Source organism: Alosa sapidissima, chromosome 7 (assembly GCF_018492685.1).
Source record: "Alosa sapidissima isolate fAloSap1 chromosome 7, fAloSap1.pri, whole genome shotgun sequence".
NCBI lineage: Eukaryota > Metazoa > Chordata > Actinopteri > Clupeiformes > Clupeidae > Alosa > Alosa sapidissima.
Window position 1 is genome coordinate 19915092 of NC_055963.1, and position 72089 is coordinate 19987180.

The window sequence follows — 72089 nt, forward strand, 5'->3', positions numbered from 1 at the left end:
AAATCAATCCAACACATCCTGAGGCTAGAGCCTCAACTGCAGAGCCGACTACTGGAGACTCGAACTCAAAAGAGCAAAGGTGTGAGCTAGGGGATTATGAGAACTTGAAGCTGGGTTTTGCAGGAGAAGCTTCTTCTCTGTCTCTGTGTGTGTGTGTGTGTGTGTGTGTGTGTCTCATTATAGTTTGATTAAACACCAGAACATGACCAGGCTGGCCCACCATACCTTCCCAACTATGGACAGTATCCCATTAGCTGCATGCCATCAGGCTACAATTTACAATTTTCTATTGAAGTTAGTGAACACGTTATCAAAATTAACGCGCACATTTTGTTTGAGCAGGAGAGAGAGAATACGCACGCAGGCACGCAACTAGGCTACTTGTTTTCTTTTACTCAGCTATCTATATGGTTATCAGCACACAATGTGAGCTAATTCACTAACTTACTCATCATGGATATCACAAGTTTAAACAACGAAAACAGAAAGGATGGATGCAGCAAAGCTAGAGGAGTTATTCCAGATGGGCAAGAACAAGGTAGGCAATTGCTTGTCAGACTGCATTAGACAGCTGTTTAAAGCCAGACGTCACAGTAAGCTAGAACAAAACTAAAGGTAACTTTAGCCTGTATAGGGCTGTATCAAGTTGTCTAAATGAATAGGTCATTGAAGACGTTGTTGTTGTATTACTGCATGTGAATGTTGCTATGCTGTAGGCTACTTTTTTGTTGACCAATGCACGGACCTAAAACTGGGAAATGGACAAATATTGTCCACGCGTGATTTTGTAGTGAATGGTGTGCGTACCATAGCATTAATTCCTGCAGGCGCCCCTGAATATGACATCCCCCAAATGTGCATAAAGCACCAATGTCAAGTGTGATTCCACCAGACTACCTTGAATGAGTCTGTTAGACGAGTTATTTGGATTTCAAACAAAGCTATAGACCCTTTCAACAAGGTAAACAAAAACAATGCTTGAACGTTCTATTTGGGCCCCAATCTACTTCCTCTGCATTAAGATAACATATGGAATGTTAAAAAGGAAGTCTTGTGGGGCCAACTATGATGCTGATAATGGAACTCTCTTGAAAGGGTCCATACAATCTGAATATGAGGGAATGCACTTCAATTCCACAAACTGTTTTGACAATAATTGTGGCTTTTCTTCTAAACTTCTAAAGGGATAAACTTAAACAGTCGCACACTTTTCTTTGGGGGGTTTGACTTTTGAACCATGCTCTGTCTTGAATTTCCCCTTGCGGATCAATAAAGTATCTATCTATCTATGTTTTTTGTTCTAAACTTTGTTATGATACAGTTCTGAACAGCAACATTCTAACATAGCTGATAAGAACTTTTTTATTTGTCAGTACAACTCAATTTTTTACAACTAAAAAAAAAAAAACATCAACCCATAAACCTTAAAAAAGTACTATTACTGATCAGCAAACTTTTCATGATCAAGCCATCTATACTATGAGCTATACTGAAATGTGTTTCTATTTTAAGTGTTCTTCTATTTTATCTGCTCCTCTAGAGGACTCAAACATACTGCTCCCTGAATTACTGATTGTTTTAGTGAAGTAGTTGCAAGAGTAGTCAGCTATCAACTCAACTAAATAACAATACCTACCTCCACTTCACTTTTGGGACTGTATAAATGTTTACCTCTTTACTGTTGTCAATGTCACTCACACCTCATCATTCTTGCTGTTTCTTACGCTTAATGTAAGCAAAGTAAGTGAGTTACTTTTTAATTGAAAAAACACAAGATAACAGCTTTATCAATAGCTGCTGTCTTAGAACGAACTCTGTCTGGTCCATGAGTCTGAAGTTGAAAGGAAATATAGTTAAGTGCCAAGATCCAATTGATGCGTGATAGCAGAGCTCTTCCATGAAATTAAGCTGATTTGATCTGACAGGTGCTTTCTTCATTACTGAAAAGCAGGAAATCTAAATCTTGTGCCTGAGCTTGAACAGATGGCACATTCAGATGTCAAAGAAAATAATGTGATGCTAAAACACCCTCCCAATGCATTGGAAACTCTCAGAAATAGAATACACTGATTAGCAATCATCTCTATCCAGGTTTATCCATGCACTTGCTGATTAGAAGTAAGTTGCATAATGTATTGTAGGTGCACAATTGTCATTTTAATAATTATGAGAACTATGAGTTATGAGAATGAAATTAATAAATCAAGTCTTTTGGGTTTTGGAACAGTTTGAAATCAGGTTCTGGCCCCAATATTGCTGTTACATTTTAAATAATGATGCAAATGATTCACTATCAACGGGTAACAAAATGCCATGCCATGACATATTTATTATGGTTTAATCAAGCATATTTGAAAAGCCAGCTTAAAGCGTAGTTTAATTAGTAAAATTAGCAATTGAAAAAAAGTTGCAAATCTACCCCAGGCAAATATTGCATTACTTATACACATTTGTAAAGAGTGCTATGTAGGAGGGATGCTTGATTTGTGACATTTGAAAGGAAATTAACCTGAATATATTTTCAACCAGAACCAGAATCATAATAGTGACAGCAAAATGCTTTTAGCATTAAGAGCTTGTGCACAGACAGGACCCATGCCGGCCACTGCCTATGATGCACACCCTGCACTGGGTTCACTGCAGTGCTGCTATTTTATAAAATTGTTCCATCCTGTCCTTCTTTCCTGTAGAGCGCTGTGGGATTCTGACAAACAGGTCTTCCAGAATGAGGTATATCTGACAGCGAGCAAAGTTCTAATGGAGACCAGATTCAAAAGTGCATTGGCACATTGACATAGATGACCTTCACCTTACATGACACATGCAGTCAACTTTAAGCTGATTCAGAAGAAGACATGCGTACTGTAAGTGGGGAGCCTGCCACATGTCACTGTGATGTTTCATGTGCTGCAGAGTTCCCCAAAGCTGTAGCTACACTGTCCCTGTCAGTCACAAAGTAACACCACAAACAAACACCTTTACATTCAATTACAAATAACTTAAAGAATCATTTTAGTTCGTCCACTTATATTATATATAAATATTATACCTATTCTAATTAGACCAGAGATTAGAGATGAGAAAGGGTCACATTAAGTAGAAGGGCCATCTTGGTAAAGGCTTCGGGCAGAAATTTGGGGTAGCTATTTCCCTATTCAAATTAATGGGGGGGCATATGTAACTTTAAATACATCAGGCAAATCTGTGCTTACACTGGAATTGAACGGTATAAGCTGTAGGGCCTATATTAAAGCAACACCAAAGAACTTTCTCTGTCGCACGCACTATTTGTTTATCCAGCACTGGCTTTGGAAATAACAATGTCCACAGACAAGAATATGTTGCATGATTTTATGAAAGTATACGATATATTGCGACATCAGATGCAAGTCACATTTGTAGTTTCTTATGTCATTCCATCGAACTACAGATCCGCTACCCGATCTGGCAAACTTACATAGTGCAGTTATAGCCGATAGAGGGCCGCGAAGCGAATGCAGAAGTGCCGTTCACGTACGAGTACGAGTTGATGAACCACTGAAACGATTTTGGAAACATTATTTTAAGGTAGAAAAAAACTCTTTGGTGTTGCTTGCTGGATCTTTGGTTTAAGTATCTCCCCCCAAATCGCTCAAATATGTTATGCTTTACATTAACTTGCTGGCTGTACATGCACCAACGCTCGTGGCATGACTATTACCATGGTGACAGGAAGTAAACAGAGTGCAAAACATCTATTATGCCGTTTCCAAAAATGCAGTTGGTTAACTACATTTCAGGAAGGGGCACGATACAACTGGCGTTACAAACTAACCCTATACATTTATTTAGAGGATTCTTTGAGTACTGTATCTCCTTAGTGAGTCTCTGAGCCTCTCTCCGTCACCTATTCCGAAACAGGTGCCTGTTCGGTGCAAAATGAGACTTCTGCAAAACTCAGCAGTATGTCTGGTCTTTGATCAGCCAGGAAAGGGCATTTCACCAACACCCACCCGCACTAGTCTAATAAGCTACACCAGCTTGTCGTTAAGAGGGGAAATTGTATAGCCTATAACATTTAGCTGAGTCACATATTTGGCCATATGGTGTTTATCATAGGCTAGGCTACATCACGAAACCAAATAGTGTAACAAAGGTGAACACTTTAACAGGGGGAATTAATTGGGCATGAATCATTGTGCTGAATGCTATTTGTCAATGAGCAGAAGTGCACTATGGAAACTGGTCTGTAGGCTAACATTGGACAAATAAATGACACTGACTCACCATATCCTGACTCAGAAAAAAAACATTTTCTTGCTTATGTAGCAGGGCGAGGTTTTGGAAGAGGACGGCGGCACTAACAGCCAATCACTGTAGCCAGACTACGCCACCCTGGGCCTAGCACCCAGAGAATGAGTTAAGAGAACACACAATTGCACACAGGTTCGTATACACGAGGCAGAGACGTGAATTCCAGGGAAAACATGACCAAGTTTATTGAACTGCAGCCAGGGAAAAGGGGGGATAGCTGCAAAAAGACAAGACTAATCCGAGTTAGGAAAGTACAAAAATATTTATTATGTTGTCTTGTTGCTCTTTTATTTTAAAATTGATCACAACTAACAGATTCCATAGGGGAGGCATGATGGAGTGGAATGAGCAAGGCAGGGGCTTACCTGGGGGAGGCAGACTACTGAGAATGTGCCCTAGAGCCCACACACATGCACACGCACAGCAAGAAAGCTCAAATAGTAACACCGCAGACCACAGCAAACATTCTGATAATTCACACCAAAATGTGCATCTTTACTGCCCCCCCCACTAAGTGACTGACTAGCCTCCCGCCAGCGAGAACCCTGCCTGCCAAATTAACAAACAATTGAACGTTGTTGCTCCCAGACTCTATGGATAGACAGACACTTGATAACTAAGATAAAAGTAAAGTAAAACAAAAGGGTACAAGTACAATGCAGGCAGTTGCCAAGTGCAAGCAAAGCTAAACAGAAACCAAACAAAACAAGACAACAGCACGACCTACGCTGAGGGCAACGCGGATGGAATAGCCGTGCTATTCAACAAACAAAGACAAACAAAATGCATCAAACCTGATACCATTTCCCCAAACATCCATTTATTTTAGAGCTATACATACCCATATTCTTCTCTATGCCAATTTTCCCACTGACAGCAGATGAGGATAGCATATCCATCCCTCTACAGGGCTACAGAGAAATGTGATAGTGATGTTACCCGTGAACCCCGTGCTTCGAAGCGTGTATCAAAGACATGAACCAATTCGGAGTGAAGCTTTGTATCGGAGCTTGATTCGTTTTGTGATAATCACGTGATCAGTGACGTCCGAAGCTTCGTTTCACACACCCCTACGTGACTGCTTCGAAATTTAATTCAAAGCATTGCAGTTGCGCGACACGGGAGCGCCATTGTGGGTTGTCGAAGAAGGAGAGCCAACAGACTCAATAGTGCTGCTGACACGAAAGCTTATAGCCCGGGCTTTTAGCTCAATTATCAGCACGCTCGACTCCCGTTCTAATGTGCGTCTGTTTCACGGGTTCGAGTCCAGGCGTGTGCAGGACTGAATCGCACAGTTACAACACAACCCAGATTACAATTGGTCTAGCACTGTCTAGGCTACGTACTCAATATAATCACAGAAATGTGTGTGCAATGTGCATGCCCATTCTTTATTCACCTCCCTTCTAAATTGATGTATTTGTTTACGAATACAAGAAATGTTCACAGCCAAAATACTTACCTTTATTGTTTTTGTAGAGAAGGCAATTACATTTGTATTTATGCAGGGTACAAAATAGGCTTAGTTAGGCCTACTTATGACATTATTTATTTATCCATTAATTCATGCTCAACATTTATTCATCTTCGACTCAAAGACATTCATGGCTAATGTCTGAAACACTTCGTGACACAATGCTATCCTTAACTTTCACCAGCAGAGGTCCTCATAGAGTTCTGAAGCTTCGAGTACTGAACCTTTTTTCGATACAATTGGATTGAAAGCTTCACTGGTTCAGAAAGCTTCAGTTCGCCATCACTAAGTTTAGCTAAACCAAGCACATTTTAGTCTACAGCATTAGGGCAGCAACATACCTGATGGTCGGTAGACCCCAGTGCTCAGCCAAGGGACAAACAGTGGACCCTACCGAGCTTCTTGCTGTAGAGCTCCTAAAGTAGCACATGGTGGGCCTAATTGAATGATTGGCCCCACCCACTCATTAGCAGAGGGGCCAGGAGAGACCAGGAGGAAAGTGCAAGCAAGCAGACAAGGTCTGCCTGCTACACTTACTTTGCCGCAAACTCGGCAATGAAATCATGGCCAGCTTGCAGGTAGCCTAACGTCTTTTTCAATTCATAGAAGGGCGAGCCCACTAGTCTCTCCTGTGACATGGAGGTGCGCAAATAGTTTTTAATAGCCTGCATGTTCAACTTCGAGGAAAAGCTTCGTTCATCCGATGCCAGTCACTGATCGCAAAGTTCGGGAAGCTTCGTTCAATCTTTTTAAGTACAGTAGGCCCCTATCTGCCCCCTTTGGAATTATATCTCGAGCCTATTATAAGGTGCGTTATGTCCTGAGATTCGGACGTGCTCAAAAAGAAAAAAAAACTTTGGGCTAGATTTTTATAGATGGTTATGAGGAGCAATATGAAAGAGAAATTTGATGATCATTGATCGTTGTTTTGGGACTTTAAGACTTTTCCATAGGCGTCAGTGAAGGAGATTGAAGAAAAACATGCTGTCACGTCAGGTAACCCGTTCACAGGCCTAGCATGACATGCTACATTTTTTGAAGGTTCTTAGTGATTATGAGGAACAATATGAGAGAGATTTGGTGATCACTGATCGTTGCTTTAGGACATGAAGCCACGTTAAGCTTTTTGCTTAGGCTATACAATAGGCGTTAATGAAGAATAAACGCTTAATGTCACCTTTGGCCAGGTGAAGATGACGAAGTTGGCATGGACCGCTGGCAACGGTGGCTGTAGGAGTGGAGGGGGGAGTGTTGAAGCCTCTGTACCCAGGTCCCAGCTCCAAAACTCTGCTGGTCTCTAAGCATAACTCTCATTAAGAAAACATGTGAAAACTTTTGGCAACACTAATAGCTGCATACATACATACACCATACATAGCTGCAAGGATTATCTCATTGTTCTTGCAATGTACACAATGAAATGGTGGCCCCAAGGCATCCCATGTGATCATTTGCCTTCCTGGGTCAGTACTTTGGTGTTTCACATTCATCTTACGTTGAATAAATTAATTGTTGTAAAATATGTTAGTTCAACATACTGTATTAAAGGTAAACTATGCAGTATTGGCAATTTCCTTACTGTTTTCTCGGTAAGGTTTTGTTTCATTCAAAACTAGACTGCTTTATGTAATTGTAACATAATATGGTTTGAGTTGGACAGCCCTGACTTTTCCTTTTTTACCATGTACAGAGGCAGGGATTATTTGGCCACTGCAGAGATGCAATCAAACTGTCTTTCCAGATAATGAATAGAGCTGGTTTAGGATTGAGTCACCATCACTGTCAGAAACGCTGACAGAAACTGACAGGGCAGGCCTGTGTGCCGGCCGACGGCCCTGCCACCTTCTCAGAGCACCCCATGTGAACTCAAGTTGTAATTGACCAGAAATCATAAGAGTTTCCAGTTTCCGCTGTTCTGCCGGGGATAGTTTGGTGCAGTGCAAATGGGATTTCAAGACCCTTCATCAGGTGTCTGGAAACTCAATAAGTTGTACAGTAACCAGGAAGATTGCTGCCATGAAAGCCATGTTTGTCCTGAATCCAGGGCCGGCAGAAGGCAATCCTGCGCCCTGGGCGAAATAGAAATATTTTGCCCCCATATTCAAAGACTGTGTGCCAGCTCGCCTGTGTGCTACCCTCCAGCGCTTACTGGGCCTAATGGAAAGGAAAATAGTAAAATGTTGCTGGACAATCGCTACCAGGCAACACAGAAAAAAACATTATTTATGCAGAAATCAGGTTATTGAATATGGTACAGTCTGTTACATGTACATTTAAATGTGACTTTAGGAACACCCTTTGGGGTGTGTCCCATCACCCACTGTCTCCCATCATCCCAAGATAGGACCATCTTGTTTTGCAAGGGAACAAGCTCAGGGCTCCCACTGATTCAGTGACATGGAGAGATGCAATTTTTACCTTATTATGTGGTCGCTCCCTGCTTCTAGTAGATCACACTCCTATTACCATCAACGGAGCATCTGTAGAGATTGTTGATAGCTTCAGATTTCTAGGCGTTAACATCTCAGACACTTTAACATGGTCATTAAACACCAAGTGCACCCTCAAGAAGGCACAACAACGCCTTTATTTTCTGAGACCTCTTAAAAAGTTTGGCCTAAGTACCAGAGCACTTGAGAATTTCTACCGATGCACCATTGAGAGTGTTCTTTCTTTTTGCATCACAGTGTGGTACGGGAACACAACCTCCCATGACCGCAAACAATTGCAAAGAGTTGTCAAGTCAGCAGCCAGGATTATTGACACTAACGTACCTGATCTCCATGACATTTACACTTCCCGCTGCAAGAGAAAAGCTGATTGCATTATTAAAACTCATGCTCTGTTCTCTCCCCTACCATTACCGGAGCATTAAATCCAGCACCACCAGTCTCAGTAATAGTTTTTTTCCACAGGCGGTCAGATTGTTGAATAGCTGATGCACTTTCTGTCTTGCACTATGCACTTTATGTCTGTTTTTTTGTCTGTTGTATGTTTCCTTGTCTGTTATACTGCATGTGAGTGATGATGGAGCAAAATGCATTTCATTGTATTGTAGGCTTACTATACATATGACAATAAACTTGAACTTGAATACTTGCTAGTGTTATTTATCTGATTGATGAATCCAAGGGCTAAGGTCCAGGCTTAAACTTGGATAACATTCTTACCATTTAGTAATGGTAATTGTAAAAAGAAAGTTCGAGTTTCATTTACATTTTTTTGTCAGGTCATAAACTGAAAATGATTGATCAGATAATAGAAATCACAAAGTAGTATAAAATTACATCATAATTATTTATTAGATATTTTAACATAACAAATGTGCACTTTCAACTCCAAGAATGACATATATTTCTGATTTGATTAACACTAATAGAAATAATCCACTGTATTTATTAATTTACTGCTGATAGATTTCTGAGCTTTTTCACAAATAAAATCAATTTAATTAGAGCTAGAATTGTTGAGCTGCCCCTGATTAGAATGATTAAGTCTCCAGTGCTTTAATAGGTGTAGACATAGTGCCTAGGTCCATTTACAACTTTTCACAGTTTTAAGTTATTTCCCCTAAGGCCAGCCTTGCAGCTACTTCTAAGCAGCTACTTCTAACATACAACTTGCTAATTAGCCCAAATATCTTTTGTATGCAATTGCTTATAAACCCCAATCTAATCATGTTAAAGAACTACAGGTTTTACTTAGTTTTATTCTCAAGATTATAAACCAGTCCCTTCCCGCCTCTGTGCAATCATTAAACCACCACTTAAACCTAATATGAATCTGCAAATTCTAATAGTAATTTAAGACCACTATCCAACTTGTCCATAATAATATCATACGAACTTGAAAGGGTAGCAGATAAACTTGCCTATCTATCTCACAACAATCTTTTTGAGAAATGTCAATCTGGCCAGTCATTCCACTGAAACTGCCTTGACCAAAAACCAAAGACTTTTCACATAGATCTCTGTCTCTCGATGTCAAAGAGGCCTACTGTCGATAAAGAGCAGCCAGGGAATTACAATGCTACTACACCCTGGGGGCATCTTTAAAATCACGGAGATCCATGCGAAAAATCACGCATGATGCGCAGCTAAGGCCTGTTTCACACCGTGAACGTGGCGTGAACGTTGTGTGTCTGTTGCGTGGCAGCTGCATGGCGTTTTCTATGTCTTTGCTTACCAGAAGCGTGTCTGATGTGGTGCTATTAATATAGAACAAAATGCGGTCAACGCGCAGGTTGTTCATGGCATTGAACGTGATTCAGCCAATTATAATTAAAGACATACCGGAAGTATCCGTTTCAGAAAAATGATTTAATACTTACAGTTGATTCTGACCTTACATCATTGTTGATGCTTTTTTTGTGCAGTCTGCAGTGCAGCCTTTGACACCATTGCTCACAGTATGCTTCTTAGCTGCTTGGATAAATATATTGGAATCCATGGGAGGGTGTTTTTATGGTTTTATTCTTGTTCATCTGAACCCAGAACCCAAACCAGAATTGATTTTTAATATTGATCTATGTATTATCTCTAAAACTTTTTTGTCATTCATTTCTCAGTCATTTTTGAATCAGTTGACATTCCAGTTTCACTTCAAGGCTATCACCAAGGCAGCATTTCTCCATCTATGTAATAGGCCCTATTGCTAAAATTAGATCCATTTAGACCATGTGTGATGCAGAAACTTAAATTCATGCTTTTGTATCTTCTGGACTCGATTATTGCAACGCTGGTCCTCCTAACTAGGAGTATTCAACGTGCTACTAGGAGTATTCAACCTGTTCAGACTGCTACAGCCAGAATATTAACAAAGACTAAGAAATTCAGTCCAGCCCACAAAGGTGCATTACCCCACTGCTCATTGAGCTCCACTGGTTACCTGTAGCTGCCCACATCAAATTCAAATCACTAATGCTGGCCTATAAAGCGATCTCCAGATTCACACCCACTTACTTGAATGCTCTCGTAAAGCCATAGGCCACCACCTGACTGCTGCGCGCCCTTCAAAGAACACCACCTGGCACTGCTGCCGACATGCTCACAGCAATACAAACTATTTTGTAGCTCCTTGATGGTGGAACGCGCTACCAGTTGCTACCAGAGCAGGGGTGTGCTCCTCAAAAGATTCTTGAAGACCCAGCTTTTCCCAAAGTACCTCCTCTTCTAACACCACTGACAATATAACGCACTTGCACTTACCATCATCTTTCTCTCCGTCATATCCCTCTTATCTACATCCCTGGAAGCCCTGACTCTGAACTATTGTTACAGCTTGTGTCACAAACAGAGTTAAGTAATGCTTAACTTGTTAAAAGCCGTTTAAAATGTTATAAATGCAGTGTCATAACTCAATGACAAATTCTCATAACAAATTCTCAAAGATGGACGTGTTAGAAAATCTCACTATGGGGAAGCTAATACAGAAGTTGCTATGTAAATAGTGACTGATGTACATTTATTTTGTGTCTTACAGGTGTACATGTCTAACATTCATAGAATGTCATTTTTATATTCTGGATTTTCAATCTCGTCACGGACACACTTGAACATTGTTAAGTTTTCATGAAAAATCATGCGAATTCCCCCAGGCATCAACAGCGAGAAGGACAGCTGCCCTGATGTAATGCATTTAATAACAGCTATGATCAAAGGTCACTCGCCATTGGCTAAGGGGGGGAGGCAAAAGTGAGAGTTGGGGCATACAGTGCAGAATGTTTAATGAAATGTTCTAGAATTCCTTGGAAGATTGAAGAGTAGAGAGAGTGAAGGGTATTGGAGGACCTCAGGAACTGCTAAGAGTTTAAAATGATCAACTGTCATGGCTCTTGTTGGCAGCCTTTCATATGCTCTGCAGGAGAAAGCAGTCTTCATCAGAATATTTTTTTTTAGCATGGGGAGGCTTTCTGTCTCAGCAGTCGCGTGTCCCTCATCAGTTGTTGCATCTCGCCTCATTAGTGCATCTGACGGACACTATTTTCACAACTAGAAAATGTAATATCGAGGAAATTACCAGTGCATGAAAATATAAATATACTGTATATTGACATAAAATGCGAAACAAACTTTTATTTGGAAACAGTTGGCAGGAGTCATAGTTGATAACAACTGACAGTTGAAATGTCTAAACAGTTAAATAGTTGAGTAGTTTAAATATTGTTGTGAGGACATTTATTTTGAAACAGTTGTGGGCAGAGGAAATAGGAACAGAATCTGTAGTCTTAATAGAGCCAGATTGTATGCTTAAAGCCTGAGACAGAGTATATAGTTTAAAAGTTGAATTTAGATAGTGTAATGGATGTTGATAGACAGAAAGTTGAATGGATGTTGATAGGCAGATTGCTTAATGGATGTTGGTGGATAGTTTAATGGGTGGATGAGTGAATGGTTTGAAGAGGATGAATGGATAGAAGGTTGGATGGAATGTGCCTTATATCCTTGTAGAATGGAGAGACACAGAGAGAGTTGACCTAGTTAAGCAGAAAGCAGTTGATACAGGTGCAATCAGTTTAACTGGCCCTTTGATGGGTCCTAGTAGTGAGCAGCTGGAAGTTGATACAGTTGCAAATCAAGTTAATTAGCCCATTGTGATGTCATCAGCCCATGTTAAGTCTATGGGGAAAAATAAGCTTGTTTTTTATTAATATCTCAAAAAGTATAAAGTTTACAAAAGTGAAAAATACATTCCCCACGTGTCCTTTTCAAGACCTACGTTACAAAGTTTGAACGAAGTTTCTACGTTAAACAGTTAAAGCTGATTTAGATGCAGAAATTTGGTGGGAAGAAGAAGAAGAAGAAGAAGAAGAAGAAGACTTCGGATAACAGAACAGTGCATTTTCATGCACTGTAATTACAGTATGTACATGCATGAGATCATGTTAGTCATGTTAACACGCCGTTGGCCTATGTAGTGTAGTCAAGGTGATCAAGGAAGCAATTGTAAAGTATTGAGGTTGTGGAGTTGAATATTCATTAGTGATGTCAAACATAAAGTTGTTGATGGCTGTTGATGAGTGGTAAACTAACTCCTGTCAAATAATGTGTTATTTTTACAGTGTCCACAACTTCAGGAAGTTCAGGTAAGCTGTGGCCTAATGGTTAGGGCATCGGCTTGTAACCGAAGGGTTACCGGTTCGATCCCCGACCAGTAAGAAAAACTTGGGTGGGGGAAGTGGTTGAGCACTGCTCTCCTATGCCTACATCCACGGCTGAAGTGCCCTTGAGCAAGGCACCTAACCCCTCACTGCTCCCCGAGCGCCACTGTAGCAGGCAGCTTACTGCTCCGGGTTAGTGTGTGCTTCACCTCACTGTGTGTTCACTCTGTGCTGTGTGTTTCACTAATTCACGGATTGGGATAAGTGCAGAGATCAAATTTCCCTCAGGGATCAAAAGAGTATATATACTTACACTATACATACTTAGGAAAGCAGAGAGAAGCATGGCATATTCCATGTGTGGACTTAATTACAATCAGAAAAGGATCATCAAACCTATAGCTCTTTTGAGACAAAACAATGGGCTCTTTAAGAAGGTTATAGTTATGCGTTGGGACATGGGACGCTAAGTATCTAGCTTCTATGAACAATCCTTAGACTAGAGATCTTCAGCAGTGGGTTCATGATTAGGGTGGTCCTCAGAGTTACTGCAGAGAGGCCGCCAAATTGTTTGATCCCATTTTTTTCTTACCCGAAAGACCTGAGAAAAAATCTTCTAGGAATCTATCAATAATCATTGTTGTGATGGCTTAGCATTGTACACATCATTATAAAGTAGGCCTACCTTCATGCGCCACAGGCTGCAGTACAATTTATTGTCTAATAAGCAATACAATTTTATATGATATGTAGGCAATTACGATGAGAAACGTTGAAGACCTCTGCCTTAGACTAGCCAGGCCCTTACCGCCTGTGACTACGTTTCTCTTCATCATACAGTCTGGAACAAAGTAATAGGAATCTGTCTCCGTAATGGGCGGATGCTTATTTTGAGGTTTGAAATCATTGGAGTTCCCTTAACCAATCAGCAACGTTTCGTAATGACGTATGCTGTGCGCCGGAGTTCAGGCTACCACTTCCGCTCTCAGTAGTAAACGGACCGCTGGCTAGTTTGTACAGGTTTTGAGATTGTGGTGGCAATGGATGTTAATGACATGTGCCGATTATGTAAAGGTAATTTGAGAGTAGGGGGGAGAATAACGAGCAGCAAACTTTTATTTGAAAACATGAAAAGTACTGATGCATGTAGTACACTTGTGAATTTAGGCTTAGTTATTGACAACACCCATCTGCGATCGATTCGCATTTGTCGCAAATGCTTCGCTTGGAGTACGAAGTTTCAGCTCGACATGGAAAAGTTTAGCGAGTGGAAAAGACAGGAGGCACCCGAGGAAGCTGCTACTTTGGCGGACAAGAGGGACAGAGATACACCTTGACATCAAAATGCCAAGGACGAAAAAGTCAAGAAGGTCCACAGAGCCACCAGCACGGACCAGTGTGACTGAGGTGGGTAACCTAAGTGGGTTTTCAAGTGTGGCTTCATGTAAGCCTAAAACGTCATTATACATGTCGTGATCAGTAGCCAAATTACAAATGTCATCAGTAATGGGGGTCTACAACTTCCCCTCGTCTGAGAGGTACAGGAGCCTAGGTAATTAGCATAGTTTATTTCAGGTCTCTGTTGAAGAGACCCATTCATTTACACAAAGGCTATATTACAAAACACTGCTTTATTATGGTAGTGTAGAGCTACAGCTTAATGAAGGCCTATGTAGCAACTTACTGCACAGCTTAATGTAGGTAGATAGATATGTATATTGGTAAATAGATATGTGAAGACAAACTTCAAATGGCCTACCACTCGTGACTGGAATTCCAAAGTCATGGAGGTTACACTTTCATTGTTCCCTCAGGTCTTACTCAACCTTGGGGTGAAGAATAATTAATCCTTTCCATATTTTCCCTAAACGGTGATTACAAAGCTTTGTGTAATGAGGAAAAGAGAGTATTTAAGGGGTCTTACAACTTTAATGTGTTTTTATGTATATGTTTATAATGTTATAATGTAAGATTTGTTTTTGTTGTTTTTAAGGTCCTCAATCACATATGGAAGCGAGGTGAGGAAGTTGATGTGTCAAGCAGATATCGCTGGAGTTATTGAAAATTTGGCCAAACGAAATTATCCCACAGCTGCCCATCTCATCTCATTAAACAAAGACCTAATGGAGGAGGTGAAAACATTTCTGCTGAATATAATTGATCGTGAATGCCACAACCTGTGCAGTCAGCAGAATCAGTTCATGCTGTGGTGATCAAGTGGAAATGACCTGGTGGATTTTTCTTTTAAAAATCTACATGAGGATCTCAAGCGGCTGTCCCCCTTCCTGCTGAGCATATTCACCACAATTGCCAAAGACTCAACACCCCACATTTGCCCTGCTGCTTCAGTAGCTTTAAGGGGAAGAAACTCCGGTTTGTCAGCACTGTCGTATTATGTTGACATGGTACTGTTGTATGGAGGGGCAAAAAAGTCAGTCTTCACACGGCTGGCAAAACTGGGGATATCAACAGTTCACCAGAGTGCAGTGACGAAGCAGAAGGAGATTGCTAAGCTCTACATGCTTCCAGTTTCAACAATGAAAAGAGACCTGGAAGCCTTCCTCTGCTCCCAGTCCCAAGTCCCAATCCCCACTGAAGAGACAAGCAATACGGTGGCACATTTAGCACAATCTCAGATGAAGAAATGGCTAGCTTGGGTGTTGCACCGTTGTCTGTTTCAACACTTCCACACACATCTCTACCACACACATACTCCATCATCTTTGATAACCTTGACTTTTTTATCCACACTCGTCATCAGTCTCCCAACAACTCAAACAAATCAATACATTGGATCCACCATATGTGTGTTGTTGACAGAGTCCCCTCGCTCCACCTTGACAACAAGAAACCAGATTACTGCTTGTCTGACTACAATCTCTGGAAGTCACTACCAGGACCGGACACCCAGGCCCACATGCGCCGTGAATTTGTTATTTTGGGAAGCCGTATGCTAACAAACCACCTGGATGCATTCAAGCCCCTCGCCTGTGTTGTTGTCAACCACATTCCCCATCAATATTCAGAGGAAATGGCCAAGCCCTCAACTCATGTAAGTTGCTGTTCCTAAAATTTAAGCCAATGAATTATATTTTGGAAAATCGTAATGCAAAGCTGTCACAGAAGTGTTGGTGGTATAGTTCAAGCTTTTCTCACATTTTATATGTTTTTATACTTGCAAAAAAAACACAGTACCCACTAGGTCTTCTGTTCAAGAACGAAAACCAAACTAGCGACTTGATGGACGTTCTACGGCAACTTCAAAACGAGTAAGAATCAGGCGAGATGCCTTTGTGATTATTTGTGCCGGTTTCCCCCACATGAATTACATATAAACCTTGACTGAAAGCTTTAATGTAAATCTTCAGAGCTTAAATCTGAAACTATACAAAAGAAACAGTCAGATTGTGTTTGCTGCTGAATTGTCTAACTTGTCTCTAGGTATGCACCCAGAACTCCTGATGGTTTGGAGAAGATCTTGGTCGGGGTGACCGGCTCACAGAGGCTAACAGCAGGAACATCCAGCTGAATGTTGCTGAAGGGGAAACGGAGGAAGAGCGCCTAGAAGGCCTATTTCTGAAGTTCGAAGATTGGCATGCTGTGAAAAATCTCTTTGAGGTGTGTTTCTCCTTTACTTACTTTTTAGGAGTAGTATAGAGTGGTTCTACTACAATTACTATTATGTCAATTTCTGACATTTTGTATTACAGATTTATCATAAAATCTTCTTTCGTGAGGCTTCAGCCAAAGACCATGGCACACTAGTAGCAAACATGAATCTGTTGAGGTAAAGCACTTGCATTGTCTATGTATATTTCAGATGAATTTCATATGATTATTACTATGTTTAAATGAGTTCAATAACTAATTCTTCATATTTCTCAAGGAGTCTATGTGGTCTATCTACTTGTGTGGTTGTGTGAAATGGAGATTTAATCGCTTGGCCTTGGGGGAACAAACACTAACAATAAAGCCCGCAGTCATGAATACCCACCGTCATGAATTGATCAAAATATGAATTATATCGAATTAACAAACATTTCATTTGCTATTGTCCTAATGGAAACATTGATTTACAGATGCAGCAACGCCAAAAGAGGGCCACATGCGGCGTACAATGCATACAAACAGTTTGTTAGCATGGACACCACAGCACTTTTCGTGGCAGCAGCAATGGAACATTTCCACTTGGATGATCCCACAGGTTTATAACCTTTTTTAAAAGCAAAAATCTTGTTTTTATAAGAAATTAATTCATTGTTTGCCTACAAAAAGGCCCGAACAACCCATGAAGACAAGGTCCATGGTCTTGTTGTATCTGAGACGGTTGCTGCGTCCTCTTCCAATACCAGTCTGGACTGCAAGAAACAGCACACAGAGGCCAGACTATGGTTTGGACTTCTACTGTCCAACTTCCTAGACGCAGTGAAAGAGGGAGACGGGGAGCGCCTGATGCGGTTGTATAAGGTGGCACTCTTAATCTTTAAGACATACAACCACTCACAGTATGCTTACAGCACTTTTCTTTTAACAGTGCAACTTAATGCTACACAGTCCCCTCGGGTAGCCTGACCTGGAACAGGTTCTGAAACAGAAGGGGTGGCAGGGGGAACAATATCCCACTGGACATTCACTTGGAGCGCCTCAATAATTTCCTGAAATCTTTTTTGAGGAACAAAGGCTCCAACTTGACGGAGGAAACCTCGGACAGGGTTAGCAAGTCAATTGGGGTCATAAATTCCTTGCTGAACACCACAGACAGAGAGCTGAAGGTGGTTCGCCCCAGTGGCAACCACCATCCAGCTCGAGTGACAAGGGACATTTTAGCCTTGGTGGACATATTCAAGAGGGAAGAACTGTTCAGGAACCAACCAGGCAGATATTTCACTGCCTTCCCAAACTTTGATCGGAACATTCTTAACAAGGTCAAATTCGAATATTTATGGCAATGGATGCGTACCAAGCTCGATGAGTTTCGGTCACTTCCTCTGTAACATGCACAGCTATTGTGGAACACAAGACCAAAGCTTTAAGGGAAGATTAATGTAAATAGCTGAATGTAAATAGTTTAATGTTATGTACATATTCACTTTAGTTCATGTTTATGACAATTTGCACAGACCACTCCAAACCATTATATTGTTTTGTGTGTCTCCCACTGTATACCGTTTACAGAAGTGCTTAAAATATTTATTATAATGCACATATTTATTGCTGATCATTCCCAACATTACCCTTGCACTGCTATATTTATTTAAACAACCATGCCATATATTGTCCATATCAAATGCTGGTATCTTGCAAGTATTCTTGCATTGTTAAAATCAATCATTGCACATATTTGTTGTAAATCTTGATATTACCAAATCTTATGTTGTCCATATTGAATATTGATCTATTGATTTTATTGTTGCACAGCCATATCTATTTGCCTTACATGTTTGCACTACCATTATAAAGCATCCTATCATGCTGAATCATAGGGTCAGTCCCTGCCCTGTCATGCACTCAGCCCTTTGTACTGTCAAGTGCATTATTTCAAACCAGCACATTGTAAGTAGTTTTTACATTACCAATGGCAATATTTTTTGTATATTTTGAAGTAAAATAAAGAATACCTTTTTATGATATCCCTTGTACCTTTTATTTTGCACAATTCAAGGATTTCACAGAAACAAAATATTTTTGCATAACTGCAAATACGTTTATTTACAATCAATGCTATACAACAGAAAATACAACAATGCTGGAGGTTGAGTACACATTAACATGTGCAGAACAAGAGAGGAAACAAACATGTACAAAATTAGGTACCAACAATTAGTAGTCTGACTCTGAGCTGACCTGGCTTCTTGACGCATCACTAAAGTCCTCATCATCAAAATAGTTGCTAAAGTAAAGGTCTGGCTCACAGAAACTCTCAACCAAACCAGATTCCACATCTGGATCAAAATCACTTTGCATGTTCCAATCTGAAAACAGGCAAGTTGTTCATAACATATGCAAGGTCAAAGATATGTTCACAATGGGTCAACACGGCATCCACTAGCTCTTGGCTGAATCCGGTGCAAGCTGCAAATGAGGTGACCAGCTGCGGAGAGGAGTTAATTAACTTAGCCCTGTATTCATCCAGCAAATCGGCAATGATCGATTTGTCAGTGTCATTCACCTTTCTGGACCTTAGACTAACTGGTTTGTTTTCGAACGGTTGTTCGTAGTTTGGAGTGGGTTCTGTACACGTGCCAGAGGAACAAGAACAAACAGTGTGGCAATAAGTGCAACAGAGATGATCTGGGTTGACATTGGTGGGTTCCTCTTCAAAATGTTCAAAGAGGCATTTCCTAAGACAGGAATTTTTGACAGTGAGGAGTTGTTTCACCTCTTTGTCAACATTGCTGTACCGGTAGTTGTTGTAAAGGATGGCATGTGCTTGCTGACCTGGTCTTCCAGCCCTTCCCACCTGTTGCACTATAGTCTCTAGGTCTCCTGGAGCCCCATACATCACAATGTGTGATACATCAGGAAAATTCAACCCCATCCCCAAAGCTGTAGTGGCCACAACTACACGACAATTCCTTTCCCCTCTCAATGAGGACAGCACCCTGTCCTTGTATTTTTGTAGTGTTTTGCTGTGGTACATTCCAATGAGAAGGTTGTCCGCTTTCTTATCTGGATCACCGTCAACCCATGCTTGAGTTTGCAGTTCAGCTTTCAGGTAACCGAAAACCTTTCCAACAAACTGCATGGTTGGGCAGTAAATCAGCACTGGTTGCATTGTTGTTCCCTTCTCTGCCACACACCTCACAATCCAGTCTAGGCAGTTAATTTTGTCCTTAGGAACCTGGCATATTCCGAGACGGATGTTTGCTTTGTTGGGGCTTGCAATAATGTGAACTGCATTGTCCATCTGAAGAATTTTAGTGACCCTGCTTCTGGACTGAATATCTGCAGAAGCGGTCATCGCCAAAAAGGGGGGTACCTACAATTTATAAAAGAAATAAACATAGTAAACACACTGTCAACCCCATAACTGACATACTGAGTGAGAACTTTAACATTCTGACTGAACAGTGAATGCAAATGTGGGGGAGGCAATCTAACTCTGCAGTAAATGCAAATAAGCAAACTAAGTGCGGTGGTGGGGAGGTGCTCAGTGTTACACATCTAATAGCATTGGCTTTGGAACCACTGGCCTACAAACACATTGTAAAAGTAAATCAATTACATATTTTCCAACACTAGTAGACAGAGGGAACATTTATTTCAACGTACCAGCTTTAGCTATGGATCTCAGCTCACCCAGCTTGGAAAAACTCTCTCTAAATGGATTGTCGCCTTTGTTAGCTTGACCCCTATCTTGACCATTTGTACGTGACATGAGCCTCGTCCACGACAACGCCAACAAGGTTTTGTTGATAAATTGGTGTGTTTGCATCCTTCGCCACTTCGAATTTAGGAGCCAAGCTTCGGGGCTACCAAACACAAGCGAGAAATGTCCGTCAAGGATCTTCCGCTGATCGTCAACAACACCGAGTTGACCCGCACATAATCCAAGTTACCCGGCCTCTCTAACCTGGTCTTCCATAAGGGCGACGAGGGGGCACACAACAACAGTCACTACGCCTGTTTGAGTCGTGATTCACTCGGATCTTTCACCCGTATCTTTAAATTAACCCATGAGTCGCGAGTCTCTAGTATCATTAACTCGGATCAGTTGAGTCCTACTACAATTCAATCTAAAACGATAAACAGCGCCACACACAAACCTCTTGCAACATTAGCTAGCCTACTAGCCATCATAGCTGCCAAAAATGTAACAATTTCGTAAGTAGGATAACCACAACTCCACAAATCAACTCAAGCGACTGAGTGAGCAGGCAGTCTGAGATAACTGGTTAACTTCCCGCAGAGCCGGGTTAGTCGGATCAGCCGGCCGGTTAGGCTACATTGAGTACGAGTCGGCTACGGCTACGTTGTCATGAGTGGCTGTAGACGAGCGAGTAGCTCCTCCTCAAAGTGAAAAGCAATTCCACAACAAAAGCCATTCTTTACCTCTTAAATAACATTCAATGTTCTGCATGTAGCCTAGGCATACTTTAGATTTGGTGTATAGATGTAGCATATTAAAATGCAATTAGGTCGCGCAGACAGTCCGAAACATTGCACGCTCTTAATGGAGCTGCTTTGTATACCCGGGTTAGTCGGATCGCTGGGCCGGGCGGTTACGTTATGAGTGCGAGTCAGCCGAATCAGCCGGCTACGTTGTCATGAGTGGATCAGTAGACGAGCGAGTAACTCCTCGTCAAGGTGAAAAGCAAATCCACAACAAAAGCTATTCTTTCACTTCTGAAATAACATACAATGTTCTACACGTAGGCATAGCCTAGGCCTACTTTTAAATGCAATTAGGTCGCGAAGACAGTCCGAAACATTGCAAGCTCTATATGGAGCTGCTCAGGCTAGCCGGGTCAGTTGGATCAGCAGGGCGGGCCGGTTACGTTGTTATGAGTGCGAGTCAGCCGAATCAGCCGGCTACGTTGTCATGAGTGGATCTGTAGACGAGCGAGTAACTCCTCGTCAAGGTGAAAAGCAAATCCACAACAAAAGCCATTCTTTCACTTCTGAAATAGCATACAATGTTCTACACGTAGGCATAGCCTACTTTAAAATGCAATTAGGTCGCGAAGACAGTCCGAAACATTGCAAGCTCTGTATGGAGCTGCTCAGGCTAGCCGGGTCAGTTGGATCAGCAGGGCGGGCCGGTTACGTTGTTATGAGTGCGAGTCAGCCGAATCAGCCGGCTACGTTGTCATGAGTGGATCTGTAGACGAGCGAGTAACTCCTCGTCAAGGTGAAAAGCAAATCCACAACAAAAGCCATTCTTTCACTTCTGAAATAGCATACAATGTTCTACACGTAGACATAGCCTACTTTAAAATGCAATTAGGTCGCGAAGACAGTCCGAAACATTGCAAGCTCTGTATGGAGCTGCTCAGGCTAGCCGGGTCAGTTGGATCAGCAGGGCGGGCCGGTTACGTTGTTATGAGTGCGAGTCAGCCGAATCAGCCGGCTACGTTGTCATGAGTGGATCTTTAGAGGAGCGAGTAAATCCTCGTCAAGGTTAAAAGAAAATCCACAACAAAAGCCACGCGTTCACTTCTGAAATAACATATATTCTGCACGCATAGCCTACTTTAAAATGCAATTAGGTCGCGAAGACAGTCTGAAACATTGCAAGCTCTGTATGGAGAGTAGGCTATCCAGTCGGATCAGCCAAGCGGGCCGGTTACGTTGTTGTTATGAGTGCGAGTCAGCCGAATCAGCAGGCTACGTTGTCATGAGTGGATCTTTAGAGGAGCGAGTAACTCCTCGTCAAGGTTAAAAGAAAATCCACAACAAAAGCCATGCTTTCACTTCTGAAATAACATATATTCTGCACGCATAGCCTACTTTAAAATGCAATTAGGTCGCGAAGACAGCAATGTCCGAAACATTGCAAGCTCTGTATGGAGTTGCTTGAGTAGGCTAGCCTACCTGGGTCATTTGGATCAGCCGCGGGCGGACCGGTTACATTATGTTGTTATGAGTGCGAGTCAGTCGAATCAGCCGGCTACATTGTCATGAGTGGATCTGTAGACGAGCAAGTAGCCTAGTTTCTACTCGTGTCAAGGGGATAATAATAATAGGCCTAATGAGAATAGTAGTAGTAGTAGTAATAATAATAATAATAATAATAACAATAATAATAATTTAGTCACTGCAGGGCATTTCTACGTTCCTGTTTCTATGTCTACATTGAAAGTCAATTGCTTAGGCTAGGTTAAGACAATAAATAAACAGTCTGGCTCAAACTGCTTTCTTTCCCGTGAGTGGGTGGAGATTTTGATGCTATTATATTAGGCTATTTTATATTATATTATATTATATTATATTATATTATATTATATATGATATTATATTAGGCTACCTAACATGATATATATATATATATATATATATATATATATATATAGCTGCCTATAATACCTATTAGAATAGATTCCTAGTAGCCTACTATTAGTATATAGTACTGGTAATAAACATTGTAACAGAGTAGCATTAGACCTAGGCAAATTTTCTATTGTTAACAAAACAACAACAAATAATTAATTATTATAATATAGGCTACCCTCCCTGTCAATAAGATCAAAGTTTCTGAACATGAGCACCAAAAAGATGAACAATGTGTGGATGCACTTTGACCAGGAGACCAAAACTCTTAGGCTAAATGCAAGTACTGCAAAAACCTGGTTTCAAATCATGGAGGATCCACATCCAACATGAGAAGGCACTTAACGAAATGAAGCACCCCACTGCACTGCTTGAACGTAGGACTGAATTTCTTTGCGATTTAGCAATACTGACTCAAGTGACTCAAGTGACTCGTTCAACCCGGATCAGTTTAGTGAGTGACTCAGAATAACCCGGATCCTTAAAAGGAATCGAGTTTGACAGGCCTAACAGTCACAGCATTCGGTCTCCCCAGTCTCTCCATTACTAACGGGACCATCTGATATATCAAACTTTTCCCAAAGCCAGTTGGAAGGAGAGCTACAACGTCCTTGCCATTTATAAAATTGACAAGACAAGCCTCCTGCTCCTACACTCATTTTTACACCCATACTCAGTTGTTCTGCAATGTATTATCATGAAGCTGCGATACAGTACTAGCATAGTATAACATACTGTAACTAGCATAGCAAATCTATGGTTGCTACAAGCGGCACATCCGTGCATTTATTTATTTAAAAAATAACAAGTGAACAGCTTGTTATTTTATGTCAGCTTACATAAACAAATAAAAACTCAGACGCCTAGCCTACAGTCCATAAACAACGTCTACCCACAAAACCATGCCTGTCACAATCACAGACCTAGGCTACTACAGAGTAGCCTACACAAGTCAGACGTAGGCTAGCGTACCCACAATAGGTTCTCACCAGGTTCGCAAGTCTCTGCAAATAGTTTCCACTACTACTTGAGCGAAATAAATGCAATCATTGATACTACTCAATCACAAAAAGAAACATCTTACTTACACATGAGAAGTTCGCTCCCCCGAGTTTATTCACCAATTCATCAACGATGCAATTGCATTTTCAGGTCGTGGTAATCCCCAAGTTGTGCGAGAACATCCAAACACATTATTGCAACTGAAGTTAAATCTAATTTAGTACTTTCTCTGATAGGCCTACAGGCTACATTACAGCGGCCCTTGTTCTTGTACAAACACAAAAACAAACATCAACATAATTTGCATAGGCATATTGAAATAAAGGGACCGTCCGCTAATGGATAAAACATCCACGAACAAACGCTAACCATTCTGATGACGTAGCGCCTGCATTTTTAAAACATGTCCGCGCCCTAGTGGCGAAAGTCGTTATTGACATGTCGTCATTTTCCAGTGAAACTACTTGAATATCGGGTTTAATGAAAATCCATGTATCTTCAAAAATGAAAAAGCAACCAAAAAATGGTCACAGTTCTCACTGCTTCATTTCCACTTTAATTGCGTGATGCCCTCGAGAGTTGCGACAACTTCGCGGATAGCTTCTAGCGTCTCTTCCTCCATCGCCATTGTTGCTGTGCTGTTGAACTACAAGCTTCGCTGGACTACAAGCAACTCGGCAGGCAAGTTCCGCGTCATCACTCAACTGTTCGCTGATTGGCGCGGCCACACGCGAGCCGTATAGAGTGGCGAAGTCCCGCCCCTTCCGTTTGCCTCCATGGGACCTATCTTTCAAAAAAAATTGAACGGCAGTCTATGGCGAAAAAGAAATTATTTTCTGCTCCCAGTTGACTTGTGCCTTGAATTACCCATATGATGTTTGTCAATTTTAAAGACAATTTTACATGTAAAGACATTTGCAGTTTGTTTCGTAACTATTGAATTACAACATTGTGAAAGATCGTAATTCCAACAACTACAAACCCATCAGTCGCGCTAGTGACGTTAGCTCATTCACAGCCACACTAGATTGTACAAGCATACCAGCAACAGGTCTTAATTAGGCTTTCCTTGTGTGGTGATTTTATTAAGGGGCATCATGCTTGTATGTATTGGTTTGTTAGAAATTATTCCATTTATCAAAAGAGTGTTGTTTGTGCACCTGTTATGCAACATTTACTGGAAGTCATGGCACTGAACTGTCAGAGACTAAGAGTGAAACTCAGAAGGAATAGCAGTGAAAGTAAAACCAGACAGAGTTTAGGAGATAAGGAGGGGTTTACAAGAAAAGGAGACAGAACCAAAAGTGAAAGTACACATAGAACCAAACAAACACATAATCTGCCTGGCAAAAGATTGCACATAAGACCTGGTCACATGTATTCAGCCTAGCAACACACATTTTTTAAATGTTTAGATGAGAAGGGTTTTCCACCAATATCTCAAGTCCCAAAACGGTCTGATTGGCTAAAAGGGGCCTGGTGATGTTCCTGGTGATAGGAACGCCTCCCAGGCCCCTGAGAGCATAAAAGAAAGAGCTCAGGCACATTCAGATCAGATCTCATCGGGGTAGCAGCTGCAACTCATCACTCTATTGCCTGACGGCCCAGTCCTGACGCTGTTTGGATTGTATTCTCACTGCAATACGGTGAATAAAGGATCAACATTCTTCAACATCTCTCGTCTTGGTGTTCTCTTGCGGGTCTTTGACATCAGAGTGCTAATTGACTTGGAGGTTTGGGAAGTGGTCGATTTTCCACGACACTTGCCGAAGAAAATACCATGAGTCAGAGGATTAAACACATCAGGTAAGTTGTATTCATCCATAGACTGTACATTACATACTGTTAAGTGACATAGCAGACAGCAAGATGCAACCGTTAACTAGCATAACAGCTCTTATCGTTTCATTACGTTGGTGACGTACATCGTTCGAGACGAGAGATGTAGTCCACTGAGTGGATTCGCACAAAACCAACATAACTTTTGAAGTCTATCGAACAACAGTACTTTCTTGACGTGAAAAATTATCTTTTAAATTCACACACATCATATGTGAAATTCGTGGCACAATTCAAACTGGACCAAAAAATAATTGTTATCTCTATTAACTCCCGTTCATAATTTTTTGAAAGATGTAGAAGGGACGGGACTTCGCCACTCTATACTGTAGGTTGGGCCAGACTGTCACTCCCCGATGTGAGTCGCTACCGGAAGTGAGTCGCGCTCGCGCATGCGTCACTTTGCTACTTTGCGACTACCAGTGCTGTTAGCCACAGAATAATGACATTAGCCTACACAGCAGTAATGTATTATTTAGCGTAAGGCATCACATTTTCACGGCATGATCTCTAATGTCAGTTCTAGATTAGAGGCTGAAGTAGCCTGCTAGCGAGAGACTTCTGTAATATCAATAAAAATTGACCTACATAACGAAGTTTGTTCACTACTGGCAAGTAAGTAAGCAATCAAGCACAACAAAGGCTGTCACTTGAATGGCGTTTGCTAACGTTAGCAATCAAACAATCTTAGATAGCTAAAACGTTTTTGAAACAGAAAAGTGAATTATTTTATGGATTTCAGTCGGATCCCTTGGCGTTATGCCGTAAAACCTATCAATCTGAGCATGCGTGACTCACATCGGGTAGCGACTCACATCGGGGAGTGACACAGACTACGTGCGAGGCTGAAATCAAATTTTGGCCGGAAGTACGTAGGATGGTAACACCAAAGATTGTTAAAGCGGAGCAAGATATTTCATCAGGAGCCACTTCCGGGAACCCGGATCGCACGAGGGGGGGTCATAATCCCCCTTTATGCAGAGCAGAGGCAGCGACTGCTCCATTGAAGTCTATGGGCATAGCTCAGAATTTTACCACATATGCTAAGGTCTTGGTTCTATAGAGTTAGGAATGTGAATTTCGGGCACGTTTTCATGATCCTCAAACCCTTCTGAACATTTCAGGTACATTTTTAGCATTTTTGAGCATTCCAGTCTGGAGAAAATCGACTTTATATCAGGTGTGCGCCGGTTATTTATGCCGCTGCTGTTGGCCGGTTGCAATGTACGCTCATCAATACGTCATCGACACGCCTCTTTATGCAGACAGGATTCGATCCCCATTTCGCGCCCATAGACATGAACTACGACGAAATATCTTGCTCCGCCTTAACGATCTTTGGTAACACCAGGCTAGCCTTAGGGTGCATTCAGGGCACCTCGGAATGACAAGGACCGCCCCCATGGCTACTTTGTTTTTCCGACAGCAAGTGTTCATGTGCTTTGCCATCAGAATGTGTGACAAACACGGATGCCACAACAAAGGTTAAAACATACACTCACTAATCCTAAACAAACAACTGTATTTGATTAAAATATAGTGTAAGATGCTCGTGAAAAAATGATATGCAGCTTTCAAGTGACAAAAACGGCAAATTCCCAAGTTCACATTAAAACTGTTGGACATGAAAGGCCACATGGACTACAAACGAACTACAACGTGACGACAAAAGTGATGAGCGCCTAACTGGGCAACTCTGTTAGCAAAATCTAGCCCCAGTTTCCGACCTCTGACTCACACATTAAGTGACGTGAATGACGCGGAATGATGATGTTTTCACTCTGAGAAAGGTTTTTCCGAAGCCCATGAACGCTAGGTTAGAGCACCTGGAGATTGTGAAGCTCTGGACATTATAGTTGAGCAGTGTTAGCCAGCTGGTGAAAGATACATGACTGTATTATGTGGACAATAATGTAAATAACCTGTCCAAGGCAATATGACTAATGTTTTTTTTGTAGTACTATAGATGAAAAAAAATTAATAAGAAAATATTCTGACCTGACCTTTGACCTTTGCACCAGTTATCACATGACACCGATCCAGTTATTTCAAAAGTGATCGATCCCGGTGTCACGTGTGTGAATATTTTGGTTGTTTATGGATCATTTTTGCTGTGCTTTTATTTGTGTGCTGTGTCAACTCACAGGTGTGTTTTTGGTGTTGTGTATTACCCCTCCCTGGTGCTCCCAATGCTGACTGATAATGAGGGATAATGGACCCATTAACTTTCCGCCAATCCTGGCAAGTGGCTGATTAAATGAGATTTGGGACAGATGTGTTGGGGGGGGGGGGAATGCTTTCCTACTTTATCCCCTGACCAGGGACCAGAGGCCACAGCATTGAGTTCATGGACGTAGCAGCAACAGCGGCAGAGTAACTCAGATTGACGGCATCGTTCCCTTCACATTGATCCTAGAACGCGGATGAGAGGCCGTGATCGGAATCTCCGGCTGCTGTACTAGAGGGTCGAGCGCTCGTCACATCTCCGGGCCACAGACTTTGTCTGTGCCCGCCCTAGTAAGTGACTATTAGCTTTATTGTTTATTAGATTCATGCTAGCCGCTGGTTGTGCTGCCTACTGCCGAGCTGTTTCTGTGTTACAGCGCGGCTGGAACCTCTACCGACGGAGGACGAGCCATACGGAAGGACGGTAAGCTACCCTGCTGTTCCGCTTGCCGTCTGCTCTGCTTGCTGCCTGCTTGCCTATTCCGTTGGGGGATGGAACTCCTGCTTGCTCTACTGGCCGCCTGCTTGCCTATTCCGTTGGGGGATGGAACTCCTGCTTGCTCTACTGGCCGCCTGCTTGCCTATTCCGTTGGGGGACGGAACTCGTGCTTGCTCTACTGGCCGCCTGCTTGCCTATTCCGTTGGGGGACGGAACTCCTGCTTGCTCTACTGGCCGCCTGCTTGCCTACTCCGTTGGGGGACGGAACTCCTGCTTGCTCTACTGGCCGCCTGCTTGCCTATTCCGTTGGGGGACGGAACTCCTGCTTGCTCTACTGGCCGCCTGCTTGCCTACTCAATTGGGGGACGGAACTCCTGCTTGCCCTGCTTGCTGCCTGCTCGCCTCTTACAACTGCTTCTGCCACACTACGCTCGTTGTTGGTGGGTGTTTGAACTTTGGCCGCTAGCTTGTAGCTGCTAGCCGTGGTCAACCTGACTGTCAGCTGTTTGGGAAGCGGGATCGTTTTCTCTGCGCTTCACTGTGCTGGTGCGGTGGCTGGAAGGAGTACAGCGCTCTTAGTGGCTAGACGCAGTATTGACTCTTGATTGCTTTTACTTGAAGACTGTTTTAGGAATTTGTGACGGCCATTCTAACATGAATTGTGCTATAACTCACTTGTGATGTGTTAATATTTTCTGCCTAGAACAGAACTTATTAATACATTGAACAAAATAATAAGAGTAAATCCTTCTCTTGGTATCATTCGCCTGCCCACCACATTCCCTGCACCTTGTTAAATTGTTTGCCTGGTCACGGGTAAACCAAGCTGATAGACCCACGTGACACCTGCACATACAGATTTATTTTAAAGCACTGTCTCGTCCAGAGGGGATGTGGAAGCACTGAGTTATGTGGTGCAAAGCTGTTGTGTTATTGCCTGTGTGGGTTCATGACAAACTGAATCACACTCTGGAGCCCTCAAGAAGTGCATATGATTGAATGCAGCAATCCCAAACATAAAGTGAAGTCCTCTCTGCATAGATGTTGGATGATGCATATGATTGTAAATCAGTTTCTGGTTTTGGAAAAATAACTCCAGCGATAGAGAACAAAAAAGGATCCTTCTCACCGGTATCGGATGTTTTATCCACCATGAAGGAGGTTGGATTCTCTCCGAACAGACCCGGGTCGTTGGTAAGTAAGCGAGGTCCCATAAACCTTTTTCCTTGTCAGCTTATGTGTAACAGGTCTCTCGTAGGCTCCCTGCATAAATGTTTAAGCTCCTTCCTTAGCGCACTTCCTCACTTTTTATTCTCTTCAAGCACGTCATTCTCCTGACAAAACATTCCCAGTCAGCTGACGGGGTTTGACAGGTCACACTAGTCAGTTGATCTAGCCCAGCAACATAAACAAAGTCACGCTGATGGTTAAATGACAGACACAGCAGTGCGCTACAGAGATCCACGTAATGCATATGAATTGTCCTTTTATGCTAGTAAACATTTCACAATGACCATGCATACAAAAGAAAGGTAATCATAAACGTATGTGGTGATGCCACATAGACCCCCCCCCTCCAGCCGGAGGCTTCTAGGGTGAGACACCATAATATTTTTTGAGATTCACCACATTTACAGTATCCTCTTTATCAGGTGGGATACTCCATCTGACTCTATAAATAATAGGCCCTAGTTTTTTAATGACCGTAGCTGGCCCTTCCCACCTAGGCGCAAGCTTAGAAGTGAATTTGTCACTGGCTTTGGAGAGTGGATGGGACCTGACCCAGACTAAGTCACCCAGCCGAAATTGCACATCTTTGCGGCGGGAATTGTAGTACTTAGCTTGTCTAGCCTGGTGCACTCCTACTCTCTGCCTAACCTCCTCCGTCATCCTCTGTTGTCTTTCCACCAGATTATATGCTGCATGCTGAGCGGGAGATGGTGGGTGACTGATGAGCCTCTCTAGTGGACCCTTGAGGTTTCTGCCCAGGGCTAGCTCTGCAGGAGTCCGCACAGTGGTCTCTTGATGGGCTGTATTAAGGGCAAAGTGAAACTCTCAGCCACTGGTCCCAGGTGTTGTGATGCTGACCTACAAAGGATGCAATCATGGTCTTTATGGTCCGGTTGAAGCGTTCTGTGAGGTTGGTTTGTGGGTGGTAACTGGTAGTTAGCTTTTGTACTACCCCCATGTCTTGCAGAGGCCAGTTAAAAGGGTGGAGGTAAACTGAGGTCCTCTGTCCAATACCAGGTATTGCGGCACTCCCCAACGGGTGTATATTTCTTTCCTGAGAATCTTGACGAGACGAGGTGTTTTTCCATCTCTCGAACATTTCCACCCACTTCGAGTAGTAATCGACTACCACCAGCAGGAAAGAGTTGGCATTTTTGCTTCTTGGGAAAGGACCCATAAAGTCAACTCCCAACATCTCCCCTGGGGCAGTGATTTCGATGCTCTGGAGTAGGCCTGATGGCTTGTTGTTATCAGCCTTATATTGCTGACAGGTTTGACATTTTTTTTGTGTGTTCCCAGACGTCTTTTTGGACACTTGGCCACCAGGCTACCTCTAGGATCCGTAGCAGAGTCTTCAACCCTCCAAGATGTCCACCCAGTGGATTGTCGTGGAAGTACCACAGGAACTCTGGGACCAGCGATTGGGGAACAACCAATTGGCACTTCTCCCCTTGGTCCGATAAGGGAATTCTCCGATACATCACTCCCTGATGCATGACGAAGCTGATACGGTTTGGGGGAGATACCTGAGAATTGTCCGATCGCCACTCAGTCACCCTTTGGTCCTTCTCCTGTTCCTGGGCAATCTCAGCCAAGGTAGTAGGTAGCTCAGACTGGCTTCGGGTGGCGACCGCCCAACAGGGTGATGGCTGAATTGAGAGCGGTTCATGGGCCTGGAACAGCGCGTCAGGAGCAGCATTAAGGCATCCCTTGCGATACCGCACCTTGAAGCTGAACTGCTGCAGCCGGAGGATCCACCAGGTCAGCCTGGAGGAGGTCTTCGGGCAGTTGAATACCCATGACAGAGCAGCGTGATCAGTAAAAACGGTAAACTCCACACCCTCCAGGTAATGTCGCCACTTCTCCACGGCCCAAACCACAGCCAGGCACTCCTTTTCCGAGGTAGAATAGTTTCGTTCCAGACCTCGGAGTCCTCTGGAGGCGTAAGAGATCACTTTCTCCCCCTCGGGTGTGTTTTGGGACAAGATGGCCCGAGACCCACGTCACTGGCATCAGTGAGTACCTCGTAGTGCAAAGCTGGATTGGGCTGGGTAAGCACGGGAGGATTCTTCAAGGCCTCCTTCAAGGCCTCAAAACTGGCCTGACACTCATGGGTCCAGGTCCAATCCACTCCTTTCCACTTCAGATTGTTAAGAGGGGATGCCAGGTCTGCAAAATGGTGAATGAATTTGTGGTACCAGCCAGCCAGTCCCAGGAAACGCTGTAAGGCCTTCACATCCTGTGGCACTGGAAAGTCTGACACTGCCTGCGTCTAATGGCCTCCTTACACCAAACAACTTTGACAAGATTTGGGAAAGATTCTTGAAAGATTGGAGTATTTTGAGTAAAGCTTGAATGGGGGGCATTAGTTAAAAGACTACAATCTTTCAAGAATTTGTCCCAAATCTTGTCAAAGTTGTTTGGTGTAAGGTGGCCATTAGCTGGGTCCACCTCCACGCCTCGATCTGAGACAATGTGCCCCAGGAACTTTAACTTCTGCTTGAAGAAATGGCACTTCTTCATGTTCAGACTGAGCGTGGCGGCCTGTAGCCTCTGAAAAACTGCTGCCAGGTCTTGCTGATGTTGCTGTCGGGAATGAGAGTATACGTTTATGTTGTCTATGTAAACAAAACATATCCTTCCTCTCAACTCTCCCAAGACCCTTTCCATTAGCCGTTGGAATGTGGCTGCAGCATTACGAAGTCCAAACGGCATAGCCTTGAATTGGAATAGGCCAAGAGATGTAACAAAGGCAGTCTTTGGCTTACTCTCCTCAGTCATGGCCACCTGCCAGTACCAGGACTGCAAATCCAAAGAACTGAACCAGGAGGCGCCTTCCAGTGATTCAGGGATGTCGTGAATTATGGACATCGGATATGCATCGGGCAAGGTCTTTGCATTTACTCTCCTGTAGTCCACACAGAACCTGTAGGACCCATCTGGTTTATTCACCAGGACCACAGGGGATGACCAGGCTGGCTGAGAGGGTTCTATGATGTTGTCTTTTAGCATCTTCTCTACATGCTCCTCAATGACTCTCTTTTTCAGGGGAGACACCCGGTAGGCCTTGGACCTGACCGGGACTTCATCCTGGATGAAGATGGCATGCTTTTCCACATTGGTCTTTCCGACGGCCAGGCCCCCATCAGCTGTTGGAGCCCGTCTGGATAGTCAGTGTCAACCTGGCACCGACTCCGCCGTGGAAGTGGACACCCAGCAAGGAGGTAATTCCCCTGGAGACAAAGCATATGTGATCAGGTCAGGATCACGACTAATTGCAATCACCTGGGCGTGCGGGCTGGGGGTCATGGGTACGTAACTTCCTTCCCGACAAACACAAAAGAAGCTCTCCCAAATTGTTTGGTACGCAAGTTGCTTGTCGCTGGTCGGTACAAACCGCGCACTTCATGCTGGGTTTTGGTTGCGAACAACTCCCTCGCTGTGGTCTGGGTAGGTGGAATGTTTCATGTACTCCTTACACTTTTAATGTGAGTTGTTGCCACTGCCGTAGACCACGAACGTTTGTCTGACATGTAGGTAATAGCATAAAGTGAGAGTTTGTGTTTAGCCACGTAGTTTGAACACGGGGCAGGTGGTTGTAGTGTCGTAACGTTTGGCTCATCTTGCTATAGACTGTCATCTCCTTCCTACTCCTGTTTCCCTGTGACTACCAATGCGAATGCTGAACGTGGAGGTAGGCCTCTTACAATAGCAACATTGCAATAGCTATGGTCAAACACTCAACTAATGTGAGCAGATTAAGTTAGCTATACGGGCCAAACAACAGCATGCAGCGTCTGTAATTTTCGCTCCCTTGTTTTTATAGCTGACACACTTCCCTCCTCTGCTCCTGTTCCCCTGGGCTAGCTCGCATTGTGGAAAAGGCCGAGGTAGGCATTGGTTATTGTTCTAACAGTGTAACGGTCCTATTTTAAATATGTATCTGGTACAATGTTTTCTTTTTTACATGTCGCTTGACTTATGAACAATTAAACTTCATAAAAACTGTTGTGTATTGTTATGAAATGCGACATAACCATGGACCAGGGTGTTAAACGTTTCTCTCTGTTGTAGATCACAGCTGGCTGTCTATCACAGTTTGACCACTGTTTTCCCCCATTAGAGTTTCTTTTGGTATTAGTCAGTGTTAAACTAACAGCACGTCAAAGTTGGATGTACGGTATGCTTGTTTGTGTTGGTTTATTTTCTTTGTGTTGTATGCTTGTCTGAGTGTGATACACTGGTGCATTTACACTGTTTGCCAGGGTCTGGTACTCGACAAGGTGTAGTGCTGTTGCCATCCCTGAGCTCATATTAGCAGCCAGTTAGCGATTTCAGACTGTTACTCCGAGGCTATTGAGACTTATCCCTCCCCCCGGCAGTATTAGTTTTTAATGGGTTCTTGTAACCCCTGACTTAGCTTATCCACACGGGAGACTGTTACTCCTGGGGCATAGGGGTCTATCTATGCCCCAGGTGGTATTAGTTCATATTGAGTTCTTTGTGACTCCCAACCTAGTTTCTCCACACAGTAGACTGTTACTCTTGGGCCATAGGGGTCTATGTCACAGGTAGTATTAGTTCATTATAGCTTCTGCTATTCATTGTAGCTGTATCGGTAGCACTCCACTGGTGCTGAATAGCGTGTTTGTCTTGTTTTTGTTTTGTCTTGTATTGTTTCCTTTATTGAATGCCCCCTCCTTCCCCCTGTCTGCTAGTATGGCCTGCTAGGTCTATCAGGTAACACAGTTAAGGTACTCTAGGACTGCCGCCTTCCCCTAGTTTGCGGTGAGGGCACATTCTAGTGGTTGAGCGTGTACTGAACACCTATTTATACTCGTGTGGGTTGTATTTAGAAAGCTTGAGTGTTACACTTGTGTTTGTGTGTGTGTATGGCCATAGATCACTTTTGGGGCTGGGCAGCCATCTGAGGGTTACTGTACCTGTGTTAATTCAGGCCGTGTAGCAGCCACCAATCCACTGGGCATTTAATTTATAGTTATGTTGGTTATATTACATTTTGTTTTCTTTGATTATTTTGTGTTGTGTATTGTGATTTTGTTTTTATCGGATTCACCTACTGTACACCCCTGCCATCCGTTTTAAACAAAGAAAAGAAATAATAAATATAACATTGTTTATACTACTGCCTCTGTCCTCATCCATTTAGTTGGATAAACCTGAGGGCCCTGTCACACATAGTAGAGGTGAACACCCTGTGATGAGGTGAGTGTGTCTTGATTACTTTCACTAGAGTGGCCTCGCGGTTGTTTGAAGCCATAATAGGTGTAACCTCTATTGGTTTTTAGTCCTTAACTGTTTTTGGCCAGGTTGAGGATGACACCAGTCATAGCGAGGAAGTCTAGACCTAGGATCACAGGAAACACCAGGTGACGATCTTCCATTACATGGACTTCGACAGCCCACTGTTTGCCGTGCCAGTCTAGATATATTGTTTTCTTCCCCATGGCTTGGTGAACGGTTCCATCTGCCTTGACGAATCTCTGCCTTTCTGCCGGAAGAAAAACTTCCTCTGCTGACGTCACCTGCCGCCACAGACTCTCCTTCATCGATGTGAAGGTACTACCAGTGTCCATACAGGTGATGCCACACCGTACGCCGGCGACCCGGGTTCGATTCCTGCCCCGTGGTCCTTTCTGGATCCCACCCGACTCTCTCTCTCACTCACTTCCTGTCATTCTCCACTATCCTATCACATTAAAGGCATAAAAGCCCCAAAAAATATACTTAAAAAAAAAAGAAACCGTTTGTTTGGGGTCACTGTCGATTTGGATAAAAGAGTCTGCTGAACCTGAAGCACTTAACTTTGCTTTACTTCAGTGACTTGAGTGTGTGTGTGTGTGTGTGTGTGTGTGTGTGGGTGTGCATCTGTGGGTGTGCATCTGTGTGGGTGTGTGTCTGTCTTGGAGTAGCAGTATTTTAGAATGAGTAAAGCTGCCGAAGTTAACAGAGTAGTGAAAAAGTCAGTGTTAGGGATGCTGTTAAAACACTTCAAAAAAAGTGAAACACACATTCATTTGATTCTTGCCTTTCTTTCTTAGTCCTCTTGCGTCATGTTATTGTGTGCCTCTCATTACAGTAAATCATTAAATCTACATCCATATTCTTCATCCTGTACCACACTTTTATCTTGTAATCTGAAGGATTTAATTGATGCAGGTGAATTGGTCATGGTCTTAATGGAATAAATGGACAGAACACATTAATTGGAAAACAGAAACAATTTAACTGACAATTTTAATGCCAAGGTGCAGTGATCATTAACCTAATGTTAAATTAATTGGGAGGAAATTACTCCTTAAGAGGAAAATAATGAGAATTATATGGAGGCAAGAAGTTTTGCCTCCTATTAGCATGTTATCAGAAAGTCATTTCCTGCCTAAACGGTGGGGTAATATGAAAGGAAATGGATTAATCTATCCTTTGGATATATTCCTTTTTACAGAGAAAGCCCAAAGTGTGTTTGCCACTCTTTTGGACATTGCACACAACACCAATTCAACCTTGGGGTTTCAGTCTTGGTTCAGGCTAATTAGCAATAACTGCAGATCATAGGCTTCCAAAGACAAGTGTGTGTGTGTGTGTGTGTGTTTGTTTGTGTGTGTGTGTGATGCACAGTGGCCATTGCACACATCATTGCCACACAATTGCACAGGGACTGTCGGGTAGGAAATTAAATTGCACTGACAATCTCACCAATATCTCATTCGCCTTTAGCAAAATAAATAAAGATAATCTCAGGCACAGATATGACAAATGGGTTTGTGTGTGTAATGCAATCTGATGACTTCTTAAAAGTATTTTATGAGCCTTAACAGGACAAAATCACATGTCTGAGTCTAAAAAGCATTTAGCAGATCTGTGCCTTTTTTGGCAATGCATTTTTTTGCAGCAAATGAATCATATCTCTGATCACAACATAGAAATTATGTCATCTTGCTTGGGTTTGTAATCACACACATGTAACATACAGCCCTTTCATCATATCTGGAAGAGGAAAAAGCATCAAGCTCCTTCCGACGCCTTTCGAGATTAGCAACTTAATGTAAAAGTGTGATTTCTCTAATTACCTACACTTAAGTTATCAAGCAACTACTTTTAGAGTGCCCACAACAACATTGTCAACACAATTGTTCTCTCCTAGCAGCCTACCGGTATGTCCATTCATGAAGCCTACAGGATGTAATAACGGGTAATCATGTTGGGGGCAGCCGTGGCCTAGTGGTTAGCGCTTCAGACTTGTAACCGGAGGGTTGCCGGTTCGAACACCGACCAGTAGGAAGGCTGAAGTGTCCTTGAGTAAGGTTACCCTCACTGCTCCCTGAGTGCCGCTGTTGTTGCAGGCAGCTCACTGTGTCGGGATTAGTGTGCTTCACCTCACTGTGTGTTCGCTGAGTGTGTTTCACTAATTCACGGATTGGGATAAATGCAGAGACCAAATTTCCCTTGGGATCAAAAGAGTATTTATACTTATACTTATACTTACCTACTTACTCATACAATGCCTCCCTTCAGCAAGACGGATGTTCCAGTTCCTCCACTCCATAATCTCTATTAGTAATTCAGATTTTTTCTCCCCAAAATTCAGATTTTTTTAACAGTATTACACAATCTGAGCTCAGCAAAATTGTAACTCAGACCAGCTCCTCCTTAACATGTGCTCTAGACCCAGTCCCTACCAGATTCCTCAAGAACATATATGATAGTTTGGCTCAAGAACGTACTGTATATGATTGGCTAATCTTTTGATTGTGCCCCACAAGCAAAGCGGAGAAGCTGCTTTTATCCATTATACAGCTATGAAACACCCTGCCTCTGTACATCAAACAGGCAAATAAACATCTCTAAAAAAAGACCTAAAAACATAGCCTATGTACAGTATAGAGCTTTTAGTTAACTCATGTTTATCTTGTAACAAATTTTTTCACTATTTTCATTTCATTCATTATTTTACATTCTACTGCTTTTGATATCTCATTTTTACTGAAGTCTAAATCTCTGATGTTTTATTTACTGTTGTGTTTATTTATTTGTTTGTATTATTACAAACCCTTTTTTTCTTTTTGTGCGAAATGCTCAAAATGTAAAGCACTTTCAGCTGAATTCTGTGTATGAAAGATGATATTCAAATAAAGCGTATTATTATTATTATTATTATTATTATTATCAGGGATAAGATATTGCAGATGAATGGGGAGTCAATGAGCAGTGCATTGCAACACATTAAGCTGCATGCAAGACCAAGTTACTTTTAGTCTTTCCATGATATGAACACATTATGTAAGCTGCAGTGAACAGTGACAAAATCACACTGTGACACTGTTAACAACCGAGATGTAGTATGACTCACGTTTGCCAACAGGCAAAGAAATGCCTGATCTTCCATTCTTGGTATATTCACAAAATAAATGACATCTGGATTACATTGTTGTTTGACCGCATGCCCGGGTTGACGACCTCCGCCTGATTATCTCTGGATTAGTATAACGTTGCCCTTGAGAGCTGTACTCCACTGCAAGATTGAGTACTCACCCCTGAAGGACATGCAGAAAAGCAGTTGTACTCCTAAATGGTCACAGAACCTCATTTACAGGGTAAAAGACATACAGCCATTCATCATCTCCCTGCTTCATCTCAGTACATTTCCCATTCCCAATATTATGTTATCTAAATTATATGCCATTTTTTCCCTTGCCTCTGTAACAAACTATTTGTTTGTTCTGTGTGCATAACAATTTATTATTATTATGACCGCCGCACAGCAAACACATATATATATATATACATGTTCTCTATCTGAATGGTTGCGAGTCGCAGCTACTTTAACTTTTGTATCAAATTATGGTAGCGCATATTGAACGAAATACAGTCAAGGTGTATGTTTGTGCTGAACGGCATCGAACGTGATTCAGCCAATCATAATCAAGGACCACAACTATCCCTTTTAGAACACTCAATTTACAACTTTTTTAATTTACAATAATTTGCAACTCGGAACACTGTACCTATAGCTATCTTGACCCAATCCACCTGCAATAATCTGGACATCTTACCCATCTGCCTGAGCCACAGATCAACCTACAGAATGATCTGTGCATCAGTGTACAGAGGTAAATAATTCATCAACTACTGATCTTTAAAAGGGTACTGGACATTACAGAGAGGTAAGGGTCACCATAGACTGTTTGGGTGGAACGCTGTTGGAACAAGAAAATATTGTGACCACCAAATGTTGACTTGAGGGTGGTGCCAGTAGGATCATTACAACAACCTTTGGATGCACTCCCAAGTTTTGTGAAAATAGGTTTATAGTGGGTTCTGCAATTTAATAAAGTTCTATATCTCCAGAACCACTTAAGTTATTTTGAAATTAGATTCAAAGTGCAAAAGTTCAAAATTTAGATTTTGAAATTTGCAATCCGACCAAATTTGACACTTGACCAAATTTGCTCACATTTCCTAAAGTTTCTTTTCACTCACTCAACAAAGTGGCCACCAACAACAGCCAATCAAACAGCAGTCAAAACAATTTTGTGCCAACATCCTGTAATGTGGAGGTTCAAAGCGAATTAAATTTGACATGCTGCATCACTACTACTTTCTTTAAATGCACACCATTTAATACAAATGTAACATGCTGAATCACTGTCACAGTCTTTATATTCACACCACGTTGTACAATTCTTTCCATAGGGGGCGCTACAACTGTCACATTTCAATAGCTGCCTGAAAACCTATGATCATTGACTGCGGATGTGTTTTTGCATGTGAATCTGTGCACTACATCAGTCGATGGAAAGCATCTAGTGTGTAGACGCATGCATACACAGGCACACATAGGGACACTGGCAGTCCACACACACACATATTGACACACTCGCCCACACACACACACATGCACAGAGACACATATACACAAACACACACACAACCACTGCACACTAATTAGGTAAAAGGTGCACTTTTGACACTCCTGACATTGGGAGCGGTTCTTTCAGTGGTTTGTCTTTTATAACAAGCAGCAGAGGGTCTTCTGATTTAGCTTAATAATACCCCTAGACATTAAGACATCACAAAACAGTGCGTAATATGACCGCTGCATGATGGCAGAAATATAATTAAGCAATGTCATGCAAATGCTTGCTCCCTGGTCTGGCATATGGACTCTTCTGTCTCAAATCTATCAAGTCCAGGACATTGTCCATAAGGCCATCTGTTTTAATTTTACTATTGTTTACTTTGCCCTCATTAGATAAGTGCTGGAGTATGATCATGTCCTTCTGGCTGGAAATAGCAAAGGGCAGGAGGAGGTGCTAGAGAGAGCGCATCAGCGGGTACAACAGAAAACCAGGAAGTGATTGGACTTGGGACATGGCAAAACAGAAAAACACAAAAAAACATGACCTCTGGACAAGAGAAACCCTCGCTCTCGATGGACCAGGGACAGATTTTGACATTGTTAATAATTATACTATGTCAGATTATACATTGAAATCTGATTAACAGTTAGTGACTGCTTTCTCAGGTGGTTCAACTAACCCTGAGTTGAGCCAGATGGCCACTTTTTGTCTCCCAGTTTTGTGTTTCTATTTGACTTTAGCAGACTGCAAATGTTTCAAATGATGGCCATATCCTGAACTAGTGTTAAACATTTGTTTTATTTTATGTCTCATAATGGTATGAAGTAAAATACAACTCATCTTCCCCCACTCTCCCCGTAACATGCAATGTGTTCACGTTAACAAGATTAACATACTAACCCCATCTACTTCATGGACCCAATCAACCCATAAATGTTGGGGCACCATTTGTCTCATCACCTCCCCTCCTTCATTCCAGTCTGTTTATCAATTATGACCGACTCAGCCCTCCAAGGTTTAATATTTGGCTCATGGTTCACAGCCTTTGGGCTAGGCAGCCATGATGAAATGGTGGCGGTCTGTGGAGGAGCACAGCTTTCTGTGCAAATCAGATTTCTGCCAGGGGAAATAACCACTCGCGCATGCCACAGTAAACTGGAGATGAGCTTGGGCTCATTTAATGCAGCCCGGGACATGCGCTTAAAATCTTAAACTCTGCCTTCTGCACCATCGGCTTTATAGGCCTATCAAACAGCTATGGGGTTATTACCAGATGCACATCCTGCAGCCAGCAGACTGAGGTTTTCAATTTCTCCAGTTTCAGTGTCTTTTTCTCTTCCAGTCGATATAGCAAAGCTGCACTGACTGATGAAACACTCTGAGCTTTAGTAATCAATTGCTGTCATCAATCGCAGTTTGCCAAGTGGGGAAGAAGCACAGACTACATGAAAAGAAAAAAAAGGTGTTTGAGACCATTAAACCAATATTCTCTCAGAGCCCTCCCCCATAAAAACTCTGTGCAGGGTGAGTGTGTGAGTTTGCCTATTTTTGAGCTATAATAGTGTATACTGCTTAGATGTGTCTGATATGTGTGTTGCATTTCAATGTGATGATATATACTAGCGTCTTAAACCCCTACTGATGTTTGGTCATATTCGACAGCATTGGCAGAATCTACCTCCCACTGCCATTTATGATTCCAGCATGTTCTTACATGTTATTTTTGCATCCATGCTGGTTTCTCTGGCCTTTTCTCAGAGTGTGACAGAACACTGTGCCCTATTTTGCCGTACTGACATAACTGCCCTTTGGATTTCTGTAATATCATTACAATAAATACAAACACAACGTAGGTGTTCAATTTAGCCTCAAACTCAAAAAGAAATCAAGTAAACATTTCAACTAGCAGACATGAAAGCACATGTAAATTTGGAGGGATTATAGTCAACAAAACAGTGCAGCAATGGGGGGGGGGGGGAGGGCATGCAAAATGTATGTGTTGTTCATATTGCTTCTCTGGTCTATAATGGCTTTCCATCTACCTCTGGACCCTTAAATTGACTTTTGTTAACACAATCGTCAAAATGGCCTAATCATCTTTGCAGTCCTTTCACTGGCCATCCTTGACGGTGTGCTTCTATTTAAAATCCCCCAGCCCAGCAGCATAACCCCTGACTACACAAACATGATGTACATGCAGAAGTACAGTATAGCACAAGCCAAAGCCCTCCATCGTCAGGCCTCTAGGGCTGGCCCTTGGGTCAGTAAGGAGAGCTTTGGCCTCTGAGCTCAGCCTTGTCAGGCGGAGGGTAGGAAACAGCTGGAGATGGGGACCCCGGAGGATAGACCTGCGGCCAGCCGTGTGAACGGACTGGAGAGCTTTCACCCATTCTGAACCTGGCTGCTCCCTTAGGCCACCTGGGAGCCTCAGTCATCCACCATCCACCTGCCTGAAACATGGAATTAGTTTCACTCCAGCAACTCTGCATAGTGTTAACAGTATGTGTGTGGGTACAAAGGCAGTGAGACAGACAGATAAACAGATATGCCTGGTAAGTAGGGGGGCAGATAGATACCTCTGACTAAACATGATGAAGCTGTCAGCACACTCTAAGATGCAGAACTGACAGAAACGAACTGCAAAAGTTTGTGTTATCATCTACTTATGTACCTTTCTCTGATTGTTTTTTTTTTTTTGCACATCTACAGGGATGCGAAGAGCTCAAATCAAAGGCCTATCTGAGAACAATATTCCATCGCTTCAGTCTGTGCCTTATTTTTAGACTCTTGGAGGTCTCCGCAGACACCCAGCACACCTTAACATCTGTTCTCTAGGAGCACGTTGTCAGGTCCGGGTGTCTGGGTCAGGTCCCCTTTGAATGCAGTAAGCCTGTCTGATAATTCCTATGGTAAACAGCAGGTATCCTTCACTTTTCAGTGGTCCATATAGGTAGGTACACAATACTTGTACAATGGGGCCCACGTGCACGGTTTCACCATATTTCTCTCCCCCACTCACTTCCTGTCCATCTCATCACTGCCCTATACAATAGATGCAAAAAAGCCCCCAAAAATATAATAAAAAAAATGTTACCCTTTGCAGACCTCACAGCCTCAAATCATTTATTTTACGGGGTTCAGGACAGAAATGGAAAGGGATGGGTGCATTTGATAAGTGTATGTGGCCTTTTTCCAACAGAGGGGGTAAAGGACAGACCCTTTTCAGACGGATCAGAGTTGAGTACCTCTCATCCTACTCTCCAACACAGTGGAAAAGAGAGAGAGAAAGAGAAGATGAGAGGAGGAGAGGTAGTTTTTTTACCACCCACAGAAGCGGCGTATATTCACACCTCCATCTAATCTCCCCACTACATCGCCCAATTGATTGCCCTATTCATCTCTTATAATGATGGGAGCATTTGCTCCTCCGCACTGACAAGCAAAAAAAATATTTCTAAGAATATTTCTGTTTGAACGCAGAAAGTTATTTTTATCAGACAGTCTTACAGCAACAAAATTAGAGGTTCAAGTAATAGTGTTTTTTCCCCCTCACCTCACTTCCTTTACTTTTTCTTTGAATTCTTTTCTTCACAGGAGCACAGGAGCATATTCTGTTTTCAGTAACTTTGTTTCCATGGCGATTCCATGGATAATTAACATATGTGCATAAAAATTTGAATGTGGAATGACATTCAAATGTAGTTTTATGTGGAGTTTTGCCGTTATTCAAGCATCCGTCAATCTACATAATGGGCTTTGTTGTATTAGTTATACTATTGTTATTTTTCTTCACACTCCGCTCAGAGCAGACAATTGCATAGCAACTCTAAGATGATGCAGCCCCTCTATAGCAGTGCATTGGCAGTCCCATCTGACATGAGGCACAGCAGTGCATAATGATGAAATAAACAAAAAAACATTGGGAAAAAACCAAGCTTTCTACTGTTTAACATAACCAAAGCCATGTACAGGATATGCATCATCCTCTTACGTTTATAGTTTTGCATGAGAGTAAAGGATTATCCCCTTCTGTGAGAAATTAATCCTCTGTTTTTCATCTTGAATACAGATCTGTGAAATAGTAATAAGAGATGGAAGATTCTCTAGATAGACATGGAGTGGGTTGAAAATGTCTGTGTGTGCATGTCTGTACATGTTTCAGTGTCCATCAATACTTGTCACTCTCATGGCTGTTTTTTTTTTTTACATATTTTATTATTATTTATGTTTCACTTATTTATTTGTCCCCTCTCTCCAAAGTTAGCACTCTTCAGGACACAACTCATGTTAATGCAAAGTGAGAAAAGTGTATGAATGTCAAAGGTCATGGAAGGTAGGCACTGAGGAGAATAGGTATTTGAAGGAGAGCAAAAACATTATATCCCTTCCACTGACCACCCGATGCAGACTGACAGTAATTGCCTGGCAACACGTTCTCATCAGCAGGGTTGAAGCCCTCCTGTGTGCTCGACCCTACTTTGTGGAGTCAAGCAGCAGATGTTAACAGAGAAAGGAGCAGTTGGTCAAGTCCCGTCGGTACTGTTGTCACTCAGCCGTACAATTTGGAAGAGAGTTGATTTATGTGTGCTATGGTGGGACAAACTGGTTCTGACAGGTGAAAGAGAATGGGTCTGCATTATCACGGCCTGAATCATTGTGCTAATTCAGAGAGCTCCTGACAAATAGAGGGGTTGCATCCTGAGATCGGAATGATAAAGGAAGTGGTGAAAGGAACAGATGGTTGAATTAGCTTCAGCCGTCGTACATTGCAATGCTAAATAACTTTGGACATGAACATGAACATGGTGTCTTCAAAGTGATGCCAAAGACTTAAGTGATGTCAACCATATGAGATCAGTGCCTCCAGCATTTGATGAAGCTATCGTACCTAAAGGATAATGAAAAGAAAAACCTGGGTTTATTTTTTGATGATAAAGAGTATAAACTTTTGTAGGGGACAAAAACGACATTAATCAGTGCAACACCGGGATTTTCATTTACAACGAAATAGCATATACAGTAGCAGAGCATTTGAGGACAACTTATAAGTAAATCACTTTTTTAAGCCATTAACTACACTCAGAATATCACTTCTGTAATATTGAGAGGTGTACAGAAAGGGTACAGATAGGATTGCTTGTGCAGTCAGTGCATTAATTCAATTCTTCTTCTGGTTGCCACCCTCTTGCTAGGAAAAGTCTCTACAAGTCAACTGGCAAAGACAGCCCAATCTACTGTCAATGGACACAAAAGGAGTTCGTTAATTGATTGTACAGACTTTCATCTTACAAGCTAGCAGTGACCGGAATGCAAGTAAGGCAGTGTTTCTCAAACTTTTTTTCTGGGGACCCACTTTTTTAAAAATGACAGACTATCGCGACCCAACTCGTGACTGTGGTAGTTAACAAACTAGATCGGTGGTTCTCAAACTTTTTCTTTCATTCCCCACTTTGATCAAGGGTGCATTCTCGAGCCCCACCTGTCCCTCATCGCTCTAAGAAAGTGGTAGGTCAAGCTTAAAATTGTCAAATTTATTGAAATAATGACAAGTTCTAAATATATCCTCTTCAACAGAGTTAAAATCAGCTGGTGCTGCAGATATAATAATAAATAAATACATAACACACATATTTCTGTTTTCCAGCAACATATTAGGAAGCATAGGCCATTTTACAGCATTGTACAATATATTCAATGAAATACCAACATGCTGCATTAAATGGATCCATAATCCAGTCATACTGTACGGAACCCATGAGAGAGAGATATTTTTTCTGGTTGTGATAATTTGTGAGCACGTTTTCCTTTAATTGAGCCCTCGAATTAATACAACGTGACCCCGTTGTAGGCCTAAATTGAGCTCTCGAAATATGTATTTCATGCTCACATTTAGTAATTCCCAACATTTTCTCACCGCTCGCTGTGCTGTGGTGGCAACTTCGTGTTACCTTGGCATGGACTAGGCCTACAGCTGTCTGCAACAGTTCATATTGGTAATGTGATAACCGTAGGCAGCTAATTAAAGCCTTTAGGTGGTCAGGATGGTTTATAGCGGACTTCTACTCTTTGTAGCAGGGGCACCTGTGGTGTCAACCGCCAGCTATGGAGACCCATAATGGGGAAATTCTACTAGGCTACATAGGCTACTCGGCAGTGATGTAGTACTCGAGTCCGGTCTCGAGACCGATTTCTGCTTTCTCGGACTCGACTCGGACTTGTTCCTTCAAAGACTCGGTCTTAACTCGGTCTCGGACCACAGTGGGAGGAGAAGGACTCGTAATTTCAAACCGAGTCCTCGAGACCAACGCATTTTTTTATGTTCATATAAAAACAAAAATCAAAATGAAATTTCACGGCGGCCACGTCTTTGCCCCTTGTTGGCCTTGGTGCCCCCTTCTTTCAATATTCTGCTGTGCGTCCGTTTAATAGCGATTTTTATTTAGCCTATAGCCTGTCAAAATAATCTTAGCATCACAGCGCAAACTAATTCAGTCCTACACAGTGGAGAAAATGACAGCACATGGCAAGACAGAAAGTGCGTCCAAATTCACCCATTCTTCTCAGTTGAAATACTCGCAATCGCTAAGCCTACTCATCACACAGGCACATGTATCACATCACATGAAATAGCTTTTTCTCAGCTTTTAAACAATGTTAGCCGCTAATTGCTGTGGTGAACGGTTCGCGAGAAAAGTAAATAATATAATTAAATTTAATCATAACGTTTACATAAGGTGCTACACCCATCTCCCTACCCATTCATCTTGGTGGAATACTTCACGAACCCTTCGTTCAACACATGACAAACCATATATCAGAATAAACAGCAGACCTTACCGAACACAAAGGTGTAAAGCAGTCCCCTGTACAGTAAGCCGGTAAAATTAAAAATGTAATCTGCAGCAAGGTCTACATTCATGTCTCCAACTTTGGTCTTTAGGTTTCAAAATGTGTTTAAATCGTTCTTCATGATTTCATAACAGGCCAAATACAAAATAAATGTTACAAATATTGCCTAGATATAGGTAAATATTAAAATCAGAGGATATACAGCTGAGTAAGAGTTTGTGAAAGGAGTCTTAATGATCAAAAAATGCTAAGCATGCATCTAGGTTGCATCAGTTTCTTAAAGCTGAGCTGTGCTTAAATTGTTCAATACATCATTCCACAACAGGCCAAATATAAAATAAATATAAATATTAAATATAGCCTAGACATCTAAATATTAGATGATCAGATTATTTACAGTTCTATGTAATCATGTTTCATGTTTTTGTAATGTTTCATACAGTTATTCAGGTCTACTGCTGTGAATAGGCTAAATACAACTTTGATTATTTTTTATAGCCTACTACTGTATAGTTAACTTTGGCCTTGGTGCCCTGACATGTGGCCTTTGTGCCCCCCACCAAATATGCCCAACTGAAGGCCAAGTGGCCTTGCCCCTAAAATGGTGAAATTCCAAGCCTGGGCCTAACTGTTGATTATTAATTGGGGTGATATTAAATCATGAATATGAAAACTGTAAAAACATGTTGTTTCAACATGTTTTTATGGTCTTGGTCTCGACTCCTTTTTTTTTTTTTTTTTGATTTTTATTTGCAAACATCATTGACATTACAGAAAATGCAACACTACGACATGCACAAGAATACTACATACGACAAACAGATGTACATTACATAAACACATACTGTAACTTAACAAAACATCACATTGACTTGGCTTCCATAAACATAACACAACATAACATTAATAACAGAAAGGCTAAGGATGATTTGCGTCCAGGATGATTACAGATATGATTATCAGGGATGAAATTGATGACCGGAATGAAAATAAGGGGGGATGGGGGGGGGGGGGTGCGGATGGTAGCTCTGAGAGTGTGAATGAGGTGGTGTTGGGATGGGGGTGGGGATGGGGGGTGAGGGGTAGTGAGTATGTGAGGATGTATGTGTGTGTGTGTGTGTGTGTGTGTGCATATGTATAAGGCTGGCTTGCTGTTGGGCCAAGAGGAGAGAAGCTGGAACATAGAGAGGGAGGGTTTCAGAGGAGAGGAGTTGTAATTATTCTATTAAAGATAAGTATAATAATAGGACATCCATTAATGGCCACAGTTCCACCCAGCCCCCGCTGTTATACTGCGATGAGCTGACAGAGGGGAGGACCTGCGTGCCACCCACCCCCCCAGGCCCCCAGCATATGCACACATCCCCCACTACCACGACCAACCACACCTCGCCCCCAGACCTTCACCCAACACGCCACTCTTGACCTAAATATGTACAGTATGTGAATGGCTAGGTTGAGGAATCTATCTAGTGTGTAGCATTAAAAGAAGTGGGCATGCATGGTGAATATCTGTCAGGATTTCCCCATGCACACCACACTTACCCTGTGTAAGATGTATGCCTCCTCAATGTGTGCATTAAAATAAGTGAGGCATGCAGATAGACACCTGATGAGGCATCTACCTGCACTCCACTCTTACCCTAGCCTGTTTTGTAGTTTTTGTTTATGTTTGGTGTATGTCACCTAACATGTAGTGCAATTAAAAGAGAGTGAAGCGTGCTGTGTGCTTCCAGGACAAGGCGTGTGCATGAGCGTATGAGGAGGGTGCACACCGGGGGCCCAGGGCCAATAGATAACCCACAGGACCCAACCAATGCCAAAACCACACCGCGACCCGCCAGGACCGAGTCTCCCAAGCCATCCAATGGGGCCCCGTCAGAATAACGATGGGAGAGGCAGAGAGAAAGAGTGAAATTAGTAAAGTTTATCAGAGAATGTAAATAAAAGGGGGAGGGAAAGAAGGGGATGCTATTTATATTACTACTAATAATAATAATAATAACAATAATAGTTCCAGCTACCCTCCCCTGCCCAGTGTTTGATGATATGTGTATCTGTTGATGAAGTTTGTTATGATGGTGTGGAGATGGAACTCAGGACTGTAAGTAGGTGATAAAGGGGTACCAAGGAGGTTGTATCCTGAGTATTGATTAAGTTTGTAGTTGATAGGTTTTCTAATGATATATAGTCTGTTAACAAGTTTTTCCAATGAGTGATGTGAGCTTTGTTCTTAGATTTCCAGTTCATGAGGATTGTTTTCTTGGCGATAGTCAGCGCTACCAGCAGTGTTTTATTGCAGGAGTTGCTTAAATTTACTGTGGATGTATCACCAAGTATGCATAAGGAAGGGGATGCTGGGATGTGACAGCCAAAGATGGAAGAGAGAGATTTTGTGACACTCACCCAGAAGTGGTTGATTGGAGTGCAATGCCAAACCGCATGAATGTATGTATCTGGGTTATTTTGTGTGCAGTGAGTGCAAAGATCCGAGCCAAACCCCATTTTAGCCAATTTATGTGCAGTGAAGTGGAATCTGTGAAGAACCTTGTATTGTATTAGTTGTAGATTACTATTCTCTGTCATGAAGTAGATGTTTTTGCACATTTTGGTCCAGAAGTCGGCACCGGGAGTAATTGCTAAGTCTGATTCCCATTTGTGATATGGCAGGCCAATTGTTTTTTCTGAACGAGATATAATTTTGTAAATTTGGGAGAGTATTTTTTTGGGAGAGGGAATATTAAGCAGCTCTGAGATTGGTGGGGGAATGTCAAGGTTAGCTGTCTGGATGTTAATTTTTCCTAGGATAGATGATTTAATTTGCAGGTATTGTAAGAAGTGTTTACTCTCGATGCCGTGCTTCTGGACCAAACAGGAAAATGAGGTCAGATTATTGTCTTGAAGAATGTGTTGAAGGTGAGTGATGCCCTTTCCCATCCATGTGTGAAAGTTAAGTGTTTTTTTATTGACGGTGAAATCTGGGTTATTCCAAATCGGGGTGCGAATTGATGGTGCTATAGGTGAATCAGTGATGTGGTAGAATCTCCACCAGGCTGTTGGTGGATGAAATTCTACCTTTAATGAAGCCTGTTTGGTCTGGGTGGATAATGGATGGGGTGACCTCTGCTAATCTGTGTGCTAGCATTTTTGCGATTATCTTATTGTCCACATTGAGGAGAGAGATTGGTCGGTAGCTGGATGGCAATGTTGGGTCCTTATTGGGCTTGAGGAGCAGTGAAATTGAGGCTGTGGTGGAACTAGTTGGAAGACGTCCTTTCTGTTTTGATTCATTAATCATTCTGATGAAAAGTGGAGCTAAGATGGTCCAAAATTGTTTGTAGAACTCAGCAGGAAAGCCATCCGGACCTGGTGCTTTATTATCGGGCATCTGTTTCAGGGCATCAAACAGTTCTTGTTGAGTTATAGGTGATTCCAGGTTTTTTTATTTCGGTCTCATTGAGTTGTGGTAATTTGATGCTGTTTAGGAAAGAGTATGAATTCCTGGTTGGGGTTTATTTCTGAAGAATATAGTTTATTGTAAAACTGGTAAAAAATATGATTTATTTCTTCAGGTGAGCTGGTTAGCTTCCCTGCTGAGTTCTTTATGACCGGGATTGTTGATTTTTCTTTGTTACATTGGATTTGATTTGCTAAGTATTTACCTGATTTATTGCTATGGTGGAAGTTTTCCTGTCTTAGACGGTGAATCATAAATTGAGTGTGTTTATTGAGTATTTCATTGAGTTTGAATTTATGTTTCCTAAGTTTTGCCTGTGTTTCTTCAGTTGGGTTGTTTGCATTGGTTTCTTCTAACTGTTTAATTTTATTGTTGAGTTCTACTTCCTGTTCTTTTTCCTTCTTTTTTTGTATACTGAATATGAGATGATTCTTCCTCTGAGTACTGCTTTTCCTGTTTCCCACAGAAGGGAAGGAGATGATTCAGGGGAGTCGTTCATTTATAGAAAGAATGCCCACTCTCTCCCAACAAAACTGATGACATTTGGGTCTTGTAAGAGGGATGTATTAAAACGCCATTTGCTAATTGGTCGCTGTTGGTTAGTTATGTTCCATTTAATTGAAACTGGGGCATGATCGCTAATGACTATGGGATGAATTGTTGAATCAGAGATATTTTTCATTATAGAGTTGCTGGTTAGAAAATAATCAATACGGGAATAGGAGTGGTGGACCGGAGAGAAAAAAGAGTAGCATTTGGAGTCTGGGTGCTGAAGCCGCCAACAATCGCCAAGGCCAGAATCGCTCATGAACTGTTTTATTGTTTTTGTGGATTGCCAGATTCGTTTGCTTTTAGAGTGATCAGATCTGTCAATTGTGGGGTCTAACACTGTATTAAAGTCGCCTGCGATTATGATGGGACAGCCAGATAGAGTTGAGATGGAGGTGAAGAGGTTCTGAAAAAAAACTGCGTTGTCTGTATTAGGGCCATAAACATTAACAATTGTTACAGGGGTATTGTGAATTGAGATGTTTATGATGACAAAACGTCCTTCTGGGTCTGTGATGGTGGCGTTATGGATGAATGAGATTCTTTTGTTAATCAGAATGCAAACTCCCCTTTGTTTTGTATTGTAATGAGATGAGAAAATGTGATTGAATTGTCTTGATTTGATGCGGGTGTAGTCTGATTCTGAGAGATGAGTTTCTTGTAGGAGACATATGTCAGCTTTTAAACTATCCAAATGATTTAAGATTTTGAGCCTCTTTGCCTGAGATCCAATCCCACGGATGTTCCAGGTCAGGAATGTAAGTGGTACCATGTTGTGATTGTACAATTATGAAAATGTTTGATAAGATGGGTATTGTGTGAGTGAGAGTGTGTGCAGGTGTCAGTTAGATAGGAGAGGGGGAAGGGGGGGTGGAGGAATAGGTATGTAATGTGGTGTGCAAATGAGATGTAAAGGGTAGGGGCTGAGAAGAATATAGAGCATAAAGAGGTAGGAATTTGGTTCTGGAGTGGTGACAGCATGAAAATTTCCAAACAATTACAACACGTAGACCTACTGTTGGTACAAATAGGCTACTGCGTATTAATGGTAGCCTAATACCCACCCAATACAATAAGGTTCCCTCTAGCGCCCGATGGGCCTCACCATATAACCCACCCGCACACCAATATATGATGCACACAACGAGGTAAGCTTTGATATGGACTATGAAACGGGAGACATAAATAGTGGCGTTCACGATGCTCAGCTTCTCAGGCTATGTAGCCCAGCTCACACCGTTCGCGATAAACACCACAGCTCTGCATACACTTGGACCTCAACAAACACTCAAAACTTCGGCAAACATTCAGCTGGACGATGATGGCAAGGGGCCTGTACAAACACACACAATCATCTGCTCTCCCACCTACAGCCTACCTAACGGGGCTATATCCAGGTGCACTGCAATCAATGAGATTCCCTCTACGTCACTACAAGCGACACACTTCCCGACGTCATTCCCGGGGATACCCCTTGACACCACACTATGTTTTTGTGCACACAATTTAATTTCTTCGAGCCCACGTTTTAATTATTCGTGGGTGCATTTTAGTAGATCGAGATCTCGGATATACTATAACGTGCTCATGTTTACATGTGTCAAGACAATATTGAGTGCACGTTTTACAAATTGTGGCCACGTTTAAGTAGATCGTGCACACAATGTTCTATAACCATGTTCACAAATTGTGCTCTCGTTTGAATAAATCGTGCCCTCGTTTTAGTAAATCGTGCGCTCGTTTTAGTAAATAGTGCACTCGTTTAATAAATTGTGCCCTCGTTTTACTATGCTTAAAATGAGAGCTCAATTTAGTAAAATGAGCTCACACTATAGTAAAACGAGAGCACAATATAGTAAATTGTGCACACGATTTAGTAAACCGAGCGCACAATTTAGTAAAACGAGCGTACGATTTAGTAAAACGAGTGCACAATATAGTTAAACGAGAGCACAATTTAGTTAAATGAGAGCACAATTTAGTAAAACGAGCGCACAATGTAGTAAAACGAGCGCACATTCTCTCAACATGCAAAACATTTTGCGATGACCCCTCTAGGGCTCCGTAATACTGACCACTGCTGGTTGGGAAATATTTTTGAAATAAACTTTGCAGGGATGTGATGTAGGCCTACTGTTTAATACATGGGATCACAAGAGTTGCTCCCAATCAGACATTTTAGCGATTTCACTCAGAAATCTCAAAGGCATAATACTGTCGCGATCAAGGCGCCTGTCCCATACTCAAGTGTTTTTGGTGAATGCAGTAATCTTATTTGCTAGGTGCGGTGCTTGTCTTTTAACCTGACCCTAGCCAGATGAATTTCGCTCCGCCTAGCTCCACTCATCCATCTGGAACCGATCCATTGAAGTGTTGCTTCAGAAGGCTGGGCCTAATCAAAAAATGCTTGCATATGATTGAATAAGCCACTTGTCCGTCATCTATTGACGTGCTACTTCAACCACTCACATCAAAGCCAACCCGTGACGCTAATAACAGTGTCATGGTGCATTCCAGGGGGTCAAGAGCGTGCAGATTAGCTTCGGCATGTTAACATATGCCATTTTCAAATATGGCGCTGCATGGAGCATTTGGAACCAGCTCCATGCACGAAAATCGTGTTGGGCACAAGCTCTCATGCGCGTACATGTTGGTGGGCGGGTACCTATCCGGCGGCTACAGCCAAACGTTATTCAGTGCGTATTTCTTGAGGAGCCTATGAGAAGACGTGCATATTGTGGTTGTTTATCCATCATATGACAAATAAAGAAAATTGTATTGATCTTGTTTCGTTGTTGTTTGTCCCGAACAAACATAGCCTAAACATGATTAAAGACAATAAATTACACAACAGCGCCATAAAGACCTTGTCTCGTTACACCACGAGGGTCTCCAACACGTTGCTCTCAACCTATAGCCGCCCCCTTTGGAGCTTGCCAGAGGCTGAAGCACTAGGCTACTGCATTTAAACACAATTATTGCCGCGAGGCATTCCAGCCTACGAATTTAATAAAAAGTAAACCATGCATAATTTTAAAAAAAAACTCAATTTAGGCTACTTCGCTATGCAATAAGGTTTCCATTAGAGCACATCGCACGTTCAATGAATGAAGGAAAGGCCTTGTCTCGCAATAAACAGCTGGAAATTCCAACACTTTTTCAACAACACGAAACTTTACAGTGATCATCAAATACCCTCTAGATCTAAATGCCCATCAGTCTCAACATTTAACTATATAATAAAAGTCAAAAAGTAAATTAAATCTCATACCAAAACCGAAAATCGTCTGCGTTTGATAGCATGGTATGCCGCTCCAAATAAAACGCATGTCTCACAATAACGTAGAAAAGGTCTGCCTCGAATAAGCCTACCTCAAATAAATACCTGTGCTTTGCGCAGCCTAAGTAAATAGCAGACACCGGACATAATTTAGGATTTACGGAAAGTATGCCATCATACGATGTTGGACGCCTGGCGATGCTCTGGCTGTCTACTGTGCCTCTGACACCGCTGCCTCATTTGGATGGTAACTCCACAGGTGAGCGCGAAGATTGGATGTCGTGGATGCGCAAGTAAACTGTTTTTTTTGCTGAGTCCGCAGACAACATTCTCTTTAACGGTTACTTCACCATCTGCGGTGTACAACTCAAAGTAAAGACACATTTTAGATGAGTTGGGGACGTAATTGTCCGCTCAGGCTGACCGTTCTGTGCGTTATCTTCAATACTATCTTCAATAATATTGAATATCTTCAATATTATTTTCAAAACAGGGTGGCTATTGAGGGCTCTGGCTCTAGTCATTATTGTGGCTACTGGCTATTATTGGCTTGATTTGGTCATGGGCCAACGCTAGAATACGTTTAGAGCACCCGCTATGAGATGGCAAACAATAAAATAAAAAACAAACCAATCATAGACTGTAAAAATGCGCTACACTTGGCACTAAAAAACGAATAGTTTATTTATAGTTCAACTACGGATATTTCACGTCATGTTCGAATGCATATTTGCAGCAGGACAGCAGGCAGACCGCTCTTAGTTAGAGCCGCTGTTATCCAATGAAATTAAGTTGCGCTTCAGGGCGACTTCACTCGGACTCCATGCGCGTTCCCGAGCAACTTTTTCTTCTTGTTATGAGGCAAGGACTTTATGTGCATTATCGCCACCCTCTTACTGGAGGACGACTCTCTTTTTACAGAATATCCAATAAAAATCGACGTTGGTCCATGCGTCATTTCCAGCTTTGTAACTTGGCGCATGGTCAGAGCCGACTGACGCTGGATCCGAACCCCAGCGTTCAAGATGGCGTTGACTATAAATTGGCCGGATTTACTAGCCTAGCCTCCACCATTCATTTGTATGGAGGGCGGGACTTAGTCACTCTCTCCAGTTATATATAATACCTCCATGGTGCATTCAGAGCACCTCGGAATGACAAGGACCGCCCCCATGGCTACTTTGTTTTTCAAACAGCAAGTGTTCATGTGCTTTGCCAACAGAATGTGTGACAAACATGGATGCCACAACAAAGGTTAAAACATACACTCACTAATCCTAAACAAACAACTGTATTTGCTTGAAATATAGTGTAAGATGTTCGTGAAAGAAAGATATGCAGCGTTCAAGTGATAAAATGGGCAAATTCCCAAGTTCACATTAAAACTGTTGGACAAGAAAGGCCACATGGACTACAAACGAACTACAACATGTAAAAGTGATGACGAGCCCCTAACTGGGCAACTCTGTTAGCAAAATTTAGCCCCAGTTTCCGATCTCTGACTCACACATTAAGTGACGTGAATGACGCAGAATGATGATGTTTTCACTCGGAGAAAGGTTTTTCCAAAGTCCATGAACGCTAGGTCACAGTCGCTTCTACGCTATGTCACATCTATGAAACTCCCGCCCTGCGTCCTGATTGGCTGAACCATAAAGTCGGTTGCAGAAATCACTCTCAATGAAAGAGGTCCCAGATGGATGTGAGTGAAGCTAGGCGGAGCTATGCGGAACGAAATTCATCTGGCTAGGGTCAGGTTACTTGTCTTTGCCTTGTAACTGGACATTTAACTCAAATGTATCGCTAAGATATATCAAATATATCACTAAGATAGGCCAGCTTCGTCAAGAAATGTTCCTTAGTGAACGTGCTTGCAGATTCAAACATGCGCTCTTCCTCCAAGAAGAGGCGACTCGGAGCTCAAACACGCGCGACAACACTTTACCTCGGGAAAGCCACCTTGCCTCGCTGTGAAACAGTACAGCCTTTTGGTCAGCTACCATCTCTTCGCAAAGTGCGGAGAATAGATGCGCTTTTAAGGGCTGGGTTTTGATGAAATTCACCACTCTCACAACAACGTTCAAAATCTCATGTAGGTCAGGACTAACTAAGCTGCCTTGACACGAGCGCTTCCCTGTGAATAACACAGTGCGTCCATTGCGCATCGGGTGCTACCTGGGCCCAGGCTACAGATAAAAAAAATAAATTAAAAAAACTCCTGTTTTTCACGTTATTCGAATACATTAGAGGGCCAAAAAAACAAATTTGCTACAAGCCGAGGGCCGGGTTGGTTCAATGTTTATTAAAACATATTAAAATTACTGCACGTAACCTATTGAACCAAGACGTGTGCTGTATTTTATTTAATGATTAAATTTGCACAGAAATTTATGATTTTTCCCATCCTCACCGTCATAAAACTTGTATAAATGATCATACGATGCCTCCTTGCTGCTTTGTCGTCTACATCAGCCTTTCTCAAACTTCTTTGACCTGAGGCCCAGTCAAGGCATACTTTAGGGTCATAGGGCCCACCTACATGAACCCATGAACCCCTCCTCCCATCAAATTATCATAATGATAATGACCCCCCATCAAATTATCATAATGATATCACAATTATTATTATTTTTTATACTATATTGCTATACATGCACTTCAAAACAGTCAATGTTTAAAGTGCTTAGATTGTTCACAAAAGTTTGTGAAAACATGCACATCAGAGCACTGCTTTACTAATGTAAAATATAATTAGGCCTACAATAGTTTCATTGTTTTTGCATTGTTGCATGATGCTTGCATGAGAAATACTTCTCAAAACAACAGTTATATGGGTGCCGTTGTTTTGGGATGTTTCCCTCATGCAAGCATCATACACTGATAGAATATTTATATGCTATTTAATTACATTTAATTTGAATGCCTGAATGTAAGGATTCAGGAAACACAATACCAGCTTTTGTGAATGGTAAATGGCGGATCAGATAATGCGTAAATCACTGATCTGGAGATCTTTAACTATCTTTAACTAAGACTAATTAATAGCTTTTGGCTGACTTTAATACTTAATGCCAAGCAGTGTTTTATATAGTCTGTGCTCTGTTTTTTATGGAAGTTGCATAAATCCACGTCGTTCTATTAAATGTCGTTTCATAATTAAATAGCCTTCCAATAGGTTGAAGCTTAGCTTTGCTACCAACGTGCACAGGCATGCATTGAATAAACGCTCATACCACGACTTAATTCTATGCCTCTATGTTTGATGACACCAAACAAGTATTTCCTACTAATTGCAGAAATGTTTGTTTTCTTTTTCTGTCCGCGGCTCCTTGATCAATTGCGCAGCAAATTATCAGACGATGACCCGGGAATCATTTCACTCTGCAGACCATTGTCCACATTGCGGACCGCGGCCCATAGTTTGACAAATGGTGACCTGCATGCTGCCATACTAATGCCTTTTTTAGCCGGGTTTTCACGTGGAAGGCTCTGTAGAAATCTGACACCCTATTCACAGACACCAGAATGAACGAGTTCACAGTAACGTTCATCAGGCAGTAGTAATACAGTACGTTCAGTTCACGTTCGCTCAAAATATGAACGAGTTCATGAACTTTCGTTCAATGAACGCGTTCAGGCACAACACTGGGGAGGGGGGTAGCTGAAAGTTGACATCTGCCCTGACTGAATACTGATGAATAGTGAAGCCGAGGCCCACTTGCGGCGCCGCAGTGAGTTTGTGGGCTACCGTTGCATTGTGGGAAATAGAGTATTGGTGCGTGCAAAACAGCAGCCGGCGGCTGCGGCCTGTGGGCCGGTTCTAATACTAATCAAATATCATCCCGGGGGCCGTAGATAATTCATTCCGGCCCGCGGGCCTTGACTTTGACATGTCTGCAGTAGTGGGTCGCGACCCACAGTTTGAGAAACGCTGAAGTAAGGTAACACTACATACAGTACACTTTCACAAATGCACAATCAGTCCTTTTGTATACCCTTAGGCCGATGCCTAGGTTGTAGACTGGAGTTATCCTTTAAGCAGCATGATCAAGCTACTTTATAAGAATAAGGACAGCATCTTGTGCTTGACAACACCTATCTCAACCATCCAGTCACACCACTATTAATTGTTAATTACTGACTCCATCTTTTATACCACGAGACCCACCGCCTGGACAAAGACATTCTTCCTTCACATTCAGCGGAGTTAATTTCATTCTTTAGATTAACACTATTCATCTTGACCAGCCACCAGGCTGTCAATGTTCACTCTCTGCTCGCCCAGTTTTCACTCTTCAACAGAGTATAAGATCATTGTCATTCTTGACATCACTGGTGCCACTCTCCGCTGGTTTTAGACTTGGCTCTGCAATTAATCTATCAAAGTGTTTAGGCAGGGTGAGATGTCTACATTAAAATGTGTTCACCAGGGTACCCAAGGGTATTTGGCCTACTTCTCTTCTCATGATGCATAGACACGATAAGTATATTCGGTTACCCTTTACTTAACAGTATCTACATAAGAGTGACATGACACTGTCATGAACGTGTCATAAACATTATAAACAAGTGTGGTGGAAAATGTCCACTTACGAATCCAATTACCTAATTAGCAATTAGCACTTAGCTACTAGCACTTAGCTATCAACTATTAGCCGTTAGCACTCTGGAGCAAGGCGTCCGAAGGAGACAATGTAGACACAAAATTCCCGAAGACCGTTGATCTTCATTCACCGTATTGCAGTGATAGTAAGGCCTAAACAATAGTCAGACGAACTGTCAAGCAATATGGCAAAGGGGTTAGATGGGTGTGCGTACCATAGCATTCATTCCTGCAGGCACGCCTGGTGAAGATTATACTAGCCTTTCAAAAAGCAAGTCAATACTCAAATTAACATAAATAGCAAGAATGAGCCAATGAGTAAGGGAGTCAGTCTCTTAAGGCGAGACACAGCAGGTGAAAACATTGTTTTTTCATGCACTGGTCAATTTTGAGATTTGGGGCTAATTTGCTACCTTTGCATGTATTCTTTCACACTACTACAACAACAAAGTCCGATTTACACATTTAGGTGTTTATTTCATTACATTTTGTCTACTCGCGCCTGTATACATGGATTTCTATGCAACGTCACGAAAACATGCGTGCGCAACTAAGAGGCAGAAAGCACCATAGAACAGCATAGAGCAGTGCTCTCAATGAAAATAATAAAATGAGTTTTTGTGCTGAAAACGGCACCAATTCAAAATCACGATGGTTAGAGAATGTTCAATATGTTCAATATCCTTAACGGAATGCTTGTCTTCGCCAAAAATGACAAAATAGCCTACGATGTTATATTAATAATGCAAATGAACGGCAAACTCCGAAATGTAGTCTGAAATGAGATGTTATTATCATTGAGACACAGGCCCGTCGCTAGAAGGCAAGCAAACCAAGCAATTGCTTGGGGCCCCCAGCTGGCCAGGGGCCCCAAGACAACGACTGGTTAAGAATAAAATGCTACGACAAACTGTGACTATTTGATAGTCAATGCAGTAAAGTGCAACGACACTGTTACCGGCAATACCGGGATCCCCCTCAAGGGGGCCCCTCTCAGTAGTCGCTGACAGCAGCCAGCCAGCCAGGTTTGTGATCTCTGCTGCCGCGAAAATATAAAACCTCGGCAGTCATAATGAAGCGGAGTTATACGTCCGTAAGCCAGTAAAGAAAGAAGAGAAAGGAAGAGGATGACAAGAAAAAAACAAGATAGTGGTAAGTGATAAATTACACTGGATAAAATAGCTCTACTTGTCTTGTGTCTTGTCTTGTCTAATGGTGTAATGTCGCAGCAGGAAGGCTAGCCTAGCAAAAAATGTTTATGTTAACTACCTGCCTGACGGCCCATGCTGCTTGTAACAAACTAGAACAGTTAGCGCAACTTTTTTTTTCAAACGGACGGAATATGGTTACATACTGTAATATGTTTATTAACAGGATAAGACGCAGATCTGTTCCAGAACCACTGTTTATCGTATTTAATGACATAATATTGCTATAGCTTTGTAATAGGTTTTGATGAAAGTGGCATAGCTTCTCTGCTATACTAACTATTCGACCGTGATAATCTATTTACCAAATGGGGGTTAGGAAAACCACACGATAAATTCCGTGCATCAAAGCAGACTGGAACATTCATGTCTAGCAGTATTCATGCACGCCAGCTGTTTACTGTCTTTAAAGCACCAGGTGCGTCTGTCTAATTCTCAAACAGCAGAATGCTTAAATGCTATGTTAAGCTACAAGTAGGCCTAGGTCAATATAACATTAGCTTGGGATGTTTTTACAGTAAGCATTGGTAGTTGTGAAAGCAGCTGCATCCCTTCTAAATATCAAAATATGGAAATGCTAACATATCTTTTCTTTCTTCCTCAAGGTGCTTTGCTTAAATTTCTCAGCCCTCAGGCTCTTCCTAAGGATGCCTCCACTGATCAAGGTAGAGTGATTTTCTCTCACTGAGCTGAGCTGTTAATGACCTTTTCCAATATGCTAACAGTGAAATGGTCAAACATACTTCACAGGTAATTTCAGATTTTTTTTTTTATTATTTTCCCAGGTACACCATCAACTTCATCCTCCATTCAAAACAAAAAAATTGCGATTGTAGCTTACAGTAGCCGACTATTAGGTTAAGTTTATAACGTTGTGGACGGCCACCAAGTGTCTTCTGTCCCACGTCTGCGCGCGCATTTAGTTTTGTTGGTAAACGGGAAACCCGTGTATATTTCTCCTAAATTCACCAAAAGTTAGCCTTCTAACGTTTCATGCTCTACCGCCATAGATATATATACTGACTAGATGTCGCCTTCTGCTTCTCAGCATGCGTCAACACTGCCTCCATCTTGGAGCAGGGATCTGAAGCTCTATTTAAACTAATTCTCCCGTATTGTCAGTGTTACCTATAGCGACGTTTGGCCATCCCCAGAGATAGAAAACCTTTTTAGCGATCAGTGACAAATTTGGGAACTTCTCACAACGATGGCAAACTCAGTTTCGTTGTTGAAACGTCAGAAAATCACCTTTCTCATGGCTTTTTCATTTGTGAATTAAGCTACATCTCGTTCGCCCAAAGCATTGACCCATGATTATAAAAGTAACGACTGGCGTATGTAGTAACAGACCATGTTAAAGCACGAAGTAAATGTTCTACAGATCTACAGCAACTTCTGGTGAGATTAAAATTTCCATGAGTCAACGAGAATAGAGGTATGTGGCCTCAACCAGAGCCTGTCTACTGAGAGCCTGTTTACTTCATTGTATCAAACCTGGTTGCAGTTCACTCATTGTTCCTCTAGGGGCCGCCGCTAGCTAGTGCAGAATGAATGGGAGTCTATGGGGCTAGACAGGTAAAATGTATCTTTATTATCGTCAAAAGCTTAGTTTTCTCTAGACTCGACCATAAATACATGCCTGTCAGTTGGAACAACCCAAAAAACTAGATAATTGCTGGAGATTTTGACGATTTATGGTGATTTTATTTTTGTTAGATCTTTACCTAGATTGACGCTAATGCATTATTAGAGGAGTGGATCACCGCGGCAAGATGGCGTCTCGATTGACGCATTCTTTCCAATGAACAGCAGTAGTCAAGGCAACATCTAGTCAGTATATCTATGCTCTACCGCGACTGTGATACAAAACATATCATGTGGAGTACCGTTGGAAAGCTCTGTTTTTCCTGCATGACGTTGTGCAATCCAAATATGGACACTTCCTTTGTATCTGCAACCAATCGCGTCAAAGTTCAAAGGCGAGTCTAGGCTGAGAACGGAAGGCTGTGTTCCAAGGCTGTTTTCTCAGAGTTTTTCTCATTTTCCAGTAGAAACATCTCAGCCTATGTAGCAACTAGCCTATGTACACCAAACTTTCCAGTTATACACTCTTGTAAAATTCTAAAATTAATTTCTGTAAAAATCTTCAGAATACACTGCAGTATTCTGAAGATTTTTACAGAGGGATCGGTTTTTTAAGGCTATGGACAGTATATTCTGATTTCCTAGGTAATGAAAGCAGATATCCTGAAGTCCCTCTGTAATTTTATTTTCATCTTGTATGCAAACAAAATGAAAAAATAATATGGTACCTGGCTTATCATATGTTCAGATCTATCTACCGAAAATATATGCAAAATTGTGCATATTTAATGAGATACTGGCTAATTTGCATAATTAAACATTCGAATGTCAAAAACTTGTAAGCCTAATACATTTTTTGTTCATACTTATATACAGTTGATATAATATAAGTAATCAACTGAGGAAGTTTCATGGTGATGTCTATTATTTTAAAATGTTACCCTATTCACCTGTAGTGTCTCGCCTTAAACAAAATTAAGCTACAGGATAGATCAATCATTTAGTCAAGAGATAAACATCTTCTTCATAATTTTTGGTTAGGCGGTTGTGATTTTTGGCTAGGCGCTCCGGACACCAACTGGAACTACCAAGGAACGACACAAGTGCGACTGCCCAGGGGCAGTAGTTCAAATGACCAAACTTTGCGTCCTTGTTTGCAATTGAGAGTTCAAACTATACCTTTTCTAGAAACACTAAATTCAGGAACAATGGAGCAAACTACCAAGATTGCGACGCAAGTTAGCCAACGACATTTTGTCATGACAAGTTAGGGTTAGGTTTGGGGGGGTGGGGGGTTTCCGGGGCTCCCTTTAGAAAGCCGGAAAGCACGGGCTCGCACATCTTTCTCGACCATTCACCACTAATAGTACATTTTGCTGGCTGGGCAAATGTTTATCTTCTTTTTTGCAGGTTTTCAGGTTTCCAAGTATTACATGTTGTTTTACCTTTAATGTTTATTAAATTGAATCTTGTTTTTCTATTTTGAGGGTTTCCTATGGTCAGAAAGCCACCAGGTGTCCCCTCGGGTTCACGATGGAGATGATCTGACCAGAATTGGAGAAGGTGAGTAGACAATTTTCTATATCTAATATGGGGGGAGTTTAATTCCCGGATTAATTCATTTAGTAGCACACCATCAACAAGTAAAAAGTAACAATACAGAAAACCAAGTGGTATATACCCTCGGGGGACCTAAATTCTTGTGGGAGACCCCTCAAGTTACAGTTTTTTACAACTGTTTTCACACATTTTCAAAACTCTGTGTCTATTTTTCAAAATTCCACACACAAAACCAACAATTGCTCACACAAAATGCAAAATGCCTCAAATCTCCAGCAAAATGACACACAACATTCAAAATGTCATAAACACATCTTTAAATCAAACATTCGCCTCACATTACAAACACTTTTGTCATAATATGACATTTTGGATACATCATGTACACACTGTTGCTCAAACGCTCTTCTGTTTTTCATAGGCTTTATGTATTTCCATTCAAGAGTGACAGTTACAGTATCTACAGAGAGAAGTTGAAATACACAGTAAAAATGCAAGCAATATTGAAACCAAAAAATAGTGATTTTTCCCAAATAATTTGCTGTTGCGAATACAGTATTTTACAGCCAACAACAACAAAGCAAAGCAAAATACTATACAATGACCACCAGATGTACATGGAGTTCTGAAAAAGCTGATTTTGCCTATGGAAATGACTACTATCAAATTACTTTGCATTTTCCAAAGAAAAGTGTGTGTGTGTGTGTGTCTGTGTGTGTGTGGTGGGGGGTGGGGGTTGTGTATGTATTCATAGGTCTATAGAAAAATGTATTGAGCTAATGGTAACTTGGGGAGACAAAAAATAGAGTAAAAAAGATCTGTTTTACTGTACATAAAGTAAAGTCGACATTTTGTAGAACATTCCTTTCAAAGTATCTGCATTGGTTCAGGGCCAGATTGAAAGGGTCCATACCTACATATAGAGTATCTATTTATAGGCCTATACTAAGGCAATGACTGGATGGTGTTCCGTAAAAGTAATGAGTGTTTACACATGTGAAGAGAGAGAGTGAAGCACTGGTGATTAAGTGTGGCATTTTGATGGGTTGTGTTTGAAAAATGAAATCAAGTTACTTCCTGTTTGATTTTTGTGTGTTAAGTAGAAAATTGTGTGTGGTGTTTTGCAAAATGTGTTTTAGTCAATTGAAAACTGAGTCAAACACTGAGAATTAGTGTATGGTTTTGCAGATTTGGTGTGGGGTTATGATGTTTGGAAGACATGTTTAGAAAATTGTGTGACAAGCAAAGATTTAGTGTGTACCAGTTGAAAAAAACTGTAAGACATGATACATTATAATAAAAAAAATGGTGTACTTCTCTCTCCAGGACTACTTCATTGTCTAAATTTAGGATTCACTCCTTGACAAGTTCTAACTAATTTGGTTAAGACCGTGGGGGTAAACCATACCCAATGTCCTAATCCGGTTCCAGCGCCGTCGAAAGAGGCAGCCTGTCGAGGTAGCTCCGTGTCTTTGTGTTTTTTCTTAACGTCTTTTGTTTACTTTTTTTACTTCACAACTTTTTTTGGATTACGCACTTTGAGGAGTGTTTTCATTCTATCCTATGGATATGGATCTATTACAATGCTCCAGCGGCAACAAACTTGTGTACACAAGGAATCAGCTGCTTGCAATACGACAGAATGCTGGTAGGGTTCACGTAAACATCCCGGAGGAGCAGTGGTGCTTTCGGGGGTGCAGAGCGGGAGTTAAAGTGAGGACTAGGCGTTGGGAGAAGAAGTGGAAACACAAGCCCTCAGTTCCTTCGATGGTTATGGGAAACGTGAACTCACTGGCCAACAAGACTGACGAACTGGCTGCCCTGGTAAGAAATCAGAAACTGTACAGGGATTGTAGTTTGCTATGCTTTACGGAGACGTGGCTAACAAGCCATATCCCCCCAGCTAACGTTGAGCTGCCCGGCTTCAGTGTAGCTCGTTTGGACAGAGACAGTAAACTTTCTGGCAAAAAGAAGGGAGGCGGACTGGTGCTATACATAAACAATAGATGGTGCAATCCCGGACATGTTACAGTGAAGGAGACTGTATGCTGTAAGAATGTGGAGTTACTAGCGGTCAGTCTACGACCATACTACATGCCGAGGCAGTTCTCACACGCCATTGTTGTTTGTGTCTACGTGCCGCCTCAAGCCCTCCCGGACACAGCGTGTGACGGCATTCACTCTACAGTCGCTAGGCTCCAAACTCAGCACAGTGATGCCTTCTTTGCGATCTCTGGTGACTTCAACCACATTACATTGGATTCCACCCTCACAAACTTTTACCAGTTTGTTGACTGCCTAACTAGGAAAAACAGGACAATAGATCTCATGTATGCAAACGTGAGGGATGCTTACAGTGCCACCCCCCTTCCCCCACTGGGGAAGTCGGACCATAACCTCATTCATTTGCAGCCAATGTACAAGCCAAAAGTTCAGAGGCTACCAGTTGCCACGCGCACCTTCAGGAAGTGGACACTGGAAGCGGATGAGGCTTTGAGAGACTGCTTTGAGTCCACTGACTGGAGTGTGCTACTGAATGGAGAGGACTTAGAGGAGGTCACACATTGCACTACTGACTATCTGAACTTCTGTATGGACATTGTTGTTCCCACAAGGACTGTACGCTGCTATCCAAATAACAAGCCTTGGATAACCAGTAATGTCAAGACCCTTCTCAATAGGAAAAAGATGGCGTTTAAGGAGGGGGACATAGCAGAGCTGAGGCGAGTACAGGGGGAACTCAAGATTAAGCTGAAAGAGGCTAAGGAGGACTACAGAAGGAAGATGGAACAGAAGCTGCAAAATAACAACATGAAGGAGGTGTGGGACTGTATGAAATCTATCACTGGCCTTAAGAAGAGCAGCAGCTCTGTGGAGGGAGACCTGGACAGGGCGAACCAGCTGAACCACTTTTACAACAGGTTCGATTGCCCGTCCCCCAGCCCCCACCCCACCCTCATTACCAGTGCAACACTCACCCCCACCATCACTGGATATTGCACCCCTCCCCCACACCGCTACCACGAACAAAGAGGTGACAACGACCTCAGTCAACAGCCATCAGACACACAGACCTCAGATGCTGGGTTTAGGAAAAAAACAATAAAAGCCGCAATTCTGTATGATTTGCTCCCGCAGTCCGAAACAATTGGTTTTCTGGAGGGAACCTGATGTGGGACAGTCCAGGTCTCTGGAGACTTATGAATCCTTGGTAACAAATACAATTTCCTAGGACGTGGTGGATCCTCACCAAAAAGGTTAGAGTTATAGGGTTAGGTTAGGGGAACATGATATTTGGTGGAGTGGGTGACTGTGAGTGCACTGGCCGATTGGATCCAACCACACCAACAGGGAGGGGACTAAGAATGGGATGAGACAACAACCTTTGAAAATAAACACGACACTGCAAAAATAAATGGTAAACACATCTAAATTGTGTAAGGTGAAAAGAATAAAAAATAAAAAGTAAAAGTCCTGGGTTAGTCTAGGGGGAGTGGAAAACTGGGGTGGAGAACTTAACCCTTTGCAGACCGCGCCGAACATTCCATTTTTTATACTCGATGGCCTTATGGCACAAAAAGGCTTATTGTGTGATTATACTTACAACCGGACCCGCGTCACACAGAGCAGGTTGTTTGCGCCATGCCCCTTTTGAGGGAAAAACATTCCCTCAGAACAAGCCAGAGTGAACCGGTAGACATGTACCAACCACACAGCTAAGAACCCCTCCCTGAGTTTCTTTTGCCTACCATGTCCTCAAAAAAAATCCTGACAGAAGAAAATTATGGCTACAAGCCATAAGAAGAGAAGACCGTATGACACTTCTGGTCACTGAGTGGGGTTGTTGCACCACTTCGTACTCGGGAGACTGAAGGGACATGTTTTTATATTAATTGAATTAAGCTTTTGTAGGTATCTTTCACGGTCAACGACCGGCAAAGTGGTTATGTATTGAGTGGTCATATTGATTTGTGGTATTTTTTGTTATTATTTACTCATGCGATTTCTGTACGAATTACGTTTATTGACCCTAATTTGCGTTGGAGTTAATGAGAGGGGTTGTTTGTTTTCCCCCCGAAAGGGGCGGGAACGTTTGTCACGAGTCAAGTTCCCGGATGTGCCGGTCTAACGTATGCTACATGACAGAGATATAATTTACCCACCATTATAATCAGGAGAAATAGCCCTTTCAAATGGTATAAAATATAATTAATGATTTTGAGGAGAACACACATATGTTTAAAAAAATATCTTTAAAATTCAACCCCAAAAAACACAAAACTATCAGTTTGTCAAGATTAATCTCATTTTCCCCCCAATTTCTGTTGTAGATAGAGAAAAACTTAGAGTGTATGGGAGATTCACAATTTTGTCCTTTACTCAGTGATGATGACTTAAATAGGCTACATGTTTCAAGAGTTGGACACCCATTCACTTTACTTTTTTAGCACAGTTAATTTGGACTAAATGCATCAGTTTTTTTTTTTTTTTTTTTTTTTTACATGGGTTCCTCTGAATTCCCCATCAAAAACTATACAATAAACTCATATTTTTGTTCAGTCTCTCTCAAATTTGAAGGGTTTGTTACATAAACCATATATTTTTCGCATAAAACGTAAAAACTACTGCTAATGTAATATTAATTTACCCACTGCATTACAGATATTGGTTTGTACCATCACATACGTCTGTCTTTGGTACTCTACAAATGAATGTTTTACTTTGTCATTTGTTATGCAATGTTAATGGTATACAGATTAAAACATGTTTACAGTGTCTCTTTAGCTGAAAACTACTTCCAACACGCATGCCTCTTCCATGAATAGGCGCTCTTAGCCTGGCTAACGTCAGACTTCATTGAGATAGGGTCTGGGAATTAGACATTCATGTATTTGAAACATGGTTTACGAATGCCCAGAGCCGTTTATTGGGCGCTACGAATGTCTATCAAATGCGTCTGTACATAGCTCATAACGGCTTCGGCGTGTCGTCATCGTCTTGCTGCCCTCCCTCTGTTCTGTGATTGGTTCCTTCGTTGAGGTGAAAACAAAGTCCATAGAATCCAGGCTGCCTAGCAGCGTGAATAAAATCGCGTGCGTAAGGCAGCATGCACGTAAGGCCTAGTTCCAAACCACAATTGTTGAACTGTGATGAACTGCCCTATTTGTGATTGTTTTTAGAGATTTTAGAGGTTTTATACTAGTGCTGCCCCTAACAACTAATAACTAATTTTGTTGTATAACTCGCACTCCTCCTGGTCCACAGGTGGCAGCAGTGCGGTGAAGGCAGAGTGGCAGCAGTACGGTGGCGGCAGTGTGGCAGCAGAGCTGGCCTAAACAAAATAGTCTTCAGTCCTTGGAACCGCACCTGGCTCTTTGGCCCCAAGAACAAACCTTCCGTCATAGGTGCCTCTGATAGTGCATCACTCACAAGAATGGTAACAAGAATGCACTTAAAGAATGCCCTGGCAGGAGCATCACATATGAATGCTTTCACAGACAGTTGAAGTGCTTTGTCTCCATGAACAATGCCATCTTGCTGTAACTGCTGCAACTCCTGGAGAAAGTCACTTAAGTACTCTTCCACTGAATTTGGTTTAGCAACTCCACAGTAGATGGCCACAATGAAAGGAGCAAAGTTGTGAAAGTTGCAGAGTATGGGACACATTTAGAAGTTGGAGGATTTAAAAAGTGGCACACCATCAATGTTAAAGCACAAATGTAGGTGCTCAACGATTCCTGGATGCTGAGACAAACGTTTGGTTTTGGAGTAGCATTGTCGAGAATGGTCAGAAAAATCTACCAAGAAGTTTGTAAATTAAAGGATGGAAAAAGTATGGGATTTTGAAATAGAAAATGTGTAGGAACCCTGTTAAAAGAAACCTTTTCTCTGTCTCTCTCCATTCAACTGGATCTCTCAATGTTCTCCAACATTCCATTACTTGTTACTACATTGTACATGTTGTTATACATTGTTCATATTTAGCCATATTTATTCTGCCCTTATAAGATAACTACTAATACACTGCACATATTTAATTTATATTACTCTAAACCACCTTCTATAAACCAACTGTATACTACTGTCTGTCTTGTCCTGTCTATGCACCACCTGTCTATACTTTGTATATCACTTTTCTGCTTTTTTGCACTTCTAGTTAGACACAAACTGCATTTTGTTGTCTTTGTACTTGTATTCTGCACAAATAATCAAAATATATGTCAATAAATTCTGATTCTGAATGTTTGTCGCATTTATGTTTATTTGACATTGAAGCTTGATATTGAATGATATCAAAACGACATCAACATCTTGACATCAAATAGATGTAGAATTGACATCAAATGCCAACAAAGCTTGACATTGAATGATATCAGAATAGCATCAAAAGGACATCAACATCATGACATCTTGATGTCAAATAAATGTCGAATTGACATCAAAGCTTGACATTGAATGATATCAGAATAGCATCAAAACGACATCAACATCATGACATCTTGACGTCAAATAAATGTTGAATTGACATCAAATGGCAACAAAGTATGACATCAAAATAACATCAAAACGACATCGCGGAGGTAAAAATATTGACATCAAATTGACATCAGTACATTGACGTCAATACAACTTTCATTCTAGACCTGTTTTTTGACATAATTTTGACGTCAATGTTTGATGTCATATTGATGTTGAATTGACATCAAATGCCCACTGGGTAATAAAAAAATTTTTTTCACTGAGCGGAAAAGATTAAGCCCGAGGTCCGACCTTTCATTAAATAATCAGGAACAACAACTTCAGGTAAATAACAAAACATATGTTTACAAACAAGCAGTAACTATTAGAACTACAAGAATGACAAGACAACAGTATAACAAAGATCAACAAAATACTTTAACATGATGAACAAAGCATCAATTCATATTAACATTCACACATTTAACAACCATACAGCATATAATTTGATACAATATATAATTATCGATATCATTTGCCCTACACATAAGGTGATACACTAACGCCGCATTCACACCAGATCCGTGTGTGTGTGTTGTCACAGCTGTGGCTTGTGTGTGTGTGTGTCCATCTAAGCCTAGCAGACGATGAGGTGTAAATGCTACTGGAGTTGGTGTCCCTGTCTGTGTTAGAAGGATAGGCAAAGTGTATGCTTTCTACCTAACATGGGACTTGACCAAGCTCAAAATAAAGAAATTGTCAGATAAGAAAATTAGAAATTGAATTACAAATCTAACCAAACTATTATCACTATAATCCCTGTCATTATTGTTATAAGCAACACTCTTATCGCAACCAGAAATGTGCATACGCCCAGTTGGGCGAACACACACACACACACAAACATGCTTACCCAGCTGAGGATGATGGGAGATTACTCTCCTCCTCTACCACATCATTGTCTTCCTCTTCATCCAGAAACTACCCATCCATGTCCCATGTCCATGCCACCGTGGTCCTTGGGGTCATGTTTGCCATCAGCAGTCGGCTGCTTTCACCTCAGATGCACATAATTCTCTCCCTCCAAATAACAAAAAAATCACAGGTCTGATAGTAAATAGGTTGTTTAGTTTTATTTTACATTACTTCCACATAATCTTAATCACCACCAACCATGACTCTTTTCACTAAAAGTATTATTGTCACTGGAGGACTCCAATATTGCTTGGAGAGGTAACATTAGTCTCAGAGCTCACTAGGTGTTATTGCCTTGGCTAAACCATACATAGCATATCAGCTTACAAGCAAACATTGATTCATGAACATGAGTCAGGAGATATGACAGAAAACATCTAAACAGCGTATGCATACACATACACACCGTGCATAGGCTACTGCAGTTGCGTAAAGACAAAACACCCCCTTAGAAAATAATGTGTCGACGAGTAGGCTTGGGTGTATGAGCTCCCATCATAGTTAGCCACCCAACAACCTCATAATCGTAGCAGCCAACCTTACAGCCTAAAAGCTAAACAATACTAAGACACATTTATAACAAATCTTCAGTCATGTATTCATGAAAACAGCAGTCAATGAATAAAATCCTTACGTTACACCATCGGTGATCAACACAGTCTTCACGTCGGTAACATAATATTGTCATTCATGTCAGATGTTTCTATCTAAGGGTCATTCCATGAAATCGGTGCCTTTTCAACTTTAAAAATGTGAAAAATATAATTGTTTCAAACTGATTTTTTTCATTGCCCATTTAATTAACACATCTTAACATGACAAGAAATTGTGTTGGGCCATCTCAAGCTATGCATTTATTTTTTACCAATCACTTATTACATAGAATATTGTAGGATAGTAACAGGACTGATGGTAACAGGACTGATGATTTCATGGTAAATTGCTCCTTTCTAGCTAACAGGTCAAGGTTAGGGAGGCACATGGTATGTAATCTGAAAGGTTATTACTTCTAGATATAGGTAATATCAGTATTGATAAATAATTGTTTATATATACACTTTAAAAAATGGTAACAGGACTGATGTTGTATGCTCGCCCCTCTCTCACAACCCTGATAAAACATGAAAAATAGGACATTTAAGAAGAGAGAAAGTTACCCTTTCTTACACTGTGGAATCTGCTTCTTCTAAATGATGTCACTTCCTTGAAATTATGTCACTTCTAGTTTGTACCATTATTTTATAAGGGGTTTTAGTGAAAGTAACAGGACTGAGATAAAATTAAGGGACAATGATAAATGACTTATATTTTCTAAGAAAACATATCTATTTATGTGAAAATCATTGCTTAACAATGAGATTACACTTAGGACAATATAAAACTGTGAAAATTGTATCATTTTACCAACATTTTACAACTGAGAAGTGCTGTTGAAAAAGAAAAAACATAGCGTGGGACAAGCCAAAATCAACCAAAATCCTTACCCATAGCAAATATTTATGTGATTTTAATCATTTTAACTTGTATTTTATTGGGTTTACTTGGTCTTATATTTATGCATATGATCTATAGTAACATTAAGTTTTTTAAATTAAACATGTATTTGTTGTTAAAGCAACTTTAGAACTGATTATATGTTATGGGACGCAAAAGGCACCGATTCGGTGGAATGACCCCTAAGTAAGCTAAGCAACTTGGCTACAAACAACTGTAAATTGTGCTATACATATTATGAAGGAATGAAAGGTTTATTTGACAATAAAATACCGATTAGGTGTACTTGACATAAAGTTGGCAGTCATGAAGCACGGGAGTGAACTTTATCGCGACTACGCGTCAGGGACATGTTGCAGCCTCTTCTGATGCTAACGTTACCTAACTTAGCTAGTTTTCTGTATCAGCTGACAAGCAAGGAACCGATAGTAAGCAATGTTGAAAATAAAAGTAGTAAAAGATTTTTCCGAAATAATTTGCTATTTAAGGAAGCAAAATACAATGACCACCAGATGTACATGGAGTTTAAAAAAAACTGATTTGACCAAAGACAGAAATGACTATTTTCAAATAAGGAAATTCCTGACAACTATCGATT

The 72089-nt window shown here is 41.6% G+C and overlaps 1 long non-coding RNA gene across 1 annotated transcript; it reads right to left on the minus strand.

The window, feature by feature from the left end:
- Positions 1-12857: 12857 nt before the first annotated feature.
- On the minus strand, positions 12858-36911 carry LOC121714166. Its single transcript, XR_006033037.1, has 3 exons — positions 36853-36911; positions 20833-20834; positions 12858-12882 (listed from the first exon to the last, which is right to left on the minus strand). It is a non-coding gene; the product is annotated as an uncharacterized LOC121714166 (long non-coding RNA).
- Between the last annotated feature and the right edge of the window lie 35178 nt (positions 36912-72089).